This window comes from Dreissena polymorpha, chromosome 3 (genome assembly GCF_020536995.1).
Source record: "Dreissena polymorpha isolate Duluth1 chromosome 3, UMN_Dpol_1.0, whole genome shotgun sequence".
NCBI lineage: Eukaryota > Metazoa > Mollusca > Bivalvia > Myida > Dreissenidae > Dreissena > Dreissena polymorpha.
Window position 1 is genome coordinate 93,658,343 of NC_068357.1, and position 72,089 is coordinate 93,730,431.

The 72,089-nt window shown below is 38.2% G+C and overlaps 3 protein-coding genes and 1 non-coding gene across 4 annotated transcripts in view; 3 read left to right on the forward strand and 1 right to left on the reverse strand.

The window, feature by feature from the left end:
- The first annotated feature begins 6,426 nt into the window (after positions 1-6,426).
- Positions 6,427-32,151, forward strand: LOC127872406 (neurobeachin-like protein 1). The gene is made up of 15 exons (XM_052415737.1): positions 6,427-6,439; positions 6,702-6,820; positions 7,312-7,419; positions 9,290-9,373; positions 10,064-10,161; positions 12,589-12,791; positions 13,794-14,005; positions 14,526-14,615; positions 27,871-27,980; positions 28,324-28,496; positions 29,467-29,561; positions 29,821-29,937; positions 30,280-30,441; positions 30,807-30,955; positions 31,242-32,151. Exons 1-15 carry the CDS (start codon positions 6,427-6,429, stop codon positions 31,381-31,383), a joined length of 1,875 nt encoding a protein of 624 aa, XP_052271697.1. The 3' UTR covers positions 31,384-32,151.
- Positions 32,152-39,171: 7,020 nt separating this feature from the next.
- Positions 39,172-39,253, forward strand: Trnal-uaa (transfer RNA leucine (anticodon UAA)). Its single transcript has one exon. It is a non-coding gene; the product is annotated as a tRNA-Leu (tRNA).
- A 12,258-nt stretch (positions 39,254-51,511) lies between these two features.
- On the forward strand, positions 51,512-54,623 carry LOC127875339 (uncharacterized). Its single transcript, XM_052420335.1, has 2 exons — positions 51,512-51,981; positions 53,441-54,623. The coding sequence occupies exons 1-2, from the start codon at positions 51,602-51,604 to the stop codon at positions 54,495-54,497; spliced, it is 1,437 nt and encodes a 478-aa protein (XP_052276295.1). The 5' UTR covers positions 51,512-51,601; the 3' UTR covers positions 54,498-54,623.
- A 15,112-nt stretch (positions 54,624-69,735) lies between these two features.
- LOC127872407 (uncharacterized) overlaps positions 69,736-72,089 on the reverse strand; it is a 3,189-nt gene continuing 835 nt past the window's right edge. Inside the window, exon 1 of the mRNA XM_052415738.1 lies at positions 69,736-72,089. This exon is cut by the window's right edge and continues 835 nt beyond it. Within this exon, the coding sequence (XP_052271698.1) occupies positions 69,736-72,089 (2,354 nt within the window).

The window sequence follows — 72,089 nt, forward strand, 5'->3', positions numbered from 1 at the left end:
AAAATTTGGTTCCAGCTCTGAGAGAGTTAAACAAGGTAGAATATTCTACTCGCCCATTTATTGGCATCTTTTGGGTCATTGTTTATGAAACTCATTCTGGGAAAACTGGGCCGAATGCATGTGCGTAATGTGTCTTCCCATATAAGCCTGTGTAGTTGCACACACACACTTATAAGAGACAACACTTCCAGCTTTTATGCTATTTTTCATATAAAAGAACTCTCTTAACAAAAATCTAACTGATTGGCCTTGTGATGTGCACAGGCTGATCTTGGACATTATTTTACGCACATGAATAAAGCCCAGTTTTCCCTGAACAAGGTTCAAATGATTCTGCAGGTGTTGAAAGCATCAACATTCTTGAGGAGTTGAGGCACCTGTCGGTAACCAAGGAAGCTCTCGTATCCAAGGAGAACATGGGGGATGATGGGATAGGTGACGAGGATTGGACGGCCATCAGTGCACAAAGGTTAGAGAAAAATTGGATTCTTTGATAAGATAGCGATAATGTGTATTTATTGAATGTTAACTGGTCTAAAGTTATCTGTATCTAGTGCATTTTGTCAATTTAAAAATGTCCCTGCATGAATACAAATTTACATATTAAAAATTTACACCAGTCACCAGTGCATGTGGAATTTAAATTGTTTCCTTTTTATGTCCCCCACTATAGTAGTGGGGGACATATTGCTTTTGCCCTATCTGTTGGTCTGTCTGTTGGTCTGTCTGTTGGTCTGTCTGTTTGCACCAACTTTAACATTTTGCAATAACTTTTGCTATATCTAAGATAGCAACTTCATATTTGGCATGCATGTGTATCTCATGGAGCTGCACATTTTGAGTGGTGAAAGGTCAAGGTCAATGTCATCCTTCAAGGTCAGAGGTCAAATATATGTGGCCCAAATCGCTTATTTCATAAATACTTTTGCAATATTGAAGATAGCAACTTGATATTTGGCATGCATGTGCATCTCGTGGAGCTGCACATTTTGAGTGGTGAAAGGTCAAGGTCATTCTTCAAGGTCAGAGGTCAAATATATAAGGCCTAAAGCACTTATTTTATGAATACTTTTGCAATATTGAAGATAGCAACTTGATATTTGGCATGCATGTGTATCTCATGGAGCTGCACATTTTGAGTGGTGAAAGATCAAGGTCAAGGTCATCCTTCACAAGGTCAAGGTTATCCTACAAGGTCTAACATCATATAGGGGGACATTGTGTTTCACAAACACATCTTGTTTCAGTAATGTTATACCATTTAAGTTTAACTTAAAGAAATATCCCATATGTATAGAATGTAGCTGGCAGAGTAAAATCATGTTGCGAATACTGAGTTAGCAGGGCTATAGATAACTGTTGGGGTATATTGGGTAATTCACCCCCTGTTTTTGACAACAATAGGGTTTTTGTAAATTCAATAAAGTTTTAGCAAAAATTGTCACCTCCTACTTTTGAGCTTAATTGGGTTTTTCACTCCAGGTTTAGGCAGAGGGATATTGTTTTGGCGTTGTCCATCCGTCCTTCCATCTTTCCGTCCTTCCGTCCGTCCGGCACTTTTGTGTCCGGAGCCATATCTTGGAAGTGCTTTGGCAGATTTTATTGAAACTTGGTATGAGTATATATATGGATAAGAGGATGATGCACCCCAATGGCATTTTACACCATCTGTAAATAACAGAGTTATGGGTCTTTGTATCTTGAAAAAATGCTTCTTGTGTTAGGAGCCATATCTTGGAAGTGCTTTGGCGGATTTTATTGAAACTAGTATGAGTATATATATGGATAAGAGGATGATGCATGCCAAATGGCATTGTACACCATTGGATAAGAACAGAGTTATGGCCTTTTGTATCTTAAAAAAATGCTTTTTGTGTGTGTCCGGAGCCATATCTTGCAAGTGCTTTGACGGATTTCATTGAAACTTGTTATGAGTATATATATATGGATAAGAGGATGATGCACGTTGGCGTTGTCCATCAGTCCAGAAAACTTTTGTGTCCAGAAGTATATTGGCGGGGGATATCCATTCAACGAATTTGCTTGTTTTTAACTCAATTTGGTAATTTAGGGAATGACATTTTTAGCTCGACTATTATATATGAAATATATATAGTGGAGCTATCCTACTCACCCCGGCGTTAGCGTCTGCGTTAGCGTGCAAATGTTAAAGTTTTCGTACTACCCCAAATATTTTCTTTGTCCCTTGACATATTGCTTTTATATTTTGTATACTTGTTTACCAACATGACCCCAACCTATAAACAAGAGCAGACAACTCTATCAAGCATTTTGTCATAATTATGGCCCCTTTTCCACTTAGAATGTGCAGCAAATGTTAAAGTTTTCGTACTTCCCCAACTATTTTCAATGTCCCTTGACATATTGCTTTCATATTTTGCATACTTGTTAACCATCATGACCCCAACCTATAAACAAGAGCAGACAACTGTATCAAGCATTTTGGTAGAATTATTGCCCCTTTTATACTTAGAATATGCATATTATTGATAAATCTATGTTAAAGTTTGACAAAACAACACTTACCTTACATACCACAATGCACTCCACCCAAACCATCCCCCACGCCCCCCCCCCCCCCCCCCGACACCCTCCACCCCCACCCCGAACCCCCCACCCCCCCAAAAAAATTTTTTTGTTCTTATTTTTGAAAGATCATCTATTAAATCAGCGTTTTTTTCCTTCTTTGAACGGGTCCGGTAAACGGCCCTGTTCCCAATCGGGACCGGACCTGGTCCCAAAATCGCCGACGGACCCTTCCCAATTTAGAAAACGGTCTTATCCCAAATAGTTTATATAAAAACGGCCTCGTATCGATTCGAAAATCCCAAATAGACTATCTTTTTTGTCTCAAAACGACTTCAAAAGTTAATTAACAAGTATGAAAAGAAAACAGTTGTTGTTGTAGTTGTTGTTGTTCTTTAAGAATGAGGCCGACGCAACTTCCGATAGGTGGAGCCACCTAGTTACCAAGTTGACTGTTCCCCGGCCGGCATACATAATGCGGCATTATTGAATGCTGGCGGGGAAACAGTCAACCAAATAAGGCAATAGTAGTAAAATTGACCTTGTTTTGTACGCTTTGATAACAATGTTTCACATGTTCGTGACAGTTGTTTATTGAACGTTCTCGTTAAATACAGATTCAATATACAAAATAAAACCCTTATCCGAAAAGAATGATAGATATTTCGAAATGCCGACTTTGACAAAATATTTTCCCGGGTTTTGGTTTTATTCGTAGCGACGTCTTTACGTAGTAAACAAACCCAAATATGGAAATCCGAAATCTCGTTTTACTCTTCAAATACTCACGGCGAAGTTAAAAAGTCAACTACTTCCGACGATTTTGCACACTCGCATCGTGGATTTTATATAAATAGCCAGAAAATGAGTCACAATTCAAAATACTACTTGAAGAAAGTGAACAAAACGAAATCAGCCAAGCATAAATTTAGCCACCTAAATTTCTGTTTTCCATTACATGTATAACAATGGTCATCTGCTGGTCCTTTTAATTTAGACAAGTTATCTCAAATTGCCACACAAAGTAATTGTTCAAATGGGCTTTATGCCATTTTAAACAATTTTCAGTTATATTGCGGCAATACCAATTAATTCTATCTGGAAAACCAGTTCTTAATTTTTTTTAAATAAACTGGTATTTGTTATACAGACTTATGATCTACCCTATCCCAGAATGCCATTGATAGTGTATAACTGCATTGTTTACTACATAAAATAGATTCCAGTTGATGTATTTGTATGATTTTTGATATTTCCCAATTTGATGGATTTCACGACGTGAAAATTCCCAATTTGAAGGATTTCGCGACTCAAAAATTCCCAATTTCTAGGGGACAGGACCTGTTCCCAAACAGGTGAAAAAAAACGCTGATTAAATGATCATACACCCACATTATACCCCCCCCCCCCCTCTCCATGATGGCTTACGTTATACTGTCAAGCACTCGAATAGTGGAGCGCGCTGTCCTCTGACAGCTCTTGTTAATGTAATACAAATCTACTAAGGTTACTAAATTATAAATACAAATCGAATTCAAAAAGGTACCTGTACATAACAACAAACAATTATTGAATTGCTGATCAAAGTTTATTCATTTTGCGTTGAATAAGACCTTGTTCGTGAAAATTGCTGTACAATTGATGAAGTCATGGCTGTTCAAAGCGATGCACCCCGTTTTCGGGTCATTGAGTTGAATACCTTGAAAATGAAAGAAATCGGACGGGTCTTCAAATAATTACAATAATACCCCAAAGATTGATAACGGCTAGAAAGACTGCCTTCTTTTCTTCATAGGACGGCATAAAAACTATCCAGTACATTTTTGTACAGAAAATAGCCAGTCTAAATAATACGCCCGGTGTTCGTAAGAATTGTTTCGTGACGCAATTTTTTTACGGGAATTACGTAATTAAATTTGTATTTGCGTTTTTGTACGCTTTATTTTGTATTTAATTACGTTTTTGGTTATTTTAATTGCAAAATAACGCAAATACGCTTGTATATAGCCCTGGAGTTAGTGTTGAGTATAGATACGCCTTGACAAGTGATTCCCATGTATAATGTGCAACCATGTATAACGCACACATGCTTTTTCAGTGCCAAAAATGGAGACAAAAATGTTGTTATAAAGAAAACTGTGAAATCACCCACCATTTTACCATTGAACAATCAGATTTTTTATCAATGTTACTCCTAACAATTTTTACAATTTAATTACTCTAGAATGCTCTACAACTTTTAACATTGCAATTTGGGTGTATAAAACTGCACACAATATATGTAATAGTACGTTTATGGTTTGGTTTCAAGCACTAACCTGAGCATATTGCCACTTTCCTGTTATTTGCTTTATCCCTTCATTTACTCATTTTTGTTGTTTTTTTCTTCCAAAATAAACACACACAAAAGTTGGCAATACTGGATATGAAATGTTGACCTGACTTCATGATAATAAACACATTCAATTATTGATCCTGCTTGTGACATGTTTTACTAAACGATGCTGAAATAAGCTGAGTTCATATTTGATCATTGTTCTGGGAAAATGTGGCTAAATGCATGTGTTTAACCCTTTCAGTGCGGGAACCGAATTTTGAAGGCCTTTGCAAACAGTTTGGATCCAGATGAGACGCCACGTCTCATCAGGATCCAAACTGTTTGCTATTCTGATAGTATTCTTTGAAAAAAAATCGAAGAAAATGCTAATTTTAGAAATTCAGCAGACAACATTTTAGCAGACAACAAATTTCCCAGCATGCAAAGGGTTAACGTGTTGTCCCAGATTAGCCCACACTCAAGGATGACACTTTTCGCTTTTAATGATTTTTTTGTTTAAAGGAAGTATCTTCTTATAAAAATCCAGTTAAGGCTGCAAGTGTTGTCCCAGATTAGCCCGTGCAAACTGCACAAGCTCATCTGGTACAACAATTACTACACATGCATTATGCCCCATTTTTCCAGACAGAGACTGAAATCATTATTCTGCTTGTGACATCTTTGACAAAGCAATGCCTTAAAAAAGCTAAGTTTGCATTTAAATGTTGATGTTTGTCGACAATACACATTTAATGATGAGATAAAATGGTTTATTTGTAGATAAAGTTTATCTGTGCGAACTGCACAGGCTAATCTGCGACAGCACATTAGGCTTATGCATTAAACCCCCTTTTCACAGAGCACGACCCATATGTATTCTCTGCAATACTTTGATGTTTTGTAATACAACCAGTTCAAAAAGTGTTAAGTTGTTAAATTCGTAGACATCAAACTTATTGGTTTAAAAAACAACAACATTTTGTTGGCAAGTACATTTGTGGATTTGTTCATTTAAAAAAAAGGAATTTGAGTCAGTCAACCAAAGTAATTTACAAAAATTAATTTCTTACGAATAATAATGATTTTGCTTTTCTTTTCATTTATATTTCATCTTAAACGTGTACTTGATAAAAAATAATAGAGTTGCTAATGTCTGCAAAGTGGCCTTCCGGATCTTACCTGACAGGTGGTGTTATCTCCGGCTAATTTGCCCCGCCCTCCCCCCAACAATATAAGATCACGCAATAATGCTTTTAAAAATAAAAAGCTGGAAATTGCAGCCGTATTGTAAATTCTTCTCAAATTGTGTGAATCTAGTAAGCAAATTAGCTAGGAGTGCTGGGACACAATCTTGTCCTCATAGAATGCAGACTGAAGTGGAAAAGGAGATCATAAACTTAGAAACACACAAAGTCACTTACTGACTTCATGCTTTGCCATTTTTTGTTACACAACGTGCTTTAGAGAAGAAATATAAGATAAGTTTTAAGGAAAAATACTGTGAAAACCTTGATATTGGTTGGCATAAAATTAGCGTTTTTTCAGAAATATATTTTGTCCACATGGGCTTATCTGGTATGACACTTGGGCCTAAACTGGATTTTTGTTTATGAGAGACTCCAATAAACAAAAAACAGTCTGCACAGGCAAACTATTTGCTGCAAAGGCTAATCTGGTTCGACACTTTCTGCCAGCCCACATTGGATTTTTGTTGATGAGAGACTTCCTTTAAACAAAAAGCGGTCTTCACAGGCTAATCTGGGAAGACACTTTACACATACACCGTCAGCCCATTTGTCACAGAGCAATGCTCAAACTAAAGTGTCCCTATCCCCAGGGGGCGAGGATTTTAAGTGGAGTCTTCCCCAGCTGCGGGAGATCCACTTCCGGCACTACAACCTGCGCAGATCTGTCCTAGTGGACCAGACCAACTACTTCCTGAACTTTGAGAAAAAGGTTAGAATTTCTGCATTAGTTTTTTTTCCTGCAAGGTCAGAAGCCTTTTAGGCTGATGCCAGAACTGTATTAATGTTTTAAGAACTTTCTGTGTAAAAAGTGAACAAGGAAGACACCGTGCAATGCCTCCTACTTGAACAAGATAACTCTGTTTGTATATGTGTACTAATATGCTCAGATTTTCCTCCCTTGAATTAATCAATGACTAATACCTAAGTCACAAATATAGACCGAGCACCATCCAATTAGCGGACAACATATTATTTTGCTCATCGGGCTGGCTTCCAGCTGATGATTGCACGAATATCGGGTCATTTTGTAGCGTCTGGATTGATTTTAAGTGTCACTTAAAATTTTACCCGACATCGGGCCTGGGAAGGAATTGAGTTGAGGTCGAAAAAAGATCAGACAATCAACATGTATCCATGTATGTATATATGCTAAGATTTCTTTGAACATGTTTTTGATTAAATTTGTGTGATTATTTAAAGGTGCGGAACAAGGTGTACAGCAGAATTCTGAGCCTGCGTCCCCCAAACCTGATTTACTATGGATCCCGGTCACCGGCTGAGTTGTTAAAGGCCTCTGGTCTGACTCAGGTGTGTTGTGGTACTTAGTTGTTAAACCTCTCAACTGTTATAGATAATACTAAATGCGTTGTGGTACTTTGATGTTTAACCTCTCAATGGTACATTGATAATACTTGGTGTGTTGTGGTGCTTAGTTGCAACCCTCAATGGTACATTGATAATACTAGGTGTGTTGTGGTGCTTAGTTGAACCTCTGAATGGTATGTTGATAAAACTTGGTGTGTTGTTGTGCTTAGTTGAACCTCTCAATGGTACATTTACAATACTAGGGGTGTTGTGATGCTTTGTTGAACCTCTCAAAGGTACTTTTATAATACTTGGGTAGTTTTGAGCTTAGATAAATTTATTGAGTTTTACAAAACCTGAACCATGTCCCAAGCAGTTAACTTGCAATTTTTTCTGAAGTTATCAGCATTTACCTTGTCATCATGTAACAAAGACATTATTATTGAAACATAGGGATTGATATCACCCATTATCAGCTAGCCTGTGCCCAATCTTTATGAAACTTTGTCAGAATGTTTGTCCTTATGATATCTCCATGACATCTGTCCTTGTGATATCTCAATAATATCTTGACCAAGTTTGAAACATGTTTTAAACATATCTCAAGCTGATTTTGAGATCTGGTAGTCAGGGGTCAAAAAGTAGGTCACTTTGTCAAATTGAAGAAAACACTCCTTAATACTTTTAGAGGGTTTCTTTAATAACCAAGTCTTCATGATACTTGGTCAGAACATTAGTCCTTATGATATCTCAGCCAGTCCCTATGATATCTCAGCCAAGTTTTAAACTTACTAAAGCACTTTTATTGTGCCATCACTACATAACCATGTCTGGACTCCTTTTAATTGTTTACAAAGTCATCAATATTTATAATTCCAAATACTGATAAATCAGTATTATTCGTGGAAGATTGATTTTGGTTGATGTAGTGGGTTGATTGATACACCAATTTAACAAACACATGAAAAAATGACCGACACAAATTCCTCTATTTGTTTCAAAAATCAGAATGCAAAAATTAAATTGTTCATGAACAAGTCTTTTTTTTAAATACTGCAAAATTTCACAAATATAATAGATTTTTCAGTAACATAAATTCATGTGAGTAACCTTTAGCCCTTGGAACCTTCTTCTTTTATGTATTTTACTTTGCATTTAATGAATATGAGACATGCTGTAGGAAAACAGTGCTAAATGCAGTCTGCACAGGCTAATTAGGGACAACAATTTCCACTTGTTGTCCCCTACCAATTTCACCGGAGGGGACTTATGGTTTGCGCTCTGTCTGTCAGTTTGTCAGTCTGTCCGTCACACTTTTCTGGATCCTGCGATAACTTTAAAATTTCTTAATTTTTTTTCATGAAACTTCAAAAATGGATAGATGGATATATGGACATTATGCATGTTATTTCATTTTGTTCTTAGGTCAAAAATTATGGTTGCTATGGAAACAAATAGACAAGAAATACTGCTGAAAATGGTGGTTTTCAGGATCCTGCGATAACTTTAAAAGTTCTTAATATTTTTTCATGAAACTTGAAACATGGATAGATGGCAATATGAACATAATGCACGTCATTTCATTTTTATTCCTATGTAAAAAATTATGGTTGCTATGGCAACAAATATTATTTTTTTTAATCTGGCAATGGTGGGATTTCTGACAATGGTGGAGCCGGTAGGGGACATACATTGCTTGGCAATAGTCTTTTTTGTTGCAGTTTTTTTGCATTGAAAAGAGGTCTCTTTTAAGAGAAAAACAAAATTTAACGGAATGTGTCGTCCTATCAAGGCCTGTGTAAATGTATTAAGCCCCGTTTTCTCAGGAAAAGGATCAAACATGAGTTTAATCTCATTTTTGAAATGGGTCCAGCGAGAGATCAGCAACTTTGAGTACCTGATGCAGCTGAACACGATTGCAGGCCGCACGTACAACGACCTGAGTCAATACCCAGTGGTATGTTGTTGTTAATATGATAAGAATCTGTCTCTGGGAAAACTGGGCTTAATGCGTGTGCAAAAATTTTCATCTTAGATAAGAATCTCCAGTTATGGTAATATGAAGAAATATCAGCTACTGCCAGGTTTGATTATTCAAGTCCTGAAGCGTATACAATTTCAAGATTTACCCTGTCACTTATTTTTTGTAACCTGCCTGCTTAGTTGGTTAAGCTCTGATTTACAAATCCAAGGAAAGTGGTTGATATTCCCAGCCTAGCTGTAGTCTTGCATGAGCTTTTGGTCATGAAAGTGTTCCTACAGCCATGAACCGCGTACCACTGATGAAGTTGTCAGTTACTGTCATAAGTATGTGGTGTGAGCAATTGTCAAACCAGCCTTCCCAGGAAATGTGGATTAGCTTAACTGACAGTCCTGACATTACTGATATACTGTTGAAAACAAAGATTTAAAATTACACTGATATACTGTTCAAGTCGACGATAAATTCATAAAAATTGTTGAAAACAACGACAATTAAAAAAAAAAATCGGTCAGGGATACGAAGTAGCATATTTACATATTGTTTCAGTTTCCAAAACAAACTGTTACTAACTGTTGAATATGATTATACATTAATACATAATATTTGCAAGCGATACATATTAACATATCAGTTAAGTTTCCGTGGATACTGTGTGACTACAAGTCTGCTACACTTGACCTTGACAACCCTGGGGTGTTCCGAGACCTGTCCAAGCCTGTAGGTGTCTTGAACCCACGCAATGAGGAAGACATCAGGGAGAAGTACGCACTTGCAGTTTTAGTTTTTAGTTTTAGCGCTTTCACGCCCAGAAGCAAAGTGAAAATGGTTATATGCAACCAGTATAAAATTATAACAGCCTGTTAGTTACTCGCAAGTTACTTGCTGTCTGTTCAGGTTTTGTATTGTTTGCCGGTCATCAGTACCTTAGGTTTGAGAATGAAGCCTTATAACTTGAATCTTGTATTAAATTTTAACAATTTCCTGCTTAGATACCCATTTTGATCCCTTAGCAGTCCCTTATAAAATCAAACTAAATTAATGACCTGTCTTTATATATTCAAGTTTTAAAGTCTTTATTTCAAACCCGGAGGTATTGATGAGCAGCTAACAGCAGTAAACCTTTCAGGATGTTTTGGTTTTATGCTGCTCGCATTTAGCCATTTTCACTTTGCTTCTGAGTGGGAAAAGGATAAGTATTTCTTTTTGCAAAATTGCCAAGTTTCAAACCCGTATTGACCTTTTTCAGGCTGTGATCCAAGATTTGGTCATTTTATGATTGTTTTTGATGTTCTGGTCTGTTGCAAAAGTACTGCATTAGAACAAGACCTGCACAATGTATAGTCTGTGTAGGTAATCTTAAGAATCATTTGAATCCCTTCATTTATACACCCAGTCACATCTTCATGACCCTCACACTCACACACAACTTCATGACCTTCACACCCACACACAAATTCATGACCTTTACACCCACATACAACTTCATGACCTTCACACACACATACAACTTCATGACCTTCACACACACATACAACTTCATGACCTTCACACCCACACACTACTTCATGACGTTCACACCCATACACAACTTCATGACCTTCACACACACACACAACTTCATTACCTTCACACCAACACACAACTTCATGACCTTCACACCCACACACAACTTCATGACCTTCATACACACACACACAACTTCATAACCTTCATACCTACATACAACTTCATGACCTTCACAGCCATACACAACTTCATGACCTTCACAGACACTTACAACTTCATGACTTTCACACCCACACACATCTTCATGACCTTCACACACACATACAACTTCATGACCTTCACACCTACATACAACTTCATGACCTTCACACCCACCAAAACTTCATAACCTTCACAAACACACACAACTTCATGACCTTCACACCTACATACAACTTCAAGACCTTCACACCCACACACAACTTCATAACCTTCACAAACACACACAACTTCATGACCTTCACACCGACATACAACTTCATGACCTTCACACCTACATACAACTTCATGACCTTCACACCCACACACAACTTCATGACCGTCACACCCACACAACTTCATAACCTTCACACCCACACACAACTTCATGACCTTCACACCCACACACAATTTCATGACCTTCATACACACACACAACTTCATGACCTTCATACCTACATATAACTTCATGACCTTCACACCAACACACAACTTCATGACCTTCACACCACACACAACTTCATGACCTTCACACCCACACACAACTTCATGACCTTCACACCCACACAACTTTATGACCTTCTCACCTACATACAACTTCATTACCAACACACAACTTCATGACCTTCACACCCACATCACAAAATCAGTGCCAACAGATTGTTCAATAGATTTATGCGGAGTCACTGATTTTGTGATGTGATTGGTTTTTTTTGGTATGTTTTCCTAATCCGGTTAACCACTTAGATCAACTGATCTCATGAAAAGCGCTAGAACCATAGAGTAGTGGACCACCTATATATGAATAAAGTACTTTAAAAATTGGCCATAATCCCATTAAAATTCATTTAATTAAGAAATACAACATTTTTTCTGCAAGAGTTGACCTTTGACCTTGCAGGATTTGACCTTGGTCAGCTGCAGATTAGCCACGACAGAGTGAATGACTTGCTACTGCCGGCATGGGCGGAGACTCCAGAAGACTTTATTCATCAACACAGAAAGGCTCTTGTAAGAGTTCTGCAAATCCTGGACAGTATAAATTGCTCAGATATGATGTTTTTGTAGTCCCTTAGAAAAATAAAATTCAAAAACTTTCTTAATAGATTCAAGTTTCAAAGGTTTAAGTTCCAACACTGAGGTACTTATGAGCATTATAAATTCTTAGCATACTGCGAGTTACTTGAGTTACTTGAAGGCTGCTCTGGTTTTATGCTGGTTGCATATAGCCATATTCACTTTGCTTCTGAGTTGAAAAGGTTTAACAAAAGAAAACTAAGTAAAATTCATTAAGTCTCTGGCTATTTTATATTCATTTTCCTTCCAATTTAAGATTGTTTGAGTGGAAGGTTCAGACGGGGTCATCAAAAGTCGGTGAAATTTTGCCTGAATTTCTGGAAACTGGAACTGTTTTTCCCAATAATCCAATCATGTTTTGTATTTAGGGTTAATACCAATATTTATTTCAAGTGCGTCTTTAGTCTTCAGTCTCTTCAATATAAATATATAACAAATTGTTTTCTAATACTGGAATGCGAGCATGTTTCTCGGAACCTTCACAACTGGATCGACCTGATTTTCGGATTCAAACAGAAAGGTCCCGCAGCTGTGGAGGCTCTGAACGTCTTCTACTACTGCACTTACGAAGGTTTGTACTTTCTGTGAAACATTTGGGGCTCAACTTGAACACCAGTGCCCAGTCGATTTCACTCGTTTAAATTAGCCTACCACTGCAAAGGTTGGTAATACATAAAATTTGAAAATGTCGGAACTTAAAATTGCTATAAAATAATTTTGGCAAGTCATTAGATTAGGCTAAGTAAGTAAGTACAACAATTAATATGTCACAGTGTCATGTGGCCCCTAAAAGTGGCGGGCCCATAGACAGTTGCCTAGTCTGCTAATGGGTTATCCGGTACTGCTTCTACATATTGAAACCTTTTTTGTCGACATTTTCTTATGTGACAATTTCATCGTGAATTTTGGTTTTTGCTAAATTTCCTTTTCTAAGCAGTTAAGAAAATATTCATCTTTAGAAGGAAGACATTTTTATGCCCCCGGATCGAAAGATCGGAGGTATATTGTTTTTGGTCTGTCTGTCTGTCTGTCAGTCAGTCAGTCATTGTATGTGTGTGTCCAAAAACTTAAACCTTGGTTTAAGTTTTGCAATAACTTTTGCAATATTGAAGATAGCAACTTGATATTTGGCATGCATGTGTATCTCATTGAGCTGCACATTTTGAGTGGTGAAAGGTCAAGGTCATCCTTCAAGGTCAAAAGTCAAAAAATACAATCAAAGGGAAGTAATAAGCTCTAAAAGGGAGATAATGTCTAAACCTGCCATATGATATATTGAAATTGTATTTCAAAGTGGCGCAATAGGGGGCATTGTGTTTCTGAAAAACACATCTCTTGTTAAATATGACAGCTGTGCCAACATCTATTGTTTTTCGTTCTTAAAAAGTTATATGTTCATGTGACCAACAAAACAATGCTAAGCCACTTGATAACATTTAATTTCTTTTTTCTTGCAAGTTGGTCAAACCACAATATCTTCGCAATACTGAATGTCCCGAGAATAATCATGATTTTACAGTATTTGTAACTTTCATTGCAAACACTATTTAGCGCTCTGTATTTATACTCACAGGTGCTGTAGACCTGGACGCTGTCAAGAACGACGTAGAGAGGAAAGCCCTCGAAGGGATGATCAACAATTTTGGTCAGACGCCCTGTCAGCTACTGCGGGACCCTCACCCTCGACGTCTCACATTCGATGACCTCGTTGCCAAGGCAATGAAAACTGACCGCCATCTTAGTCTCTTCTATTTCCTGGAAAACCTGAAAGTGTACTTTGTTGAGGTAAGCTAGATTTTGGTGCTGTTTTGGTAGATAGATCTGGAAAATGTAATGGTTTCTTTGTTTTTATGTTTTGAAAGTCTTTTTTGAAATGTTTTATCACAGGTATGTGGATTTCTCTGCTATTGAGATGATTTCACCTTTCTGAATTCCAAAACTGCTGTATAAGTTGTTCTGAATTGTTCTGTATATATTTAAAAGTGAAAAGTTTTGGTTGACCATGAAATAATTATTTTATTTTACTTTGACAAAGTGTTTCTAAAAGTGCACCACTGTGTTTTATGGAAAGTGTACAGGGTCTATGTTATTATAGCTTATTGGCTATAAGTATGCATTGTGCTATTTTATGCCAGAATAAAGATATGTTATGTTATATCATGTTATTACGTCTTCATGGAAAAACTGTACGACATCAACAAAAAGTAATGTCCCACGAATTACAGTAAATCTGCTGAAGGGATGAACAAACTGTGAGCAGCTGTCTAACAGTGTTTATGTCCACCTTAATCCTTGTTTTCACTAGGTTTCTGGTGAGTCTGACCCGCTGGTGTTTGTGTGCGTGCCTCGTAGCCAGCCCAAGTCCATCATTCAACATGGCATGTTGGACACCATGGTAACACAACTGTCTCTACTGGAAAATAGTTGATATGAGATACACTCTGGGAAAACTGGGCTTAATGCATGTGCATAAAGTCCTGTGTCAGATTAGCCTGTGCAGCCCACATAGGCTTATCAGTTACGACACTCTCTACCTAAACTGAATTTTTGTTTAAAAGAAACATTCATTTAACAAAAAAATCAATAAAAGCGAAGTGTTGTTACTGATTAGTCTGTGCTGACTGCGCATTCTTATATGGGGTGACACTCTAAGCAAATGCATTAAACCCTGGTTTCCCCAAAGTGGCTCATTTGTTTTTACCAAGGTCCAATATTTAGCAGGAGATGTTGGATAACGACTGTAGTAGTGTCCTTAAAACAGAATAGTTTGTTTATATATGTTAGATAACTTGCTTTTTAGTCTTCAATATGGTTGTAATTTGTTTATGATTTTTGCAAATGTTGTAAGTTTCCAGTGTTACCAATGTTTGCTAACCATAATATAAAAATAATACATTTTGTATAATCCATTTTGTCTAAGGAGTGATTGTTATTTTTATTTATATCTTTTGTCTTCTTTCCAGTGCTTAGATCTTACTTGTGCGTGATTTTTTACTTTTGGCCTTAGACTGTGCACTAAAGTTTGACATCAGAAGTGTGTTCAATCCCAACTTTGGGAGGGTTATTTAGATCTCGCCCAAAGAAAACAAGTACTAGTACTACCTTGAAAAAGGACTCTAGAGCGTTTTAATGTCAAAAATACTGACCTGTTATCTGATGCTTCTCCTTTACAAGGGGAATTAACTCATCTGGAATTTTATCTGGGAATCCGCCACCTCAATACCGTAATACAGGCCAGGTTAAACATAGTGCAATGCAACCTAGCCAAAAATCGGTAACCAACCCTCAATATTCTTTCCGGATCGACCTGGTGTATACGTGTCTTTTACGGCTCTGAATTAAAATATTGTTTTTCGATTTATTTCACTTGGTTGATTGGGGTTTTGAATAGATAAATTGTGTTATTTATCTTTTTAGTTATCATTCGGATTAATTTGTGTGGATTTAATGGATTTTGTTTCATTTGTAAAAGGTAAGCCATGCTTGTTTTTATCGAACAATGGTTTATTTCTACCATGCTGGGTGTTTTCAGGCGCGAACGACCACGTGCAAAACGTGCTCTTCTAATACATTGCAAGAACGTGCAAAGCATGTTCTTCTAATGTGTTACGAGATCGTGCAAAGCGTGTTCTTCTATTGACAGATTGTTTATCATTTGCCATTGTGTGCAATAATGATTTTAACGTTCCATATGACAATCTAATTGATCGTCATTTTATTTTTCATCTGTTTTGAATTAAACTTTTGTTTAATTTATGATCTACGGCAGTATTATTATAATTTTCATTATGGTCAAATAATGATTTTATGTGCCGTATGATAATCTGGTCTGTGAACAGTTTATGGTTGGATATGTTTTGCTCTTGTTTTTTGTATATTCGACTACATGAATGTCGCAGAAACAAGAGTGGATAAATACCCGGTGACTTCGCAGACCATGGATGATAGTTGCAGCATCAGTCACCGGGTATCGGGCACGATGGCGACCGTACTATGCTAAGTCTCTTAGACAGTCGGTCAACATCAGACCATATGGCGACACCCGTCAGCCGGTCTTTGCCCGATGGCATTGGTCAAGGACATCGACCAATGCCGGACCATTTGGCATCCGCCATACGGTCGTTATCCGGTGACAACACTGGACATGATATGACCGGTACGTCACCGGGGACGTTGATCACGGACCTTTGATCGACGTCTGACCGGCCGGTCCGGTCCGGTCACCGGTCATGTCACCGGTCCGGCCATGTCACCTGTCCGGTCCGGTAACCGGGCCGGTCATGTCACCGGTCCGGTCATTGATCACCGGTCCGGTCACCGGTCATGTCACCGGTCCGGTCATGTCACTGGTCACCGGTCCGGTCCGGTCACCGGTCATGTCACCGGTCCGGTCATGTCACCGGTCCGGTCATTGATCACTGGTCCGGTCACCGGTCAACAGTCATCAGTTAGGCCTGCCACCGATAACACCAGTCACAGGTCAAGAAGAAGAACTCGGTCTTCATCATTGGATTATTCTCCTATTCATGGTCGAATACATCGTCTTCATCAAGGAGTAGACATCGGACTCGCTCTTCTTCGTCGAGCAGTTCTCATCGCCGCGGCTCTCGTAAGCGATCACGTCGTCACTCACGGAGACGGTATTTTAGAAGATCTCGGTCTCATCGCAGCCGATCCACATCTCGACAGCGCAAAAAGTGAGCGTGGATGGTCGAGTGGCAAAGTCTGGAGACATTTAAAGCCGATCCAGATCTCGACATAGCAGGAAACGAGGACGTCGTCAACCTTCACGTAGACATCAGCGGACTTTATTGAGCATAACAGGATAGTTATCGAACATACCTCTCCTTCATTGAGCAGTTCTCGGCGTTGATACGCTCGTAAGCGATCACGTCAATGCTCACGGAGACAATATTGTAGAAGACAATATTTCGAACGTAGCCGAACAATATTTCGGCATCGCAGTTATATGGATGTCGCCACTTCTCACGTAGGCGTTAATGAACCTACTGGTCATATCGACGTTCTCCATTTTATTCCTTTAGGAATATCATGTCTCCATTCCACGTGTGATGGTTTTTCTTAAGGCATCCACACATGTTGCAGTCACCGAGCCGTATTTGTATACGAACACTAGTTCGTTTAACTTTCAGGTTTCGGGATAAGCTTTCTTTTCTCAACTACGACTACTATGACACTTATGCCTATTAATACTGATAATCTACCGTTGTTTTCCGGTTAACATTATCAGATGACTTCGAGGATGGTCATTCTTCTGCACCAGATATTTCCATTCTGACGCAGTTATATTATACCGGTCCCGATCACCGAACATCGGTCACCATTCATCGGTCATATCACCAATCACTGGTCATCGGCAGAATAAGTAGTCGTTCATCATCAGCGGAGATGATTTGGTAACGATGGTTACCAAATCATCTCCGCTGACTTGGTCTATGGTTGATTTTCCTGACCATCCATTCTGGTGCTGGTTATGACCTACTAATACTAGAAGATTATGAAATACCTATATCTGTTATTTCTTCTTCTATCTCAACCGGCTACATGCAGACTACTGGTCTTGCAGATAGATCGGCTGAAGTGGGCTCGGAGACTAGCATTGGGGTCGAACATTACTATTTGACCTCTATTAATTTATGTTCGAGACCCGAAGGATGAATTGTTTTAACCGCCTTTACCTGTCGGCTACAGACTTTGAAGTCAGTGTCACGGAACAGTTGGGACACATTAATGACGCTAGCAGGATTAGCAAGACGACATTTCGTATCGACTTCTGCTTTTCTATTGCTCCTACGACAGTGCATATTTTCAAGCTACTGGAATCAACAAGAGTTCTGATACATAGGATTGCCTATCAGATTGACCGCATAGCGGCTACAGTCTTGTAGATGGCTTGGGAGCTATTGAACTCAGATCTTAGATGCTAGGATCTGGAGGGACCTCGTCTTAAAGTTATTCTTCTATTACACTTCTGGCCATAACAGGCTGTCTTCCTATAACTGGTCGTATTCCTTTCGGAATTCGTCCCGGTTAGGAGTCTTGAAGTAAATAGATTAATCAAGTCAGAATTTAAGACTTCCATGCATTCTACCGGCAAGCGTGGACCCCCTTAAGGTTACTCCTAGGGTTTTCACCTTTTTCTGCCATCACACCTCCGATTCCGGAGGTACCACTGTCAATCATATTTCCGTACTTCGCAAATCGATGACTTCACGACCTGTGTTATCCAGGATTTTAAAGGCGACTGTTATTGGTTCAAGAAGAGGCTATATTCTGTAGATAGGTCATAAACTTATACGTGTTAAACACTGTCCTATTCTACCAATTTTCAAATGTGTTTGGAGTGGGAAAGTTCGGCTTGCCGTGATTTCTTTGCCCACCCATCCTTGACAAATGGTTCCGGTCACCGGTCGGTATTTACCCGTCCGGTCACCGGTCTTCTTGCTGAGACGTCTTTTCTTACGTCCGTTTCAGCTTTATTTTTAAGTTAATTGTATTAATCTCGGGATTATTCAATGACACAGATTTCCATCTTTTTGTCATTATTTACCACTATTCAGTGGTGTCAAGACTAGAAGATTATCTTGGCAAGAATATAGTTTATTCTACCACAACCTTCCTTACATCTTATACAGATGTGAGCAGAGAAGGTTATGGACGATCACATAGAACAACGTATCTTGATTTTCTCAATTATGTGGTATCCTAATGAATATCACCTGCACATCTACATCTTGATAAGCGAAAATTCTTTTTAGCTGTTTTTCATTTACTACACATTTTCACGATTCCTTTGTGATGGTTTCAACTATCACACATCGGTCGTGGTTTACTTACAGACACGAGGTGATCATATTATCACTCCTTGTATCTGGAAATCAGGAACTTATTCGTTCTTTGCTAGAAAAACAAATTTTCTCTATCGTCTTACTCATACCAGGTCGTCTCAACGCCCTGTTGGACGTTTTGTCCTGCAGTTCTTTCTGTCAAATTATTTTTCCGTTGGGTTCAAATAATGTAATTGCGCATGCGCGGCAGTGAATTTGCTTGGCGTACAAAAATTGATGCATAGTATATCGAAGAATGTTGTTTATCATCAAACGCTAGTAATTAGCGTTATGCGATCGTAGATCGCAGTATATTCCGGTATGCTGAACAACGTCAATAATGCAGTTCACAGAAATCTATCCAGCAGGGTGTGCGATTGTTATACATTCGTCCATTGACATAAACTGGAATATCTTGCCTTCTTGGTGAGTTTTTGCAATAACTGAGTTTTTGCCATAATTTCATGCAATATACTTAATGAACCATGGGATTATGGTTTTACGACTTTTTAAGTCTCCTGTACACTTATTTTTCAGGAAACTTCTTCACAGGTCAAATATCATATCTCAGAGAGACATATTTTAATAGCTTAATTACGTTACCTGATATCATATGCTATTTACTCCGATAGGATCGTAATTCATCCGGAATTTTCTGTCCGAGGAATCCCACACTTTTCATAAACCCGTCAGGTAGGTCAGAACGGTTACATAGTGTCGTGTAGCCGTACAACCAAAACGGGACATTACCCAGAATTCACTCTTATTCCGGATGCGATATACAAAGGCCGACATTTTTGTTATTGACTTAATTGTTGCTTCTGTTTCGCTGCCAGTTTTTGTATTGCATTAAAACATTCTCCGTATATATATCCGTGTATTTCTGTATTGTTTTGTGTATTTGTTTGTTTGTTCAAGGCAAAATATGCCTCAAACACGTGGCTCATGTGGACACATAAGGGCAGCATGGGACAACCATGGTAGCTGCCTGTCGTGTGCAGGATGTACCGAGGATAACTGCTGCCCTTTCTGTGAGCATTGGTCTGCAGATACCTGGGCCATCAAGCGTCGACCCTTCAAGAGTCGTGGACGCAACAAGAATAGTTCAGATCAAAGTAGGAAAAGTTCCTTGTGTCGGGACTTTTCACCACACGATCTTGACCATATGCCACCAGTAGCTGCCAGGCATCGGTCCCTACCCCGTGACGACACCGGACAAAATTTGCCTGGTCCGTTCATCGGGAATGACCAGTTGACCGGTCCGGAGACTTCACCGGTCACTTGTCAACATTGACCGGTCCGGTCACCGGTCTGCTATGACCGGTCACTGACCGGTCCGGTCACCGGTCATACTATGACCGGTCCGGTCACCGGTCATGCTATGACCGGTCCGGTCACCGGTCATGCTATGACCGGTCCGGTCACCGGTCATTGACCGGTCCGGTCACCGGTCATGTAATGACCGATCCGGTCACCAGGTACCGGTCTGTGCCACAGACCGTTCCGGTCACCGTAGATGTTGACTCTACCTTGTCAGTACTCCACAAAGGTAGACGCAGCCGCGTTTCTACTGTGAGTCACAGACGTAAACGTGTAGTGTCTGATGTTTTCGGCTACTCTTCCACCTCGGACTCTTCGTCGTATGACTCATCGTCTACTTCAAATAGCCCTCATCATTATCGGAGGGGACGTCGTTCACGCTCACCGAGTGTTTCTCGGCGTAGATTGCCTCGTAAAGAGCGATCACGCCAGCGCTCGGGGAGACGTTCGATCAGGAAACATCATTCCCAGCGCGGCCGAACAGTGTCTCGGCATCGCAGGGATAAGGGACATAGACCTTCCTCTATTAGGCGCTCTCGGACTCCTAGGTCCCCTAGTCGATCCTTCTCTGAGGAATCTATTGACACCCTTCCACGTGTGTCGGCCTCTATTTTTGCCTCAACACACACTTCAGCCGTTCCTACAACCACTGAGCATAATTTGTATTTAAACACTAGTTTGCATACATATCAAGCTCAAGGTTCAGGGGTAAATCTAACCACTTCGGCTGCGTTTTCAGCCCCATGGGTCTCTTCCACATTGCATAGAAGTATACCCCGGGGTGCCGCTACACCATCAAATCCCAATACTTTGTGGATCCAACAGTCGCCGGGAATCTTTGTCCTTTTTTCGACTGATCCTTTACCAGCGACCTCTGGTATTCAAAGTGAGTCGGAAAACGATTCTCTCATGAAAGAAGCGAATGAATCTATTATTCCTACTTCTATATCCACCGGTTTCAATCAATCCAATGCTCCCGCAGACGGTTCGATTGAGGCGGGTTCGGAGTCTAAAGAGGCCGAACTTTATTATTTGGCCTCCATCAATCAGGTATACGAACTTATGTTCAATACCTTAGATTAGGACTTCTGCCCCCGCCCTTCCTTGTCTCTCACAGGATCTGCGGTTACCGTTACAGAACAGGTAGCACGCAGACGAGAGCCCGGCAGGATAAGTAAGGCTACTTCCCGAGTGGATCTACGCCTTCCTATTGGCTCTTCCACAATGGCTGTTTTCCAGTCTCTTGAACCAGCCAATAAGCCTTCGCCATCTCCATGGAAAGCCCCTAAGGAGCTGACGGAGCCTAAACAGATAGCGGCGGGAAAAGTTATAAGGCCCCGGTACCCGACCCTGCTACCGGTTTGGACCTTTCTAAACTTCCGGTTCCTGATGCTGAAATTAGTAAGCTGTCACTTACAATGCCTTCATCATCTACCCATACATCAGTCCCTCTTTCCCTGTTGGAAAATTGGGAGCTGAGAGAACGCCGTTCCATAGGTCTGGCTAACCAGCTAGATCTCATGGGATCCACAGCCTTAGACTTGGTTTTGGTGCTCTTGGATTCAATCCCAGAGGAGCTCCGGGCCTTGTTGATACATCTTTCACGTACTACGCAGTGTTTATCTCACAATGCTGCGTCGTCTATGTCTGAGATGTTAAGGCTTCGGAGAGACCTCATCCTCTCTTCCTTGCACAATAATTTCTTTTTGGAAACAGGCGTAAACTCCCTTCGAACTGCTCCACTAACTGCAGAGTCTCTTTTTGGAGGGAGGATACAGTCGGCACTTACTGCTGATCCTGCAGATCAGATACATGCCTCCTTAGCTAGGAGCAACTCTGGCCAGCGCCCTGTGGTTTTTAAGCGTCCTGCTTCTAAGCCCCCAGGAGCCCCACCGGCCAAGAACGCTTTAAGGGACAGTTTCCCCACTAAGCGTCCGTCTGCTCCACGTCAGTCCACAAATAGGCCTCCTTTTCAGAACAGAACAACTTCCTATCGGAAGCCTTCTGTAAACCAAAATTGGAGTAAGGGCAAACCCAATGCGGACAAGAAGTCATTTAATCCTTCTTCCGGCAAGGGTGGACCTCTTAAAGGTCAGCCCTAGGTCATACTCCTTTCTACCGCCACAACCTCTGATGCCGAAGGTACCAGTCGGGGCCAGACTTATGCACTTCGCAAATCGATGGCTCCAAATAACTTCGGACGCGTGGGTTCATTCTCTTGTCACACAAGGCCTCACTTTTCAATTCGAAAAAAAGGCCCCCACTCTCTCGCGTCCCAATAGATCTGGTATCTCCGCATCCACAACTTCCAGACTCCATTCTCGGACTCCTGGAAAAACAGGCGGTAGAAAGGGTTCACGACCCTTGTTCTCCAGGATTTTACAGTCGCCTTTTCCTTGTTCAAAAGAAAAGCGGCTCCTGGAGACCAGTCATAGACTTAAAAGTGTTCAACACGTTTCTAGTCAAACCTACTTTCAAGATGGAGACTCCTGCCTTCATTCGGCGCTCCATCAAACCCATGCAATGGGGGGTTTCCTTGGACCTGGAAGATGCATACTTCCATGTTCCTATCCATCCCAACTACCGGAAGTACCTGCGCTTCTCCTTTCGAGGCCAGGTCTACCAGTTTCGGGCGATGCCCTTTGGATTGGCCACAGCTCCACGAGTTTTCACCAAACTCATGGCCGCAGTGAGCGCACACCTCCGATTACACGGGGTTCAACTGCTTCAGTATTTTGACGATTGGCTCTTACACCAGCTAGATCGTCGACTGCTTCTGCTACATCTAGAGTTCTCTTGGAAGGAGCTCCTCTTTTTAGGACTCCTTCTCAATGTAGCCAAGTCAGACCTCATTCCCTCTCAGGATTTCATATTCGTGGGAATGAATTTCCTGACCCACATCAATCGGGTCAGGGTCTCACCGCAACGTGTATCAGACCTCCTTTTGAAGGTCAGATGGGTGCTGTCCCAATCTCATATCACAGCTCAAGATTTCCTCTCACTCAACGGTATCCTGAGCTCTGTAGCAGACTTCGTGCAGTTGGGACGTCTCTTCCTACGTTCTCTTCAGCACTATCTCTCAGCTCGATGGAAATGGTCTCCAGACAATCTGCTAACACAGATTCTCATCCTTTCGTCCTTAGTCCCCCACCTTCTATGGTGGCTAGACGAGGAGACACTGTTGGCAGGAGTACCGCTTCTTCCCCCGCAACCGTCTTTACATCTCATAACGGATGCGAGCATGGAAGGTTGGGGCGCTCACCTGGAACCCCGCAACCTGACATTATCAGGATTGTGGTCTCCTCAGGAGTCTCTCCTGCACATAAACAATCTCGAAATGCGAGCAGTCTTTCTAGCTGTTTCTCAATTCCAATCACATCTTCGGGACTCCTGTGTGATGGTATCGACATACAACACATCAGTCGTGGCTTACATCCAGAAACAGGGCGGTACACACTCTCACTCCCTGTATCTGGAAACAATGAAATTACTTGTTCTTTGCAAGAGCCTTAACGTCTCTCTCTTGTCCAAACACATACCAGGTCGTCTCAACGCCCTGGCGGACGGTTTATCTCGCAAACACCAGTTACTTCCATCGGAGTGGACACTTCATCAGGAAGTGGCCAATCAGATATTCCTCACATTCGGTTATCCACTGGTCGACCTGTTTGCGACCAGAGACAACCACAGACTTCCTCTGTATGTGAGTCCATTGTACGAACCAGCAGCGTGGGCGGTAGACGTGCTTTCGTTCGATTGGGATCTACTGGACGCTTACGCTTATCCCCCACCCATTCTAATTCCCCAAATCTTGGGGAAAATCAGTGTGAGCTCTTGCCGGATCCTCCTGATAGCCCCTTGGTGGCCCAGGAGATCCTGGTTCAACGACCTTCTCGGTCTCCTGTGCGAATTTCCCAGGAAACTCCCGCACAGGTCAGATCTCCTATCTCAGAGAGGCAGACTTCACTTGGATCCAGACATGTTCCACTTACACGTCTGGCCGTTATCAGGCAATCCCTGCAGAAGAAACGCTTTTCTGTCAGGGCTTTATCGCTCGTTGCCTCTGCAAGGAGAAAGTCCACCAGAGCAGTCTATGATGCTCGCTGGAAACTCTTCTCTAATTGGTGTGTTCGAGGAAAAATTGATCCCCTCAATCCCTCTGCTAGACGCATAGCGGATTTTCTAATCTATCTCTTTGATGATAAGAAACTTTCTCTTAGCTCCATCAAAGGATACAGATCTGTGCTTTCGCATACCTTGGCTTTTCGTAAGTCATCACAAGTCTGTGCTGACCCAGCCATTTCGGAACTGATCCGAGCCATGGAACTTAAACGTCCTGTGTCTCGTTCTCTTACCCCCAAATGGGATTTGGCTTGTGTTCTTGGATCGCTTATTAAAGCTCCCTATGAACCCCTTATTCAGGCTTCTTTACAGTTCCTAACCTGGAAGACCGTTTTCCTTCTTACCATGGCTTCATCCAAACGTAGAAGTGAAATTCATGCTCTTTCTATCGAAGAAAGCCATCTTCGTTTTGATTTCTCCGATGGCTCTGTCACCTTGTTGTGTCAGCCAGGATTCCTTGCTAAAAATCAACTCCCCTCAATGGCTTCTAAACCCTTCAAGGTCCCAAGTCTTTCTAGAACTTGTGGTAATGAAGATGAAGATAGACTCCTCTGCCCTGTCAGGTCTTTGAAGTTCTATCTTAGTAGAGTTAAGTCTATTCGAGGTTCTCGCAAGAAACTCTTATTCCCTTAAAAGGGGGGGGGGCGATGTGTCTGCGGCTTCTATTTTCCGTTGGGTAGCCTCGACTATAAAAAGGGCTTACTCTTCTCTTTCTTCAAGGGATTTATCCCTTTTTAAGATTAGACCGCATGAATTACGAGCAATGTCGGCTTTGTGGGCATATATTAATCATACCCCACTCTCTGACGTGCTTCAAGCTGCTTTCTGGAGGAATCAGACCACTTTTTCATCTTTTTATCTTCGGTCTCTGGAGTGCCAACAGGACAACTTGTATTTGTTGGGTCCCCTTGTGGTTGCACAAACCGTAGTATCTTCTACGGCATAGGTATATTACGCTTATCCGTGAATTAAGTTAATACCGTAATAACGAAGATTAGCTGAGAACCCGAGATATGGGTTCCGCTGTGATGGGGAGATTTTCGCGAACCTTCCCGCCTCAGCTGCAATGTCAGCATATGATATCAGGTAACGTAATTAAGCTATTAAAACAATTTTTTCTAGTAAAATTCATTTTAATTAGTAATTACTTACCTGATATCGGTAAGTCCCACCTCCCACCCCGCTCTTTGTCTAATATTTCATATTTTTTATTGGAATAAGAGTGGATTCTGGGTAATGTCCCGTTTTGGTTGTACGGCTACACGGCACTATGTGACCGTTCTGACCTACCTGACGGGTTTATGAAAAGTGTGGGATTCCTCGGACAGAAAATTCCGGATGAATTACGGTCCTATCGGAGTAAATAGCATATGATATCAGGTAAGTAATTACTAATTAAAATGAATTTTACTAGAAAAATTTGTTTTTACTGATCCAAACATGTGCCACTACATGTCTGGCCATTATTTACTTTTAGTTATCTTTACAGAAGAACGTTTTTCTGTTAGAGTTTCAATCCTTGTTACTTGTGCAAGGATAATTCCATTAGAACTGTATAAAGGTTCTATGGAAATTCTTTTTTGACTGGGTATTCGAGAGCATAGTTATTACCTTATCACTCTGCTAGATACATAGAGGTTTTTTTCATCTTTTTCTTGATGATAAGAAATTTGTTCTTTTCTTCATCCTAGGATAGAGATTATGTTTTTGTATACCTTGTTTTGTGTAAGTCATCGCAACTCTGTGCTGTTTTACCTATTTTGGAACTGATCCAAACTACGGAACGTCAGCACTATGTTTTTCGTTCCTTTATCTTCTTAAGCGGTTTTGACTTGTGTTACATGTTGGGATGCTTAATGGGCTTCCTATGAACCTTTTTGATCAGGCTTATTAACAGTTCCAATATAATTTTAAGACGGTTTTCCTTCTTATTATGGCTTTTACCATACGGAGAAGTGAAATTCATGCTTTTTCTGTTGAATACGACCAATTCCAGTTGGATCTAATGTCGTCTTCACTTTGTTGTGTCACCCAGGATTCCTTGCTTAATATCAAGTCCTCTATATGGCTTCTACCTTCAAGTTTCCAAGTTGTTCTTAAACTGGTAGTCATGAAGATGAGGATAAACTTCTATGGGCAATCAGGGCTTTGAAGTTCTATCTCAGCAGTGTTAGTCGGAAGTCCATTCGAGGTTCTCAAAAGACACTCTTCATTTCCCTAAAGAGGGGGGGGGGGGGAGATGTGTCTGCGGCTTCTATTTCTCGGGGTTAGACCTCGACTAAGGAAAGTTACTCTTATCTCTATCTAAGGATTCATTCATTTTTAGGATCTGACCGCATGAATTAAGAGCTCTGTCTTTTTTGTGGGCATATATTAATCACACCCCACTTTTTGACGTGCTCTAAGTTTTTTTGTGGAGGAATCCGACCACCTTTGTCATCTTTTTATCTTCGTTTTCTGAAGTGCCAACAATACAATTTGTATATGTTTGGGCTTGTTGTGGTTTCACTAACGGTAGTGTCTTCTTTACGACATAGACATATTACTTTGTCCGAGAAGTCATAATTAATACCGTTTTAACGAAGATTACTTGATAACCCTTGTTTAGGGTTTTGCTATCAATAGCTGATTACCCTGTATATGGGTTCTACTGTGTTGGGAAAATATATACGAACCTTCCCACCGCAACTGCAAAATCAGCATGAGATAACAGGTCAGTATTTATGACATTAAAACAATTTTTTTAATAAAATTCATTTTAATTATTAAATACTTACCTGCTATCGGTAAGTCCCACCTCCCACCCAGCTATTCGATTAATATTTTTGTATATATATTGAAAGAATATTGAGGGTTGGTTACCGATTTTTGGCTAGGTTGCATTGCACTATGTTTAACCTGGCCTGTATTACGGTATTGAGGTGGCGGATTCCCAGATAAAATTCCGGATGACTTAATTCCCCTTGGAAAGGAGAAGCATGAGATAACAGGTAAGTGTTTAATAATTTAAAATGAATTTCATTTAAAAAATTTGTTTTAATAAGCTTTAAGCTTTCTATGCAATCAAGCTTCAATAAAAAGGTATACATTGAATTAAAATAAGTGTGCTGTATTTTGCCTTAGACAGTGCATCAATGTATGACTTCAACAGTGACCTTTGACCTTAGGCTGTGGACTAAGGTGGGAATTCAGTAGATTTTAATATTTTGCCTCCAGTGTGCCTAAGGTCTGACTTCAGAAGTGTGTGACCTTTAAACTTAGGCACTTAAGTCTTACATCCGTATTGTATAACCTTAAGGTTTAGACTGTGCAAAAGGTCTGACTTAAGAAATGTTTGACCTTTGACCTATTATTTTCAAGGTCACAGTGAGTTCAGAGGGCATCTTAGGCTTTCACGGGTGGCTGCCGTATGAGAAGGCCATCTCTAACTACTTTTCGTTTGATAAAGATCCATCTGTAACAAACCATAAGTAAGCTCGTTTTAGTTTGTGTGGATTTAATAAAATAGCAAATATCCATGTACATTTTTTTACTGTTGATATGACATGCAGAAATGCTGTATAATAATTTTTATATCGGCATGAAATTGTGTTGATTTTCAAAAAATGACTTTAAATTAATAGATTTCCGATTTGTGAAATAAAAGTGAGGAATTTAAGTTTGTCATTTTCCTATGTGTTTTTGTTAATTTTTTGCATAGGACAACCTATAAAATCATTAAACATGAATGTTCAAAGAATAATAATGAGTTTACAGATATGCAAATACATTTGGTCACTTCAGTTCTTATTTTTGGATGTCACACCATTACAGAACCAGGAAGCGGTTCAGCACACAGTTTGCTCCGGGTTTGAAGGTTACACCCAACATGTTTGTGGTTACACACGACTGTAAACTGATGATCAGCGGCGGACACTCGGACAACAGTCTGCAGGTGTACCATGTCGGGAAGAACAAACGCCTGGCGCATATCTGTAGACACATAGGTGAGTACCCACAGACACAGTGGTAAATATCTGTAGGCACATAGGTTAGTACCCACAGACACATTGATAAATATCTGTAGACACATTGATGAGTACCAACAGACACATTGGTAAATATCTGTAGACACATTGGTGAGTACCCACAGACACATTGGTAAATATCTGTAGACACATAGGTGAGTACCCACAGACACAGCGGTAAATATCTGTAGACACATGGGTGAGTACCCACAGACACATTGGTAAATATCTGTAGACACATAGATGAGTTCCCACAAATACATTGGTAAATATCTGTAGACACATAGGTGATTACCCACAGACACATTGTTAAATATCTGTACACACATAGGTGAGTACCCACAGACACATTTGTAAATATCTGCAGACACATAGATGAGTATACACAGACACATTGGTAAATATCTGTAGACACATAGGTTAGTACCCACAGACACATTGGTACATATCTGTAGACAAATAGGTTAGTACCTTCAGACACATTGGTAAATATCTTTAGACACATAGGTGAGTACCCACAGACACATTGGTAAATATATGTAGACACATAGATAAGTACCCACAGACACATTGGTAAATATCTGTAGACACATGGGTTAGTACCCACAGACACATTGGTAAATATCTGTAGACACATGGGTTAGTACCCACAGACACATTGGTAAATATCTGTGACTCATAGGTGAGTACCCACAGACACATTGGTAAATATCTTTAGACACATATGTGAGTACCCACAGACACATTGGTAAATATCTGTAGACACATACTAGTTGGTGAATATACACAGACACATCGGTAAATATCTGTAGACACAAATCCACTTTTCTTAGAAGGTGTCGTCCCTGATTATCTTGTGTGGACTGCACAGGCTTATCTGGGACAAAACTTTGTGCGCATGCATTAAGCCCAGTTTTTACAGATTGAGGCTCATGTTGTTGTATTTCAGACATTGTGACCTGCCTCGCCCTTGATTACTGTGGCAGCCATCTTATCTCTGGTTCAAGGGACACAACTTGCATAATCTGGCATATAGAGCAGCAGGTGAGAGTGACTTCCCCTGCACTAGTTATGACTCCCCATGTGATTTAGAAGCACAAACATAGTCTATTTAAATTGTGTTGCAAACTGATATGATACACCATTTACTGTAAATAGGTGGAGATTGCATGTGTGCACAATTTGTTTTCTGATTGTATCAATTGTCAGAATTACCTGTACTAATGCAACCCTGAAAGAAGGGCCTTTAATTTGATTACAAACACTTCAAAGGGTTAAATTAAAATATGAGTATATTTCACAGGGTGGAGTGTGCGTAAACATATCACCAAAGCCATTACAAACGCTTTACGGCCATGACAACGAAGTCTCAGCTGTCCACATCTCCTCTGAACTCGATCTCGCAGTCTCCGCTAGCAAGGTGGGTCCACAGTAGACTGGTTTATTAATAAGTTGCATTTTTTTAGCGGTAAAATATGCCGCAACATTGGTTACACACTTTCAACATATCTGCAGTATGTGAATATGGAATAGGACATCTAAGAGTCCCAAAATGGCCCAGTGTTTTCCCATTACTAATATGGGACGAAACTTTCTGCTTTTGACGTATTTTATGTTTAATCAAAGTCTGATCTTAGTATAAATCAATTTGAGGCTTAAAGGGGCAAACCTGATTAATCTTGGACAAAACTTTTTATTTAGCCCATTTTTCTGACAATGAGGTTCACTTTATTGGCTTGATTGACAAATTCTTGACCTACAGGATGGTACAGTGATGATGCACACAGTCCGTAAGGGGAACTTCATCAGAACGCTGCGACCAGAGTGCCGTGTGGGATGTAGCCTTGACATTCCTGTGATTGCTGTCAACGACATGGGGCAAGTCATCGTCTACTCGCGAGAATCTCAACCTGTCAATACTAAAGTAAGTGATCAGGCTTATGTCTACTGAAGTGAACCCTTTATCAAGTCCGGGGTAGCTCAGTCAGTATAAACTTATTTATTTAAGTGTGATTGCATCGAACGCGTGCAGCTTTTTGACACACTCGATTCTGTTTATTATCCAAGTCATGTCAGAGTGCTGAAGTTTTTTCAGATGTTGAAGAATAATTGTTATTCATGGACAATTAATTTTTGGTGATTTCATGGGTTGAATGATCCAAGAATTTACTCCCAACAAATCACAAAATCACATGACCAACCAGGCCTATGACAAGCATGGTATGTTGTGTCTTGCATGACAAAATATCTTTCTGATTCAGGAGGACTTAACTCTTCACTTATTTTCAGGACGAGTTAACTCTTCACTTGTTTTCCCTCAACGGCAAGCTCCTCTGCACACGGACTGTCAATTCAAACATTGGTCACATGATCTGCAAGGGAGAGCACCTGATTACCGGGGACGACCAAGGAAACATAACTGTGTATGAACTGTTCAGGTAGGAAACACTTTTTGTTATGGCATGCCTTTATAAAAGACATCACACTGTTTAAGGCTTAAGACTTGTTCATGCAGTATATAAGAGGAAAAAACAACAATTTAATAGAAAATAAATGATATTAACAATCATAAATCCAGTTTTACACCAGTTGCAACAAGGCGTGTCACTGGCTTAAATGAGAACGTGATGTTTTGTTATCCATAGTGAATTGAGTTGGACACGTCAATTCCTTTTTTTTTTCAGTCAATGACACTGTCCCTTAAGTGTACAATTCTTTTTTTAGATTACGTCAGCTGACCTCTCTACCTCTGTATGTGCCGGTTCACTGCCTGGCTATTACCAATGGCAACAGTCATATCATGGCGGGCCTGCGTGATGGAAAACTGATCATCATCGGCATCAAGTCGCCAAACGAAATTCGCTAAGACCTCCTCCAACAGATATATATTTCAAAAAATAGTCCCATTAAAGTTTGCTTTTGGCAAGTTACCAAAAAGTGTGTGACAAGTATTGTATTGAATGTGAAACAGGTGTGTTTAAAAATGTCTATATAAGGTAAACTAAATTCCCACTCAATCCTAGATGGTTGAATTGGTTAAAAAATAGTCTGTTCACTTTTGATTGTGGCAAGATTCTTAAAACTGTGATTTGTCCACTTTAAGCGTTAAGATGCTAAAAAAGATAGTCCCTTCACGTCTGCTTTTTAGGTATTACATAAACTGGGTTTTGTGTAAAAATATGTTCAGGTGGACATAATAGTACCTTCTTTTTTGCTTGGTTTTATAATAGTGCATAATTTTGCCAATGTCCGGTAATGAAAACCTTCTTTATTTTTTCTCAAGGAGTTGATATACATGTAGTTACTTCAGGTAGAAACAAATCATTGGGCAGAATTATGCCATTTTGTGCTTGGAGAATCTCGCTACTTCAGGATAGAAAATGAAAGTTTGACAATGGTTTCAGACAAATCTCAACAGTACCTGAGAGCAGTTCAGTTCACTGAAGTCTCAGATGAAAAACTGTTGACGGTTGGCCTTGTTGTTTAAGTATTGGGGTTTGGGAAGAAAAGTGCTTTTTACAAAATCAGCATCGAAAAAAGGTATTTTAATGTCTGAATGATTTAGTTTAAACTAATTGCACAATGTATGAGGGGTTTTGTGTAATATGATTTTGGCGTTTTTACTATTATTTTTGAACATTCAAAAAATAGCCCCTTTATGTCTGCATGTGATATATTAGAGAAATTGGGTTTTGAGTCAAAATGTGTTCAGAGGGAAATAAAAGAAACTTCTGTTTTATGTTTTATAAAAGTGCATAATTTTGACAATGTCGGCTTATGAAAATCTCGTTTATTTCCTAAGGTGGTCAAATAGTTTCTTCAGTTCAGGTAGCAACAAATAATTGGGCAGAATAATGCCCCTTTTTGTGAATGGAGAATTCTGGCAAATTCTGTCTAATTTTATTTTAATGTCTGAATGATTTAGTTAAAACTAGTTGCACAATGCCTCTGAATTGTTAAGGGTTTTGTGTAGTATATTTTTGGCGTATTTACTATTTTGGCATTAACCAGCATTAGATTGGTTTTGAAAAACCCTAATTTGACTATCATTTCAATTTGTCTGGTTAATCACCAACAATTTGCTCAATGACATTGCTGCAGAAAACTTTGTTTCTGTCTGACAGCCAAAAACTATATATACTATGACAATATTGCCAAAGCACATGTTTATAGTTCTGTTGGTGCGTTTGTATATGTTGATATTTTGATTACATATCCATAGCCATTGTAAATGGCAATCAAAAGTGTTAATTATACAATTATGTACTAATATTTGTAAATAGTTTATATGCCCGTGTTCCTCGTTGAATTCGGCTGTGCTATTCTTCTCTATATTCATATCACAAATATTATATATTATTTAAATGTATACAAAGTATTTGTGATAAAGTATGAGGTCTTATTCAAAGTAAGTGTGATCAAGTGTGGGGCCTTATACAAAGTATGTGTGATTTAGTGTCAGGCCTTATACAAAATAAGTGTGATTAAGAGTAATAATTGCTTTGAAACATTGATAAAAAGATTTGTTGTTTAGATCGATGTGTTTCAGATTTGTTAACTTAAAACTGTTTTATACTAACGTGGCATTACATACTAAATCTTTTCAGATACCACAATCTTCAAGAACATTGTGTGTTTAGAGAATGCAACGATAGCAATGCAAATGATTGTTTTTTTTTTTGTTATTATGCACCTTTTGAAGAAGTGGGATTGAATCCCTATTTACTTTTCATTTTGATGTTAAAGGTACAGGTGTAAGTAACATGAAATTCAATTAACAACAAAATAACTATAGGGTTAGTTTAATATCTAAGCATAAGATTACTTACTGAATAATTATATACACGAGATTAAAAATTGTATTATACTCTGTTATTATTTACAAAGAGGTCATAATTGTTTTTTTTGTTCATTTGTTGACTAAATCTGACTGCTAATTTGTTGTGTGTTTGTTTGTCAAAATGAAGCCATAATTTCACGATATTTTGGTATTCTGTTAGACTTTGTCCAGAGAAATCTCCACAGATACCTGAATACTGTGTGTGCATTATCGTTATAAAATGTTTATATTGACACAAGACTGTTTTAGCATAAATATTTTCTTTCATTTTCTTTTACTCTACTAAAACAATTGCTTGAATTACATGAATGTTTACATGGTCAGTAAAATTATGTTCCTATTGTTATAATAAGTAGTTCTTATTGAGCTTTTATAAGTACATACGTACAGCTCCGGACCGGAGGGTCAATAGCTGGGAGTTGGATTATTGCAACTATTATAATTAGTAGATATAATAGACTGTTTCTTGACAAATATGAACCTTATTCTTGGAAAACTGGGCTTAATGCATGAACGTACAACGTCATCCCAGATTTGCCAGTTTTGTTGGCACAGGCGAATCAGGGAAGACGTTTTCCTTCTCAAATTGATTTTTGCTAACAAGAGAATAACTTCAAACGAAAATACCATACAAGCAGAAAGTGCCTTACATGATTAGCCGGTCTGGACTGGGAAGACACTTTATGCATATGCCTTAAGACCAGTTTTGTCCAGAACGCAGCACATTTAGAAATTGATTGACACTATCTGACACTATTTAACTGACACTATTTGGTGTAGTTTAGATTATATTTAAGATTATATTTAAGTTACCTCTTTATTACTTTGATACTTATTTTCACGCATTTGTAGTCCCTCAGATGAGCAGCAAACAACATAAAACCAAAAAAGACTGCAAGTTACTCGCAGACTGATCTGGTTTTATGCTGTTTGCACATAACAATTTTCGGGTTGCTTCTAAATTGGAAAGTGCTAAAGTAATTACCTTGTTTTCTCAGTAAACAAAATCTGTGATATGTTATTAACAAAAATAAAGTACCAAACAAAGTACCAATTAAATTCTAGGCAAATTAAATTGTTGTATCACATCAATGTAAAAGTAATATTTAGTAGCTTTATTGTTAACGTCTACTTGTATAACGTGATTGATTCAACAGTATGTGTATAAATGATAAATGATGGTCTATGTATATCCTGGTATATCATCTTGTGCAATATGTAACCAAGTTTTGTCACAGAATAAAATATATTTATCTTTTCAAAAACTGTCCATTTTATGACACATTTTTGTACTGCAGACATGTGAGGCAATGTGTGCGCACATGTTGAAAATACTACACATAAATATATTAACCTTGTTCTGGGAAAACCTGGCTCACTGAATGAGTGTAAAGTGCCGTCCTAGATAAGCCTGTGCATTCCGCATAGGCTAATCAGTGACTACACCTTTTGCTTTAATGCAAATTTCGTTTAGAGAATGTATCTTCTAAATACAAATTCACAATAGAAGGAAAGTGTTGACTCTGTTAAGCCTGTGAGACTGCATAAGCTAATCTGGGATCATGCATTCAGCCGATTTTTCTAAAACAAGACTCACATCAGCACACATCTTTTGATTTTTACATGTCTTAAAAAGTGAGTTGTGAAGTAAAAAACCACAAGACAGCAACTTGATCAATAATTAAAAAAAATCAACAAAATCAGTTGTTTTTATAAAAGACATCAATATCAAATATAGATGAATACATAAGAAATGACTACAAAGATACTTCTGTTGAAATTAGTTATGCTCTGTGAAAACGTGGCATAATTCATATGTGTTAAGTGTTTTCCCAGATTAGCCTGTGCAGTCCACATAGGCTAAACAGGATTGACACCTTCCGACTAAACTTGATCTTCAGTTAGAGGAGACTTTCTTTAAACAAAAAACCATTAAAGCTAAAAATGTCATCCTGATGATCCCGTATGGACTGCACAGGCTTATCTGGGAAAACACACATGTATTTAACCCAGTTTTTAGAGACCAAGGCTCAAAATTTGCTTATATAAGGCCTATTTTGTTAAATTTTTCAAAATCTTCTCATCCATAACCATGGGGCCTAGGGCTATCAAATTTGGTATGAAGAGACATTTTATAGTCCTCTACCAAATTTCTTCAAATTAAGTCCCTGGGGTCAATTTTTACTCTGCCCCGGGGGTGCAAAATTGAACATTTGCTTGTATAAGGCCTATTTTGTTAAAACTTTCAAAATTTTCTCATCCATAACCATTGGGCCTAGGGCCATCGAATTTGGTATGTAGAGACATCTAATAGTCCTCTACCATTTTTTTCAAATTATGCCCCTTGGGTCAAATTTGACTCTGCCCCGGGGGTCACAAAATTGAACAGATGCTTATATATAGCATATTTTGTTAAAACTTTAAAATCTTCTCAATCATAACCATTGGGCCTAGGGCTATCAAATTTTGTATGTAGAGACATCTAATAGTCCTCTACCAAATTTCTTCAAATTATGCCACTGGGGCAAAATTTGACTCTGCCACGGGGGTCACAAAATTGAACATATGATTATATAAGGCCTATTTTGTTAAAACTTTCAAAATCTTCTCAATCATAACCATTGGGCCTAGGGCTATCAAATTTGGTATGTAGAGACATCTAATAACTCTCTACTAAATTTCTTAAAATTATGTCCCTGGGGTTAAATTTGACTCTGCCCTGGGGTCACAAAATTGAACATATGCTTACATAAGGCCTATTTTGTTAAAACTTTCAAAATCTTCTCAATCATAACCATTGGGCCTAGGGCTATCAAATTTGGTATGTAGAGTAATCTAATAGTCCTCTACCAAATTTCTTCAAATATTCCTCTGGGGTCAAATTTGACTCTGCCCCGGGGGTCACAAAATAGAAAATATGCTTATATAAGGCCTATTTTGTTAAAACTTTCAAAATCATCTCATCCATTACCATTGGGCCTAGGGCTATCAAATTTGGAATGTAGAGACATCTAATTGTCCTCTACCAAATTTCTTCAAATTATGCCCCTGAGGTCAAATTTGACTTTGCCCCGGGGGTCACAAAATTGAACATATGATTATATAAGGCCTATTTTGTTAACACTTTCAAAATCTTCCTATCCATAACCATTGGGCCTAGGGCTATCAAATTTGGTATGTAGAGACATCTAATAGTCCTCTACCAAAGTTCTTCAAATTATGACCCTGGTGTCAAATTTGACTCTGCCCTGGGGGTCACAATATTGAACATTTGCTTATATAAGGCCTATTTTGGTAACATTTTTAAAATCTTCCTATCCATAACCATTGGGCATAGGGCTATCAAATTTGGTATGTAGAGACATCTAATAGTCCTCTACCAAATTTCTTCAAATTATGCCCCTGGGGTAAAATTTGACTCTGCCCCGGGGGTCACAAAATTGAACATACGCTTTTATAATGCCTCTTTTGTTAAAATTTTCAAAATCTTTTCATCCATAACCATTGGGCCTAGGGCTATCAAATTTGGTATGTAGAGACATCTAATAGTCCTCTACCAAATTTCTTCAAATTATGCCCCTGGGGTCAAATTTGAATCTGCCCCGGGGGTCACAAAATTGAACATTTGCTTATATAAGGCCTATTTTTTTGAAAAATTTAAAAAAATAGGCGTCCATAACCATTGGGCCTAGGGCTATCAAATTTGATATGTAGAGACATCTAATAGTCCTCTACCAAATTTCTTCAAATTATGCCCCTGAGGTCAAATTTGACTCTGCCCCGGGGGTCACAAAATTGAACATTTGCTTATATAAGGCCTATTTTGTTAAAACTTTCAAAATCTTCTTAACCATAACCATTGGGCCAAGGGCTACAAAATTTGGTATGTAGAGACATCTAATAGTCCTCTACCAAATTTCTTCAAATTTTGCTCCTGGGGTAATATTTAACACTTCCCCGGGGGTCACAAAATTGAACATTTGCTTATATAAGGCCTATTTTGTGAAAACTTTCAAAATCTTCTCATCCATAACCATTGGGCCTAGGGCTATCAAATTTGGTATGTAGAGACATCTAATAGTCCTCTACCAAATTTCTTCAAATGATGCCCCTGGGGTTAAATTTGACTCTGCCCCGGGGGTCACAAAATAAAACATTTGCTTATATAAGGCCTATTTTGTTAAAACTTTCAAAATCTTCTCATCAATAACCATTGGGCCTAGGGCTATCAAATTTGCAATGTAGAGACATCGAATAGTTCTCTACCATATCTCTTCAAATGATGCCCCTTAGGTCAAATTTCACTCTGCCCCGGGGTCACAAAATTGAACATATGCTTATATAAGGCCTATTTTTTTAAACTTTCAAAATATTCTCATCCAAAACCATTGGGTCTAGGGCTATCAAATTTGGTATGTAGAGACATCTAATAGTCTTCTACCAAATTTCTTCAAATTATGCCCCTGAGGTCAAATTTGACTTTGCCCCGGGGGTCACAAAATTGAACATATGATTATATAAGGCCTATTTTGTTAACACTTTCAAAATCTTCTCATCCATAACCATTGGGCCTAGGGCTATCAAATTTGGTATGTAGAGACATCTAATAGTCCTCTACCAAATTTCTTCAAATTAACTTTGGTAATCTGTAGGCAGATATTGCTGATCTCTACATGATATTGCTGATGTCTACGGTAATCATGATAGTTTCCCGAAATCACATACATATATCTAGATATGAATTCTGGGATGTGTTAAGATCCTTTTTTGTAAAACGGTTTCAGCTTAATTACGCAGTTGAATGAAACAAAAAGAGCTAATTTATTAAAAAGTGATCATTGAAAATGTGAAACTTTATATCATGGTTAATATATTATAATGACTTGATAATGGTTTGATGGCTGGATTCAAGGTCTATAATACGTGTAATGAATAATACACAACTGGTTTTAGCCCAATAAATTGAGATATATTCATGCTATTATAATGGCACTTTGCATTGCACATGGTGTTTGTTTTGCAATTAAAAATTACTGCAGTAAAAATATTGTTTCCGCTCAATAGCTTAAGACATGAAATTATATTGTCTATCTTAATTGTCAATGCATTATTGGTTCAAAATATTAACTATTGTTTAACAGGGTATAGCTTTACATATTTATTGAAGGTAACAGCGTGTGACTTTAAATGACTTTGCAGTTTGAAATTCAAATTAAAAAGAAATGTCAGCATACAAAAGGCAGCCATAAGCGTATAAGCACATTGTTCTTTAATAGGTTTATCATAAAAAACAATCAGTGTTTCTTTGTTCCTGTCATTGATAAAACAAACAAATGAACTTGGTGAGGGTTGATACGCCTCAAATAGACTAAACATGATATCCCTCCCGAGTGAATTCCGTTCAGCTTAATCGTCATGCAAGCTCTATAGAAGATATGTTATACCTATTGAAATGTTACTAAAATAGAAATAACTTTAATGTTTCATATCATTTTGTTTAGTTTAAAATTACAAATTTATTCTGTGTACGTATGCTTACCATGATATCTATTTTCTGCACTACTGTTAACTGGTATTGCAATAGGTTTTGAAAACAATGAATACATTTTGATAAAAAACAAACATGAAAAACTAGAACACTTAAAGTTCTTGAGCATATATCAGTTGTTTTCCACCTGCAACTTTTTAGTAATGCATTATTTGCAGTATTAAAATTGAATTATTACATGTATGCTTGTAAAATTGCAAATTTTAAGGTAGCGCACCCATAATGATTTCCCGCGATTTCTTCGAAGATTGAAGAGCCAGTGTAAAATTGCCGTGGCCGAGTGGTTAAGGCTATAGACTTAAAATCATTTGGGATTTTCCCGCGCAGGTTCGAATCCTGCCGACAACGCATACTTTTTGCGATGCGTTTTATTTCTTTTCTAACGTAATTTGATTTAATATAGCATATAAGCTATGATTATTATCCCCATGTTTTTCGGAGAAAAAGTGGGGATATTGTGATGTGTGTCTGTCCGTCCGTCCTGGCCACCTGCTCCTCCTACACTATTAGCACTATTACCTTGAAACTAACATACATGGTAGCTATCAGCATATATGCGACGGTGACAGTGACGGAATTTTGATCTTACCCATGGGCAAAAAGTTATGGGGGTTGGGGCGGGGCCGGGGCCGGGTCAGAGATTTTCACTCATTTTTCATTTTATTTTACATGAACTTCTTCATTTGTGCACCGATTTACTGCAAATTGATACTGAGCCTCTCTTATGACAATACGGTCAATCTCAACTATGCATGGCCCCATTACCAACCCTGGGACTCCCCGGCCACATAGGCCACGCCCACCCAAAATTGCCTTTTACTATAATTCTTCATTTCTACACCGATTCACTTCAAATTGATACTGAACCTCTCTTACGACAATACGGTCAATCTCAGCTATGCATGGCCCCATAACCAACCCTAGGCCACCCCGCCCACAAACGCCACGACCACATAGGCCAAGCCCACATAGGCCACGCCCACATAGGCCACACCCACCCAAAATTGCCTTTTACTATAATTTCTTCATTTCTACACCGATTCACTTCAAATTGATACTGAACCTCTCTTATGACAATACGGTCAATCTTAGCTATGCATGGCCCTATTACCAACCCTGAGGCGCCCCGCCCAAATAGGCCATGCCCACATTGGCCACGCCCACCTAAAATTGCCTTTTACTATAACTTCTTCATTATGCCCCTGGGGTCAAATTTGACTCTACCCCAGGGGTCACAAAATTGAACATTTGCTTATATAAGACCTATCTTGTTAAAACTTTCAAAATCTTCTCATCCATAACCAATGGGCCTAGGGCTATCAAATTTAGTTTGTAGAGACATCTAATAGTCCTCTACCGAATTTCTTCAAAGTATGCCCCTGGGGTCAAATTTGACTCTGCCCCGGGGGTCACAAAATTAAACATTTGCTTTGTAAGGCCTATTTTGTTAAAAATTTCAAAATCTTCTCATCCATAACCATTAGGCCTAGGGCTTTCAAATTTGGTATGTAGAGACCTCTAATAGCGCTCTACAATTTTTTCTCAAATTATGCCCCTGGGGTCAAATTTGACTCTGCCCCGGGGGTCACAAAATTGAACATTTGTTTATATAAGGCCTATTTTGTTAAAACTTTCTAAATCTTCTCATCCATTACCATTAGGCCAAGGGCTATCAAATTTGGTATGTAGAGACATCTTATTGTCCTTTACCAAATTTCTTCAAATTATGCTCCTGGGATCAAATTTGACTCTGCCCCGGGGGTCACAAAATTGATCATTTGCATATATAAAGCCTTTTTAGTTTAAACTTTCAAAATCTTTTCATCCATAACCATTGGGCCTAGGGCTATCAAAATTGGTATGTAGAGACATCTAATAGTCCTCTACAAAATTTCTTCAAATTATGTCCCTGTGGTCAAATTTGACTCTGCCCCGGGGGTCACAAAATTGAACATTTGCTTATATAAGGCCTATTTTGTTAAAACTTTCAAAATCTTCCCATCCATAACCATTGGGCCTATGGCTATTAAATTTGGTATGTGGAGACATCTAATAGTCCTCTACCAAATTTCTTCAAATTATGCCCCTGGGGTCAAATTTGACTCTGTCCCGGGGGTCAGAAAATTGAATATATGCTTATATAAGGCCTATTTTGTGAAAACTTTCAAAATTGTCTCGTCCATAACCATTGGGCCTAGGGCTATCAAATTTGGTATGTAGAGACACCTAATAGTCCTCTACCAAATTTCTTCAAATTATGCCCCTGAGGTCAAATTTGACCCTGCCCCGGGGGTCACAAAATTGAACATATGCTTATTTAAGGCCTATTTTGTGAAAATTTTCAAAAATCTCTCGTCCTTAACCATTGGGCCTAGGGCTATCAAATTTGGTATGTAGAGACATCTAATAGTCCTCTACCAAATTTCTTCAAATTATGCCCCTAGGGTCAAATTTGACCCTGCCCTGGGGGCACAAAATTTAAGGCCTACTTTGTTAAAATTTTCAATATTTTCTCATCCATAACCATTGGGCCTAGGGCTATCAAATTTGGTATGTAGGGACATCTAATAGTCCTTTTCCAAATTGCTTCAACTCATGCCCCTGGGGTCAAATTTGACCCTGCCCCGGGGGTTACAAAATTGAACATATGCTTATATAAGGCCTATTTTGTGAAAACTTTAAAAATCTAAGCGTCCATAACCATTGGGCATAGGGCTATCAAATTTCGTATGTCGAGACATCTAATAGTCCTCTGCCAAATTTCATCAAATTATGCCGCTGGGGTCATATTTGACTCTGCCCCGGGGTTCACAAAATTGAACATTTGCTTATATAAGGCCTATTTTGTGAAAACTTTCAAAATTTTCTCGTCCATAACCATTGGGCATAGGGCTTATAAATTTAATATGTAGAGGCATCTAATAGTCCTCTACCAAACTTCTTCAAATTCTGCCCCGGGGTCAAATTTGGCTCTGTCCCGGGGGTCACAAAATTGAACATATGCTTATATAGGGTCTATTTTTGTGAAAACTTTCAAAATTTTCTTGTCCATAACCATTGGGCCTAGGGCTATCAAATTTGGTATGTAGAGAAATCAAATTGTCCTCTACCAAGTTTTTTTTCAAATTATGCCCCTGAGGTCAAGCTTGACCCTGCCCCGATGGTCACAAAAATGAACATAATTATGCTTATATAAGGCCTATTTTTTGAAACCTTTCAAAATGTACATTCCATAACTGTATGGCTGAGGGCTACCAAATTTGGTATGTAGTGACATGTAATAGTTCTCTTCTTAGTTTGTTCAAATTATGCCCTTGGGGTCAAATTTGAAACTGTCCCGAGGGTCACAATACTGAATATATGCTTATAAAAGTCTTATTTTTTGAAAACTGTCAAAATTGTCCTGTCCTTAAACATTGGGTCCAGGGCTACCGAAATTGGTATGTAGAGACATCTAATAGTCCTCTACCAAATTTCTTCAAATTATGCCCCTGGGGACAAATTTGACCCTGCCCGGGGATCACAAAACTGAACATATGCTTATATGTGGCCTATTTTCTGAAGACTTTAAAAATCTCTCTGTCCATAACAGTTTGGCCTAGGGCTACCAAATTTGGTATGTAGTGACATCTAATAAACCTCTACCAAATTTGTTCAAATAATGCCTCTTGGGTCAACTTTGACCCTGCCCTGGGGGGTCACAAAATTGAATAGACGCTTATTAAGCGCCTATTTTGTGAAATCTTTAAAAATCTTCTTGTCGAAAACAATTCAGACTATGGCTACCAAATTTGGTATGCAGTAACATCTTATAGTCTTCTACCAAGTTTGTTCAAATTATGCCCGTTGGGTCAAATTTGACCCTGACCCGCGGGTCACAAAATTGAACATTATATACGCTTATATCTTACTTATTTTGTGAAAACTTTAAAAATATTATTTTCCTTAACTCTAGGACCTAGGGCTACCATATTTTGTATGTACATGTAGCGAGATATATTAGTCCTCTACACAGTTTGCTCAAATTATGCCCCTGGGATTAAAATTTGACCAAGCCCAGGGGGTCACACAAGTGTACATGTGCTTAAATCGGGCCTATATTTAAGTTTTTGCACATGCAGAGAGCGATACATAGCCATCATGGCCCTCTTGTTCTTTTAAAATGTTATCTTGTGCCAATCTTGAAAACTGTGGTATAACACCAAACTATCAATTCCCACTGACAAAGATTAAAGCTAGAATGGAGTCCTCATTTGTCATCAAAGTAGTCTAGAGTTAGTTTAAACCTATTTATTTTAGCTCGATTGCATAGAAAGTAATTCCTACTTATTTGAAATGCTCTCGAGTCCGTTTCCTGGGCCTAGAACCAGTACTTGGTGTCTATATGGGAGATCGAAAGAACGCTCCCACAGTGGGGATCGAACCCGTGACCTCCCGGTCGCTAGGAGGACACCATATCCATTACACCACGGCGACCTAGTCTAGAGTTAATGCTTCCTGTTTAAAACCATGTTATCAAGTTCAGTTAAAGCAATAATTCTCGTTGCTTTATTGATTAAACACAGTCAAATAAACCAACTATAAACTCAGGTGTATTCTGAAGGTGTATTCAGATGAGTTTATCTTACCCAGTTCACGTGACCGATGACATACAGGTAGCTACTTTTTTTACTAAAGATTTAACCTTCAAACAAACTAGTTTTATCTTTTGTAGTGTTGCTCATAACTTGTTGACGGACTATGGACAATAGCTAAATTTGTGTGATTTGTTCATCTGTTTAATCTAGCCTACCAGCATTTAATGATACCATAATCTTCAAGTTAAGTTAAAGGTAAAGAGATCTTAAGTTTCTGTATTTGTAAAAAATTATTCAGTAAAATGGCAACCTTTTCACAATCCACCACTGACATGGGATCTGATATAGTCCAAGACTTCTTTTGCTCGACCTGCAAAGACAAGAAATTGGATAAAACGGCTGATTTCTACTGTGAATCTTGTATGGAATTTTACACGAATATACCAAGTTACCGGATTTGATATTTCACTGCGCAGATCGAGCGCGCAAATCGAGCGCGAAAAGTTCTACGTGACACAGCGTACACAATTTGTACACCGTTCTTTATCAGGGTAAAGGCCCAGTCTCACTTTGATGCCGGCGGCACCCCTGGTGCGTGATCCGGGATCTACCGGGATGAACCGGGGCTCTACCGGGATGAACCGGGAGTCACCGAAAAGGACCGGCAACGACGGCGCGGCACCGCGAACAACCGGGACGGCACCGGGAACAACCGGAGCGGCACCGTAGCTCCACCGGGGCCCATACAGACCTCGGCAGAGCTACGGCAACGCCCCGGTGGAGCACCGGGAATGCCGTTAGAGTAACGCTATAGCTACGGTACATAAGTAAACCGGCGCTCTGCCGGGACACCATCGGCATTCACCGGGGCTCAACCGGGGCATTACCGGCGACGACCGGGGTGAAACCGGGGCGTTGCCGTAGCTCTGCCGGGGTCTGATGACGGTATAGCCCCGGTGAGTGCCGGCGGTGTTACGGTATACCGGGGCTCTGCCGGGACGCTGCCTGCTTTCCACGGGGCTCAACCCTCGCACTACCGGCGACAACCGGGGCTATGCCGGGACGCTGCCGGCTTTCACCGGGACTCAACTGGGACTTCACCGGGATCAACGAATCATCCCGGTCTTCACCGGTCGACCGGCGTTAGCAAACCGGGATGGACCAGGGCTCTACCGGCAATAGTGAGACTAGGGCTTAAGTGGATTTTCTTTGTTTTCACATTGCAAAGGAAGTATGAGTGTTTCCCTGATCGTTTCCACAACCAGTATCGTGTTATCCTCCACCGTCTATGTACACTGTAGTATATACACAAATATTGTCTTTTCTTACAGTCTCTGAGCGTCTGCACTCAACAGCTAGGGTCAATCCGACAAAGGGAAAAACTCGGACAAAACATTCTAAATGCATTTAACGTCACACTAAATATAGCGCATGGCCTTCAGCGCCTACAGCGCTTTGATTTTATATGGTGTGTTGAAATTACTATAAACTTAAATATAATTTTAGCTGTGCTACTTATATCTCCTGTACTATAAAGGTTGACTCGTCAAAAGTCCTTACCAATGGTCATTTGACTCCTGGTTGTTTAAGTCTAATGAAATCCCTGAATGACGACCTTCAGAGTTGGACCACCTTCAGACTTGGACGACCTTCAGAGTTAGAACCATCTTCTGAGTTAGACCACCTTCAGAGTTGGACGACCTTCAGAGTTGGACGACCTTCACAGTTAGACGACCTTCAGACTTGGACCACCTTCAGAGTTGGAAAACATGCAGATGAGGTGGCTAGAGCAAACGCTTTAAACATTTGTCGTCTGCTAAATTTTACAGCAGTTATCCACACAGGCAGTCATGGGTGACGGGCCCTACCGTAGCTAAGCCATACTGATTTGCAAAATTGCGTATGCATTATTTGTGAGCTTTGCTCACAAATAAAAACCAATATAAATGACAGATGGCTTTTCACAAAGTCAAAACAATCTTATAAAACTTAAAGTTCATTAACCAAATGTTCATTTACATTTGGTTAATTTCATGAATGATACTGGTCATAAAATACACAGTACATGAACTTTGTAGTTAATTAAGTATAGTTCATGGTGTTTTTAGAAATGTTCTGTAGATCTTGCCAAATACTTGGCATTAAATAATTTCAATACAACAAAGTTCTTACAGTTTACCATGTAGGGTCCAATTTTGTGTTGCCTTTTTAAACAATGTGACCAAAGAAAAGATTGACTCATAATAAACAATAACTTATCTCTTTTCGCAATATTTTGAATTGTTATTAAATAACAAAACAGCTTAAGCATGATGATAAATAACATCTTATAATTTAGAGTCATATTGAATGCATTATCCTCTCAGTTTAATGGCTTAAGTGAGCATATTTATATAACTCTTATGGATGTGAATTTTCATTGTTTAAGTTTTTTAAAGGTCATTAACTTAATGTTTATGATTTTGTTGAATCTTGATCATGACATATAAAGGTTTAGCTCATGACTTGTTCATGAACAGACTATGATGTTAATGAATAGTTCATGAACAGTCATTGAATATTTTTCAGGGGTCGAAAAAGTTATCGGCAAAATTTACTAGTACAGAAATAAATTTAAAAAATAAGTATTATGGATAACAACTTGAAGATTATTTAATTAGAAGAACAAGACATTTCAAAATTGTTCACTGAATAGGATTTCTGTACTTGTAATTTGATTCCATTCAAAATATGGGGCTATTTTTCATGGATGTTATGAGTGTAAAACTTGTAATGAAAGTATTCAACGGGTTTCAAAAGAAATTGCCTTACATGACAATTTTGCAAAGAGTTATACAACGATGTTATTTAGAAAATATTTAACGCAGATCATTAAGTGTGCACGAATATAACCGTATTCAACCATTCTGAAATATCCTATTGATAGTTTTGACAACTTAAGTGTAAATAATCAATATTGTGTGATTATAACGAAGCATGTGGCTATTTGATGAGACCAACATTTAACATAAATGTATTCACTTGGGAGGGTGAATTCAGTTTTGAGCCATTGAAAGTTTTTTTCACAGATTTAAAATATCATAAGACCATAGAATAATTTGAATTTTTTTATTTGCACTCAACCTTGTTAAATAATTTATTCAACTCAAAGGATCGAATGCTTTGCAAATCACATACTAAAGAGAAATATATAAATACAGCTCATGTTGTTCTGTTCCCACATGAATATTTATTTAAGTGACATGAATGGAATTGAGATAAGTGACGTCCCATGGGGTCACTTTTATTCATAGAGGGTGTTTTCAATACACAGGGGTGGTGTCAATTAGTTAAATAGCTGGGTCATTACACTGGCATGTATAATGTGTATTATTGATGTTGAATGATCACTAGTAACAATATTGAAGGGTTGGTTCAAGAAAAAAATCCCTTCTGTCAAAAACAAAGACAATTCAATTTAATAACGTCGAAATGCTATAATCTGCGGCTATTGAAATCTCTAGTCATATTTAGAAATGCTTAACAATGAACACCATAGGCAGTGTGTTTTTTTCCAACGTTTTGGGAATAGGGCCGGGTCCCTGTGGATTGGAACATTTCGCTACGTTTTGAGTAAACTTGGAAAAATTAGTGTTGTTATTGTTTTGCTATTCTATGCTTCAATAATGAGGATACAAGTGTGTACAGTAAATTATTTACTAAGGTTGAACTTATATGGATGCGAGATTAACAAAATATTGATATCTAAAAAAAAGTTTTTTTGAAACCTTCCATTTACTCTACGGAAATTTTTCTTAAATTGCATGAATGTTTTTATTTTCAGTAAAATTATGTTCTTATTCTTATCAATAAGTAGATATTACAGACTGTTTCTTAAAAAAATTGAGCCTAATTCTGGGAAAACTGAGCTTAATGCATGTGCATAGTGTCATCTAAGGTTAGCCTCTGTGGTCGCACAGTCGAATCAGGTACAACGCTTTCCAAGTTAATGTTAGACTGACAGAGACCTAAGAAACCTGTTCAAAGATTTCCGTTTTTTCAAACCTTAACATAACCCAGTACATATATTAACTGCAAAATGAAGCTCCTTGGGTCATTGTCGATCTGAATCGGCTTGAAGACATCCTAGGGTGACTAGAAGCTGATTCATTTCACTCTGGGGTGACTTCAAGCCGACGCTAGTCACCCCGGGTGACTAGAATCGGCGTCATGTCACCATAGGGTTACATTAATCGGCTTCTAGTCACCCCCGGTTGACAAGAATTGGCTTCTAATTACCCCTGGTTGACAAAAATCGGCTTCTAAGGTGACATGAATCGGCTTCTTAGTCACCCGCAGATGACATTAATCGGCTCGAAGTCACCCCAGGGTGACATGAATCGGCTTCTAGTCATCCCCGGGGGACAAGAATCTTCTTGAAGTCACCCCAGGGTGACATGAATCGGCTTCTATAGTCATCCCCGGATGACTTGTGGGTCTTTTCAGGTCGACAATGACTCATTGAGCCAAAATAAACAGTATAAGTAATTTTCAGAGGGCACAAAGTATACTATAACATCATTTATAGTCGCCGGTGTGAAATATTGTGTTATCGTTTAAATGACTTTTCAGTGGACACGAACATTCGATGACTACTGATTTAAAGAAAAAGTGAGGATTTGCCTCGGTCATTTTCCGATGTCTTTGTATAAAATTCTTGGATAAGTCAACCAACGCGATCAACAAAAAATTACGTCCAATGAATAACAATGATTTTATAGTATCACGTGAACATTGAACAAAATGCTCCAGATACGGGTAAGTGATGACTTTGAAATTTCACTTCAAGTGATGACTTTGAAAAATTTCACTTCAAGTTATTACTTTGAAAATTTCACTTCAATTGATGACTTTGAAAATTTCACTTCAAGTGATTACTTTGAAATTTCACTTCAAGTGATGACTTTGAACATTTCACTTTAAGTGATGACTTTGAAATTTCACGTTCAGTGATGCTTTAAAAAATATCCCTTCAAGTGATCACTTTAAATGTCACTTCAAGTCATGTCTTTGAAAATTTCACTTCAAGTAATGACTTTGAAAATTTCACTTCAAGTGATGACTTTGACAGTTTCACGAAGGATTTTTTCCGCAAAACAAACTCAGGTACTTCTTAACACACAAGAGAAATCCTTTCAGAAATCACAGACCGTTTCGATGCGGGAGACTTAACATATGATCCTTGCTTTGGGAAAATGGGTCTTAATGCATGTACGTGAAGTGTCGTCCGCAGTCCGCACTGGCTAATTAGTAACGACACATTCCACATTTAGCCTCGTTCCGGAAAAAAGGGGCTTAGTGTTTGAGCGTAAATTGTTGTCACAGATTAGCCTGTGTAGCCCGCATAAGCTATTAAGGGAAGACACTTTCCTCATGAATCGGATGTTTTTTGTTAGGAGGGACTTCATAATAAAATACCATAAAAACTTGTTTTTGTGACTGAGTTTAAACAAAGTTCTCAGCAAATATTCAGAAACTTCCTAATAAGCCTGGGCGGACTTCACAAGCTAATCTGGGATGACAATTGTATGAAACTTTACGCAAACGCATTTAACACCATTTTCCAAGAGCACAGTTGATATATGTTTCTTATTGCAGGACGGCAGTGAGCTTGTCCAGGAAATTGAGAGAGACACATCGTCGCTTTATTGCTACAGTAGTGCTCTATCTCATTTTTTTCAAAAATGAGTTTTTTTATATCGATGTGTTCGTGAGAACGAGATCTTTAATATGACGTAATCGGATTCTATATTCAGTCGTCACAGAACACATTTTTCGATTCTACTTTGCTTTATCTCCCACATTTTAATAAGTGAGAAAATAAAGGTTAAACATTTAAATGCGTTTTTTTTCTGAATGAAAATGGTAGAAAGAGCACTAAATCAATCTAGTCTTTTTATTAACCAATTAAGCGGTTGCGCGAACCAAATTGTTAGCTGGGTTTATCACTTTAACATATTTTTAAGACCATGAAGCATTTTGATTAAACACTGTATTTTATACAGTTCTTGATTGTGGCGATTTTAAAAACCATGTTCAAACGCGAAACTAATCACGTATCAGCTGTGAAATGCATGTATAAAAGTGTGTACTTCTTTGATTTTATTTATACTAACATTTTGGAGGAATGACGGCCATTGTTGCAAACCGACGAAAACTCTGCTTATTATTGATGCGTTAAGGTTGATGCTTAAAGTGTTGTCACAGATTAACCTGTGCAGTTCGCACAGGCTAATCATGGATAATACTTTCCGCTTTTATGGTAGTTTGTGTTTAACAGAAGTCTCTTCCTAGTGGTTAATCCACTTTACACCGAAATTGTTGACTCTGATAAGCCTGTGCAGACTCCACATGCTAATCCGGGACACTTCACAAACATGCATTAAGTAAATTGTGTTTCCAAAAATGGGTCCAAAAGTTTATTGTCTACACTTTTTATCTTGCCTCAATTTAAACTGTAAATAATTGTTTCGTGTGTATTGATGTATTGTATAAGTGTGTTTGTCTTTCTTTTAATAGTTTTATATTTCCATGTTATTTTGTCCCCAGATTGATACACATAAACGATCTTTAATAAATTTGAGCCTTCTTTATTATTGTCTATAATATTTAGTAAAGATCGAATATGTATACAGTGTTAATAAAATCCGGGCTTTAATATTGCATATATTTTTTTTAATAGTATTCTTTTTTAAATAAGCATATTTTCACCTGCATGTCACTGTAGCCAGACATAAAATCACATCCTTTAATTTATCATACAAAATTTTATTCAAAGAATAATGTTCACGCAGTCTGTCTAAGAAATTATTATCTCGTTCATTAAAATGTTACAGGGCAGAAGAAATAGCTTGTCTTTGTGACTGAGTTTAAACAAAGTTCTCAGTAAATATTCAAAAACTTCTTGAATGTAAACAATGTCAGCCCCTACAATGACACCATAGGGGTCAGAATAGTTGCCCGGGTCCTTTGTCCAATCCAAAACACGAATCTTTGTTCTGATTGAATTTTCAGGAAAGTTTTGAGAAATCTGTTTATCTCAGATAGTCTAAAACCTCACGGTGGGTTATCTTCACATGGCTGCCTGAAAACGCAAACCACTGCAGTATTTTTTAAAATGCTGTAATCACTAAAGTTACTGTATTCCAAAAAAATGTATATAGACGTATACAATAAATAACTTTAAAAAAAATCTCTGACACTGCAAGACATGGTGTGTGTGGGTTTCCTTTACTGGAATGTTCAAATCAGGCCCCTGGGATCAAAACTAACTAGGCATGAGGGGACACGTGTTATATGGACTTATATAGTAAACCACTTAATAATGTTCTAAATATTTTAATTTATTCAAACATTGTTTTAAACCATACGAAATCTGTGTCACAGAGTAAAAATCTTGGTAAAAAACAACATAGTCAGCACATAACAGTTTATACCTGCGTGTCTCAGGTGAGCTGAATTATTGTTTTCTATATAGTTCGTCCTATTAAACCTAACTACCGATGTTTTCAGACAAATGGGTATGAGGTGGAATATTTCAGGCGTGACAAAGACAGTTTTATTGATTTTCAATTTATCATTTACTTAATAAAATTGTCTCTAAACGAAATGCTTATTTGTGAAAATTACATTCATTACAGTTAGATTGAAGGCCTATATAGGCTTTCAAGTGGTATACTGTTTAACATGCTTCATATTTTACCCATGTAATCGATGCTACTTAAAGCAATTTTTCTTCTTGCTTTATTGATTAAACGCAGCCTCGAGTTGAAATATTTCCTTTTGTATACCCAAGTAAACCAATGGCAAACTCAGGTTTAACCATGTGGTTTTATCTAACCATACGATTCACAGATTACATAGTTACTTTGTTTACTTAAGTTTAAACCTTCAAACAAACAGGAGTTTTATATTGTAATGTTATGCATAGCTTGTTTACGGGCTTTGGACAATTGGATGGGCGAGATTTGTTGAGCTGTTTAATTTAGCTGACAATCATTTAGAGGTACTAACATATTTAAGTTGAATCAAAGGTAAAGGGATCCTAAGCTGCCGTGTTTGTGAAATTTAATTTAGTAAAATGGCAACCTTTTCACAATCCTCCATAGACAAGGGATCTGACATTACAAAAAGCTTTTCACAATCCACCATTGACAAGGGATCTGACATTCTCCAAGACTTCTTGTGCTCGACCTGCGAAGAAAAACAACTGGATAAAATGGCTGATATCTACTGTGAATCTTGTGTGAAGTTTTACTGTGGAGAATGTGTTAACATGCACAACAAGTTGTTTACAAAACATACCCCCTATGGAAGAGGAGCTATGAAGAAATGGCCAGTGGCCAAGAAGGTTGAAGATTTTCTTCTGAAATGTGATGTCCATAAAGAAGAAAGCCTGAAAATGTATTGTGATGAACACAGTGAGCTGTGCTGCACAAATTGTGCATTCCTTAATCACAGGTATATTAATATATTGTTTCTTCATTTTAATTATTGAAAAAACACTAACATTACAAAAATGCAGGGTTTTTAATCTTTGTTGCAAGAAGGTAACATCATAAGCAAAATCATTTTATGCCCCCGAAGGAGGGCATATAGTGATTAGACTGTCCGTCTTTCCGTCACACTTTGCGTTTATGTTTCGACAAATGCTCATAACTTCTATGTCACTTGAGATATAACCTTCATATTTGGTGTGCATGTGTATATGGACAAGGCCTTTCCATACGCACAAAAAAATTTACCCCTGTGACCTTGATCTTGAACTTAGGGTCCGGGTGTAAGTTTCGAAATCTGCGTAAAAAATTTACATCTGTGACCTTGATCTTGAACTTTGTGTCCGCGTTAAGGTTTCGAAATCTGCGTTAAGTTTTCGAAAATTGCTCATTACTTCTATGTCCCTTGAGATATAACCTTCATGTTTTGTATGCATGTGTATATGGACAAGGCCTTTCCAAACCCATACACATTTTGACCCCTGTGACCTTGACCTTGATCTTAGCGTCCGCGTTTAGGTTTCGAAATCTGCGTTTCGGTTTCGAAAAATAAGCATAACTTCTATCAAAGCGTTTATAGGGGGCATATGTCATCCTATGGTGACAGCTCTTGTTTATAATATCAATGAAATATTTTTTATTTATTTCAAGAAACTATTAACTTTTGCATGTACAGTAATTATAAATAGAAGACTGCAGTTTAAAGCCATCTTAGTAAATCACTAAATGGGGCTTTGAATACCTCCAGTAATATAACTGATGAAATAAATACTTAGGTTTTAGATTTCAATATATAAATGTTTGTATATATATATATATATATATATATATATATATATATATATATATATATATATATATATATATATATATATATATATATATATATATATATATATATATAGTGCCAGTTACGCGGTCTCGGTAGTTTTCAGACTATACTTACGAGGTCAGTATTAAAAACGGGGTCAGTATACAACCCGTTCTAGGCACATTTAATTAATATGAGGGGGTGTAGGGGAGGTAATTCAATCAAATGTCAAATCGAAAACAACAATCACGTCTGAAATTGAAATTGTACATACCTCGCAATTAATGTCGCTATATATTTTCTTGTATAAGACGTTAAATAAATGATGTATTTATATATAATAATATATTAGGTACACTTATATATCTTAATTTGTGTTAATATCGGATTAAAAAATGGGTATGGAGATACAACCCCATGACCTATTTCTAAATCAGAGACCCTGTAACTGGCCATATGTGTGAATATATTGCTGGACTCTTAATGCTGCACTCTATAATCAATCTCATTCTGATGTTGCCAAAGTACTTAAAGATTCCCATGCCAAAGCTTTAAAGAAAGTATTTAAGTATTTAATATAGTTTACAGTGTTTTTAATTCTCTTTTCTTTCAGACTCTGCCAAAAGGTAACTCTTATATCCGACAAAGTGAAAGGTCAGTCCACAGACCTTCAAAAACTGTCAGTTTCTATCAAAACTATTCTGGAAGAAATAAAAAAAAATCAAGACAACCAAGAGGCTAGCATTCAATATGTTCAAAGTTCATATGATGAGCAGTTATACACGATACAGGAAACTCGCCAAAAAATAAATTCAGCCTTAGACACAATTGAACAGAAAACACTGAAGGAAATGAAAGATACTCTGACCAAACTACAAGCCTCTTCCAAAATTGCTGTTGACAAATGTATCAGGCTTCGGGATGAATTGCAACAACTTCGAGACGCAGTACAGGGTATAAGTGATAAAAGCAAAGCGGAACTATCCTTCATAGCCACCAGGAAATGCAAGGATAAAATACAGCAGTCTAAAACCGTTCTGAAGGAGAATTCTCTTCAGACTAACGTTTTAATAACATTCCAGCCTAACGATGAAATTGTACAGTACTTGTCCACACTGTCAGGTTTTGGCAGGATAGAGCACAGTACCCAGACATTGAATGTACAAGAGGATCCAAACAAGGTGTTCACTGTACAGGGGAAGTCTGAACACAATGTGAGAACATCAAGTGATTCAGATGTATGCAGCATCTGTGCCATTTGTGTTCTCCCAGACAAACAGGTCCTTGTTGCAGACGTGGATAATAAGAAAGTCAAGCTGCTTGACGAGCAGTACAAGATAGTAAGCCATTGTAGTTTGACTTTGTTTACGCAGGACATGTGTCAAATATTGCCCAATGAGGTGGCTGTGACCTTGAATGATGAAAAGAATAACAAACATGAGGTCCAGTTTATCGCAGTCAACAACAGGCAGCTTGTGAAAGAAAACAATCTTAAGTTTCGACATACATGTAGAGGTATTGCCTTCCACCAGGGAGACCTTTATATTACGTCAAGGACTGCACTTTACAAGTACACATTGAGTGGAACACTTGTCAGTAAGATGTATGAGGATACATCAGACCAGAGAACAGGTAAGAATCATATCGTTAGGAATATGTTGAATAAATAGATTTAGAATGAATCATCAGTTTAGTATTCCAGCCGCAGTGAAGAATACAATATCAATTCATGTTCAGTTCATTAACTGTTTGACATGTTTATAAATAAACACTGCGTGTTTTCATTGACTGTTCGCAACCTGGCCCATAGTCACGAAATCCTTCTTAATTTTGAAGAATAGAAAATAGTCATCAATAACAATACCTCATAGTGTGCATATATACAGTATTAAAATGATGCATGTATCATTTAAATATTGTTCTAAAGAAAAAATATAAATAAAAATGTTAGTGTTAAATGACGTGCTAGACTTGACTTTCAAGACGTTTTAGTAAATTAAAGCTCTAAGAATTTTCTGTATGTTTAGACTTAAGTCTAATATATTGGTGGTGAAAACAGACCCGATAGAATATGGTTTTAGGTGTATTTAAAATTTTCAAAAATAAGGTTTGCAATTGTAATTTAAATGGTTGTCTTTTGTAACTGATGAAGAAACTAGATATAATATTTAAATTTCAGCAATACAAATATTTCTAATAAATTTTGTATGATTGTCACTTAAAATATCTCGGTATATAGTGTCATTAATATTGTAGTCATGTGTAAATGTATCGATAACTACTACTGCATTAAGTTACACCACCTGACACATCCCTGTGCATATTGCAGTACAATTATTTTATTCTATGTTGTTGTGGAAGAATTTAATTCTTTAAGCATGAGTCACATACCTACATGTCAAACATTGAGAGAACATAAAAGAACATAAAACACTGGAACTTCCTGCCAAACCGAAATATTGATTTTGATTTGGCTGTATACAGATCTTAATAATATGTTGCATCTGGTATTTAACAGCACATTGTTAATATGGTTTTATTGATAATTGTTTTTACTACTATACATATTGAACATCTTGGTGTTTCTCTGTTTTTCAGTAAACAGTTGTGCTGTGAGTCCCACAGGAGACAAGTTGTACATCACTAACAACTCCCACCACAAGCTCCTCACCCTGGCCATGGATGGTTCAGTCCTGACCACCTTCACCGACCCTGCACTACAAGCCCCATATGGTGTACACGTGACACCTACAGGCCAAGTGCTGGTCAGTGGATGGAGGTCGGTCACTATCCTACAGGTGGACGATGAGGGCAGAAGGAAGCTGGCCACTCTTATTACAAAGGAGGATGGAATGGAGGGCCCAGCGTCAGTCTGCTACAACAGACACACTGCCTCCATCATTGTTGGACTTGTTATAAACAACAGCATCCTGGTTTTCAAAGTACAATAGTATGTTTTAGGTTTTAACATGCATAATTAGTGTTGTATTATTCAGATAATTTAAATTTGCCATGTGTATGTGTTGTTGTACAGTTGGAACTTTGTGATATGATACTATTACAATGTTAGTAATATTGTCATTTATACTTCGAATAAAAGAGTTTATGATTGTGAACATTATAACTGATCTATAATTCATTATATTATTACATATATAACAAGTTTATGTATTACTTTTTCACTTAACAAGTTGGCATGATTTTAGTTCATAAAATAATTTATGTTATTTACAAAACATCAAAATCACTCTCTTTTTATGTATATAGGCTGTCATTTCTTGAACATAGATACCAAACACATTTATTGAAGATTACTTGATATACTTGCTTTGAAGTATGATGAAAAGCTGTGTTTCCTTGTCTGAAAACACTTTCCTTTATTAACTGATAATTACATTTTTTCAGTGTCGCTGTTTAACTCAGGTTCGATCTTAATTAATATCCAAGTAAAGATTTAAATATTTTCTGTCAGTAGACCTAAATAAATAAATGTTAATTTAGCATCGGATATTATTAAATTATAGACATGCAGCATTGCATTTTGCAATAATGGGCTAGATTGAACTTTACCGGTACGCAGTTGTTTACCACCACCGACAAAGCGGGGGTTTGGTGGCGGTAGCCCCCGATACTAAAGAAATATATAGGATAAAAGGATTATAAGGTGTTGCGTTAGTTGTTATGTGTTAGGTGTTAAGGGTTAGGGTAAGGGTACGCTGTTTGATGTTAAGTGTTGCGTACCGGTAAAGTTCCATCGTCCACAATAATGTAAACCCAAGTGTACAAAGTGAAGCATATCTGCTATTTGATCAAGACATGTTAAGCAGCTACACCAGTTTGACACTTAACTGTCAATATCACTACATTTTGTGTGTTCCCCTTTATATTTGTCAGAGCATTTCTTCTTCCAAACACATATAAAACAATGAGTATTACACATGTATTTAATTCGGTGCACTAGGATATATTATAGCAAGTTTTTCTTCGTCACTATTACCTACCCTGATAAACATGTACTTAAGAAAATTCATGTACTTTTTATGTCCCCCACCACTATAGTGGGGGACATATTGTTTTTGCCCTGTCTGTTGGTTTGTTTGTTTGTTTATTTGTTTGTTTGTTTGTGCAAACTTTAACATTTTCACTAAATTTTGCAATATTCAATATAGCAATTTCATATTTGGCATGCATGTGTATCTCATGGAGCTGCACATTTTCAGTTGTGAAAGGTCAAGGTCATCTTTCAAGGTCAAAGGTCAAATATAAGGGTAAAAATCGCTCATTTAATGCGGACTTTTGCAATATTGAAGATAGCAAATTGATATTTGGCATGCATGTGTGTCTCATGGAGCTGCACATTTTGTGTGGTGAAAGGTCAAGGTCATCCTTCAAGGTCAAAGGTCAAATATATGGGGACATCTTGTTTCACAAACACATCGCTTGTTTGTAATTGACATTCAACAAATTTAAAGTAATGAGTTTTACATAAGCCAGCATTACAACAGTACAATCGTAACATCTCCGTAAAAGCAATAAATTCCGTGTCCTGTAATTCACGACATGCTTTGTTGTTAAAATCACACAGTAAAATGGTTTGTGTGGTCTAAGGGGTTAGTTTATTATTTCTCAATTTAGAGGACACACATTTTCTAATCATTTATCTTTTCCTAAAAATATTGTATTTATTGTTGTTATTCCTTTATTTGACATCCATCCCATATTTCATACGAATATTTGAAAAAAATAAACACATATTGTATAACAGGCGTTACAGTATGAACACATGTGTTTGTAACAAAAACCTTAAAGATAAAGTTTGTGCAACTTATTTAGTTTATACTTATGTTGCAATTGGTAATTGTTTTAAATTGCTCTTCTTTGTATAAAATTAAATAGTTGCAAGACATTTTAGAGCTACCAATAATTACAACCAGTTTAATATATTGAAAAATTAGATGTTTATCTCTCATGATTACTTGTATAGAGATTTCATAATGTGCAGAAATTGTGTTGTTGTTTTTTTATTTTTATTCATTATATGAACACCTTATTTTAACACTGTACTTTTATTTGGATTTGCTTTATGCTTGATCCTGTTCATCCATAGCACTTTAGATTGTTCATGATAAATTACTCACGATAGCATAGCCAGAACATTGATTGATAAGTATAATGATATACATTTCTGGGGACCGTTTCAATAAACATCGCAGAACACATTTACGATACGATACATTTTTCAAAGATACATAATTGCTGAAGTCCATATCATATGATTATAAATTTTCAGTACTTAATTAATTACATTGGCATCCCAAGCGCCGTATCTATTTGATGAGCATGGCGAGCTAGTTTGTCTACTTATTAAGATTACAAAATTCTATCGTAATTTAAAATTGTCGTACGATCGTTTATAAAACGGCCCCCTGGAATCTAGATTTTCAATATTCATTATATTTTTTTTAGCTCACCTGATTGCTCAGGTGAGCTTTTGTGACCGGTCTTTGTCCGTCGTATGTCCGTCCGCCCGTAAACATTTGCTCGTAAACACTCTAGAGGCCACATTTCTTGTCCCATCTTCATGAAACTTGGTCAGAAGCTTTGTCCCAATGAAATCTCGGCCAAGTTCGAAACTAGGTAGTGCCTGGTCAAAAACTAGGTAAAAAGGTCCCAAAAAAAGAAAAACCTTGTAAACACTGTAGGACTCACATTTCATGCCCAATCTTCATGTTACTTTTTCAAAATGTTTGTCTTAATGATATCTTGGTTGAATTCAAAAGTGGTTCCGATCCGTTGAAAAACATGGCCGCCAGTGGGCGGGGCAGTTTTCCTTATTTGGCTATAGAGAAACCTTGTAAACACTTGAAAAGTCACATTTTTTGCCCAATCATCATGAAAGTTGGTGAAAACATTGGTTTAATTGATGTCTCGGACGAGTTCGTAAATGGTCGAGATCGGTTAAAAAACATGGCCGCCAGTGGACGGGGACATTTTTCTCTATATGTATAAAGTGGCAGTTTTCCCTATTTGGCTATAGAGAAACCTTGTAAACACTCTAGAAGTCACAATTTTTGCCCAATCATCATGAAAGTTGGTCAAAACATTGGTTTTATTGATATCTCGAACTAGTTTGAAAATGGTCGGGATCGGTGAAAAAACATGGCCGCCTGTGGGCGGGGCATTTTTCTCAATATGTATATATTGAAAACATGTGAACACAGTAGAAGTCACATTTTTGGCCCAATTTTCATGATATTTGCTCAGAACATTTGTTTCCTTGATACGAGAGTTGAGTTTGAAAATGGTTCCGGTCAGTTGAATAACATGGCTGCTGGGAGGGGGGCAGTTTTCTCATTATGCCCCCCCTTTCGAAGAAGAGGGGGTATATTGTTTTGCTCATGTCGGTCCGTCCGTCCACCAGATGGTTTCCGGATGATAACTCAAGAGCGCTTATGCCAAGGATCAGAAAACTTCAAAGGTACATTGATCATGACTCGCAGATAACCCCTTTTGAATTTCAGGTCACTAGGTCAAAGGTCAAGGTCACGATGACCCGAAATAGTAAAATGGTTTCCGAATGATAACTCAAGAATGCTTATGCTTAGGATCATGAAACTTCATAGATACATTGATCATGACTCGCAAATGACCCCTATTGATTTTCAGGTCACAAGGTCAAAGGTAAAGGTCACAGTGACTCAATGCAGTAAAATGGTTTCCGGATGATAACTCAAGAACGCGTATGCCTAGGATCATGAAACTTCATAGATACATTGATCATGACTCGCAGATAACCCGTATTAATTTTCAGGTCACTAGATCAAAGGTCAAGGTCACGATGACCCGAAATAGTAAAATGGTTTCCGGATAATAACTCAAGAACGCTTAGGCCTAGGATAATGAAACTTCATAGGTACATTGATCATGAGTCGCAGATGACCCCTATTAATTTTTAGGTCACTAGGTCAAGGTCACGGTGACCCGAAATAGTAAAATGGTTTTCAGATGATAACTCAAGAACGCTTATTCCTAGGATCATGAAACTTCATAGGTACCTTGATCATGACTCGTAGATGACCCCTATAGATTTTCAGGTCACTAGGTCAAAGGTCAAGGTCACGATGACCCGAAATAGTAAAATGGTTTTCGGATAACTCAAGAGCGCTTATGCCTAGGATCATGAAACTTCATAGGTACATTGATCATGACTCGTAGATGGCACCTAATGATTTTCACATCACTAAGTCAAAGGTCAAGGTCTCAGTGACCCAAAGCAGTAAAATGGTTTCCGGATGATAACTCAAGAACGCTTATGCCTATGATCATGAAACTCCAAAGATACATTGATCATGACTCGCAGATAATCCCTATTTATTTTCAGGTCACTAGGTCAAAGGTCAACGTCACGATGACCCGAAATAGTAAAATGGTTTCCGGATGAAAACTCAAGAACGCTTAGGCCTAGGAACATGAAACTTCATAGGTACATTGATCATGACTCGCAGATGACCCCTTTTCATTTTCAGGTCACTAGGTCAAAGGTCAAGGTCGTGGTGACCCGAAATAGTAAAATGGTTTCCGGATGATAACTCAAGAACGCTTATGCCTAGGATAATGAAACTTCATAGGTACATTGATCATGACTCGCAGATAACCCCTATTGATTTTGAGGTCACTAGGTCAAAGGTCAAGGTCACGGTGACCCGAAATAGTAAAATGGTTTCCAGATGATTACTCAAGAACGCTTATGCCTAGGATCATGAAACTTCATAGTTACCTTGATCATGACTCTTAGATGACCGCTAATGTTTTTCATGTTACTAGGTCAAAGGTCAAGGTCACGATGACCTGAAATAGTAAAATGGTTTTTGGATGATAACTCAAAAGCGCTTATGCCTAGGATCATGAAACTTCATAGGTACATTGATCATGACTTGCAGATGACCCCTATTGATTTTCAGGTCACTAGGTCAAAGGTCAAGGTCACGGTGACCTGAAATAGTAAAATGGTTTCTGGATGATAACACAAGAACGCTTATGCCTAGGATCATGAAACTTCAAAGATACATTGATCATGACTCGCAGATAACCCCTTTTGATTTTCAGGTCACTTGGTCAAAGGTCAAGGTCACGGTGACCTGAAATAGTAAAATGGTTTCTGGATGATAACTCAAGAACGCTTATGCCTAGGATCATGAAACTTCATATGTACAATGATCATGACTCGCAGATGACCCCAATTTAATTTTCAGGTCACTAGGTCAAAGGTCATGGTGACCCGAAATAGTAAAATGGTTTTCAGATGATAACTCAAGAACGCTTATTCCTAGGATCATGAAACTTCATAGGTACCTTGATCATGACTCGTAGATGACCCCTATAGATTTTCAGTTCACTAGGTCAAAGGTCAAGGTCACGATGACCCGAAATAGTAAAATGGTTTTCGGATAACTCAAGAGCGCTTATGCCTAGGATCATGAAACTTCATAGGTACATTGATCATGACTTGCAGATGACCCCTATTGATTGTCAGGTCACTAGGTCAAAGGTCAAGGTCACGGTGACCTGAAATAGTAAAATGGTTTCTGGATGATAACACAAGAACGCTTATGCCTAGGATCATGAAACTTCATAGATACATGTACATTGATCATGACTCGCAGATAACCCCTTTTGATTTTCAGGTCACTCGGTCAAAGGTCAAGGTCACGGTGACCTGAAATAGTAAAATGGTTTCTGGATGATAACTCAAGAACGCTTATGCCTAGGATCATGTAACTTCATATGTACAATGATCATGACTCGCAGATGACCCCAATTTAATTTTCAGGTCACTAGGTCAAAGGTCACGGTGACCCGAAATAGTAAAATGGTTTTCAGATGATAACTCAAGAACGCTTATTCCTAGGATTATGAAACTTCATAGGTACCTTGATCATGACTCGTAGATGACCCCTATAGATTTTCAGTTCACTAGGTCAAAGGTCAAGGTCACGATGACCCGAAATAGTAAAATGGTTTTCGGATAACTCAAGAGCGCTTATGCCTAGGATCATGAAACTTCATAGGTACATTGATCATGACTTGCAGATGACCCCAATTGATTGTCAGGTCACTAGGTCAAAGGTCAAGGTCACGGAGACCTGAAATAGTAAAATGGTTTCTGGATGATAACACAAGAACGCTTATGCCTAGGATCATGAAACTTCATAGATGCATGTACATTGATCATGACTCGCAGATAACCCCTTTTGATTTTCAGGTCACTCGGTCAAAGGTCAAGGTCACGGTGACCTGAAATAGTAAAATGGTTTCTGGATGATAACTCAAGAACGCTTATGCCTAGGATCATGTAACTTCATATGTACAATGATCATGACTCGCAGATGACTCCAATTTATTTTCAGGTCACTCGGTCAAAGGTCAAGGTCACGGTGACCCGAAATAGTAAAATGGTTTCCAGATGATAACTCAAGAACGCTTATGCCTATGATCATGAAACTTCATAGGTACCTTGATCATGACTCGTAGATGACCCCTATAGATTTTCAGGTCACTAGGTCGAGGGTCAAGGTCACGGTGACCTGAAATAGTAAAATGGTTTCTGGATGATAACTCAAGAACGCTTATGCCTAGGTTCATGAAACTTCATATGTACAATGATCATGACTCGCTGATGACCCCTATTGATTTTCAGGTCACTAGGTCGAGGGTCAAGGTCAAGATGACCTGAAATAGTAAAATGGTTTCTGGATGATAACTCAAGAAAGCTTATGCCTAGGTTCATGAAACTTCATAGGTATATTGATCATGACTCGCAGATGACCCCTATTGATTATCAGGTCACTTGGTCAAGGTCACAGTGCCAAAAAACGTATTCACACAATGGCTGTCAAGGTCACGGTGACTCAACTTTGAAAAATGGTTTCCGGATGATAAATCAAGAATGCTTACGCCTAGGATCATGAAACTTCATAGGTACATTGATCATGACTCGCAGATGAATTAATGATGAAACTTGACCAGGATGTTTGTCTGAACAATATCTAGGTCAAGTTTAACATTTGGTAAAGATTCAATGAACCGACTCCTCTTAGGTGAGCGAACTATGGCCATCTTGGCCCTCTTGTTTAATTTATTTTAGTCCTTGTACAGAAAAAGTAAGACAATTAAATAGTGTTTCTATTTACTGTCAAGCTTGAATAAATTGTTGATTTTTTTCATATGAGCATTTAAAATAGTTTTCTAAATTGTTTAGTTAAGTCACATGTTAAAACATGCTTTTACCTAAAATCATATATATGAAAATGTTTGCTGTTAAAAGAATATAATTATTAAGCTAAACTATCAGCATTATTTATTATTTAAAGTCAAATATATAGTATTTAAATACAATTAACATGCGTTGAAACACCGTATTATGAATATTAGGATTACAACTTTGATTGTTTACATTTTGTTCATGTCTTCATCTAAAACTGTTCATTTCATGTTCTTGATGTATTCATGTAAGAGTCTGTCTGTACTTTAAGTATAATAGACACCTTGTCCCGACTTTTTTCATTAACATGGATGGTGTCATTTACATTAACAGTACATTCCAACCTGACTTAGCGGTCACCCTAGAACAGCGGTCACCCAAATACAGTGGACAATATAATTCCCGGCGATGAAAATCATTCTATATTACACTTTAGTATTGGCTTAAGCGGTCAATGGTCAAAATCGAGAACCATTTTTCAAAGCGGTCATGTGGCAGTCATTTCGAGATTAGAAGAGTAAATCAATCTGCGATGTAGTCTCTTACCTTTGAAGTTAAAGCGTCTTTTTATGCATCTACTTTGCGATTAAAGAATCTGATTGCGATAACTGCCTGTGAAATGATAAAATGCGGCCAACTAAGAGAAAACAAAAACTAGGATATTTTTTGGCATGGCATGGTTTCTGGGATTATTATCAGCGTGTGAACTTGCCCACTTTCATATTTTTGTTCACATGTATTTTTACACAACTTAAGTTATGGCCCCTTGTGTTGCGCATAACTTTATAAGTATCGCTCTAGTTCTAAAACTTTACAATCCTTTTAATCAGAACATTGACTTGTGCACCACCATCGCTTGCATTGGATCGGTTAATAACATCAAAGTTGTGGCTCATTTTTATTTAAAAAATTACATTTTTAACATATGTCGCCCATAACTGAACAAGTATTGCTACCACAGAGCTTAATTTTCAAAAGTATATTAACCAGCATGTAATGGTGAAAAATGCCATAATCTGGTTGATATATTTTCTACACAACCAGATTTATGGCCCTATTTTAACAAAAAAAAAAATATTTTTTTTAACATGTGCCGGATGTTACTCAAAAAGTCTAGTGGGCTATTATTTTATTAACATATTATCCAGCGTATGAACTTCGGCAACTCCATTATCATTCATTTTGTAACAATATATGTGGAGTTTTCCGACAAAAACAGGATGTTGTGGGCATCTATTTCCTACTATGACATTTTTAGTTGCTCAAGCTTCATGAAAATTGCCAAGATCAATTCAGTTCCCTCACGTATCAGGTGAGAAATTTAGGGCTATGGCCCAATTGTTTCCAAATTTGTAAAAAATCAAGCAGAGCTAGTTTTGCATGACTGCTCTGATTGAGTCAGAGTCGGAGTCAAAAGTCAATTATATCATTTTTACTTTAAATCCCCCCTGTCTCTTATTAGAGTAGATCAGCGTCAGTTACTTGACTTAGTATGTGGACTTTGGATCCACCTTATCAAGGAAATTGGTAGCCCTACTTACCTTGTATTTGAAATGAAATACTGTTGAAAATCGTAACAAATCTAAATAAAATAATACTATGACGCCTTGTAATTTAATTTAATTTAATTGACTCCTGTATGATCATTTACACAACATATGTATCATAGTATAATAATTAAAGTGTGTTTCATTTTGCCATTTGGGATCGAATGGGGCCGGGCCCTTTGGATTGAGAAAAAAAGTGTATAAAATTTGTGTCAAAAAGGCCGCCATAACATTATTGCAAAATTGGTTGTTTCAATGTATAATCCGCACCAACTTTTAAATTTAGGTCTATAAAACTTAGCGTAATTGTAAGTAAAGTAACTATATGGAATTACACAGTATGTGTATAAATGATAAATTATAATCTATGTATATCCTGGTAATACGTGAAGTTAGAAACCACAAGACATCAAATTGATAAATTGTTTATTCAAATTTTAACAAAATCAGTAATGATTATAAAAAAACATCAACATCAAATAAAGATTAATACATAACAAATCATTACTAAGATTCATCTATTGAGCTCTGGGAAAACAAGACTTAATGCATGTTTGTAAAGTGTCGTCCAAGATAAGCCTATGCAGTCCACACAGGCTTATCTGGGACTACACTTTCCGTTTAAACTTTATTTTCAGTTAGAAGAGACTTCCTTTAAACAAAACTATACCAGCAAAATGTGGTCCCAGATTATCCTGTGCAGACTGCACAGGCTAACCTGGGATGACACTTTTAGCACATATACTTCCATTAAGCAAATCCATAAAAACGAAAATGTGGTCCCTGATTATCCTGTGTTGACTGCACAGGCTAACCTGGGATGACACTTTTAGCACATAGATTTCTTTTAAATCAAATCCATAAAAACGAAAATGTGGTCTCTGATTTTCCTGTGTTGACTGCACAGGCTAATCTGGGATGACACTTTAAGCACATGTATTCAGCTTATTTTTCCCAGAACGAGGCTCAATTTCTCCTTATATGCCCGAAATCACCATCACTGGTTAGAATGAGCATAAAAGGTAATCAATGGTTAGAATTAGGATAACAGGTAATCAATGGTTATAATTAGCATAAAATGTAATCAATGGTTAGAATTAGCATAAAATGTAATCAATAGTTAGAATTAGCATAAAAGGTAATCAATGGTTAGAAGTAGCATAAAAGTTAAACAATGGTTAGAATTAGCATAAAAGGTAATCAATGATTATAATTAGCATAAAAGGTAATCAATGGTTAGAATGAGCATAAAAGGTAATCCATGGTTAGAATTAGCATAAAATGTTACCAATGGTATGAATAAGCATAAAATGTAATCAATGGTTAGAATTAACATAAAATGTAATCAATGGTTATAATTAGCATAAAAGGTAAAAAATGGTTAGAATAAGCATAAAATGTAATCAATTGTTAAAATTAGCATTAAAGGTTATCAATGGTTTAAATTAGCATAAAATGTAATCAATGATTAGAATAAGTATAACTAGTAATCATTAGTTAGAATTAGCATAAAAAGGTTCTTATTCACAGATTTCGTATTTTTTAAACACACCGTTACCCAGTAAATATATATAGTGCAAAACATACAGAACTAGATATTTTCAATGTGCATACAGAGCATACTGTAAAATCATTTACCTTTGTTGGCGTGAATTTTCGTGTTGTTTTTCTAACAAATGACTTTCCAGGACACATAATTTCTTGTATTTCTCATATTTGACAAAAATTAGGTATTTGTTCTGTAATTTTTGGATATGTTTGTGTTAAATTCATGGATAGGTTGAACGCATACTAACAGTATCATGTGAATATTGAACACAATGCGTCATAGAAGAGATACTTTTGAAAATTTCTCTTTAAGTGATGACTTTAAAACTTCAACTTTCAGTGACGACTTTGACAATTTAACATAAGAATTTCCTACAAAGCACACTCAGGAACTCTTAACACACAAGAGATTGCCTTATAGAAATCACAGAACTTTTCGCTGAGCGAGATTTAACAAATTACACTTTCTCTGGGAAAACAGGGCTTAACGCATGTGCCGAAAGTGTCGTCCCTGATTAGCCTTTGCCGACACTTTAACTTCACACTGGATTTGCATAAAGAAGAGACTTGTTTTTAAACAAAAAAGTCCATTAAATTTGAACGTGTCGTTTCTGATAAGCCCGTGTGGACTGCACAGGCAAATCTGGGAAAACACTTTGAGCACATGCATTAAGCACCGTTTTCCCAGAGCGAGGCTCATATGAGAGACGGATGTTGTCCAACCTTCCTTTTCCAAAAGTAAAATCTTCCCACTTGCTTCTGACAACTTCATATTGAGATTTAACACAGCAGAGAGGGAGAGGGGGGTTGGAATAATTGTTGACGTCTCCATTTGTATCGCTTGCCCTTCATGAGCTGGATGTTGGAGCTAGCGTTATATGTGAGCAGGGCCTGGCTTTGAAGAAGTAGGGCCACACCAGTATCTGCAAACAGAGAATACATAATGTTGACTTGCTCTGGTAGTTCTCCATGAATGCTCTGAGCATTTATAAGTACATACGTACAGCTTAGAGTTCTTCTTGTTAACCCATGTTTTCATGTCAAAAAAATATGTGTCACGTTTGTCTATAAAATCGAGTTAAATCAACCAACACAATACCTGTTATTACCGATATCAATTTGCGAGTGAATTGTGGAGAAATTCTCAAAACAAAAACTTAATATAAAACCGTTATCAAACCGAAAGCCGAAGTTTTGAATTGCCGATTCAATCTACCATACGGATGTTCCGGAGATAGTCGGTATATTACGATTGGTAGATTAGACATGAGATCTATCTCGCCAAAGATTCCGGATATAGTCTATAGGGTATCTTCGAATTCGGAATTACTCGGAATATTCGGCTTTGTCCATTGCAAAAATATATACATTTAAAAGAACCGTTGACGAGTTTGAATCTTTGGATTAATATTAATATTATGCGAGCATAACATATCATGCAAGTTGTTTTTATTTGCGCAATATGGATATATTTACGATCTATTTGTGTTTATTTATGCGAGAAAATAGTTAGTACGGCTAATATTTCCGATTAAACTGCCGCCCGGATTCTAGGCGGCGAGTTTTATGGAAAATCGGGTTGTCAGTTGCAACTCCCAGCGACACGGAGGGTCAATAGCTGGGAGTTGTATTATTGCTCTGGGAAAATGGGGCTTAATGTATGTGCTTAAAGTATCGTCCAAGATTAAACTGTGAAATCTGCAGGGCTTAATGATTGTGCATAATTTTTACTCCCGTATTAGCCTGTGCAATGCGCACATAAAAAAGCAGGAAGTCCTGATAAGCACATGTATTTAGTCCCATTTTCACACAGCGCGACTCATATATGCTATAATTTACTACCTGGCATAAAATCGAACTCCTTAACGTTCAGTTTCTGTGAAATGGAAGTCCATGTGAGCAGAAACTGCATTATGTCATGCATTGTGAGACCATACGGATTAAGGCCTCGTTTTTTAAAAATCCTGAAACATTTTGAATACATGTTTATTATTTGTGAAGCATTCTTTGATTACCAGATTGGCAAATTCATTATCAATCATTTGCAATCAATTGTATAACAATCTGGAGTATAAGAATAACTTAAAAAGATTTTTCTATTTGACCACAAAGTCATGAGACTAGGTTCTCCTTTTTTAATAAACTAATTCAATAAACATAATTGTGTAAATCTCTAGTTAGGTATGCAGGAAAGATACCTGCACACAAAACAGTGTTTTTTTCTCACCATTTTGAGAATGAGATTCATAAATATTGCGTACTTTTAACTATAATTTAAAAATTCATGTTGTTAACTTGATGCTAACAAAAACTTAATTAAAACTAAAAGTGATATCAATATTATATTTTCTACAATTCAACGCATAGAGCTGGATTTGGAGATAAATAATATGTTTAGACTAATTATAAAAAATGTTCTTAGAAATTTGTATGACCCATTTGGGAAAATATATATACTTTTTTTTCCACCGGACCCAACTTTGAACAACAAAAAAACACTACAAAATATCAGTACAACACCTACTTCCAAACTTATGTGCTCAGCACAAAGAGTTCTTCAATTTTAAGTAGCATTGACCTTGATTTGACTGGCCAAAAAATGCCATTCCACACTAGGTCTGCTTGTTGTAAACAATCAAAAAGCACCACTTTTTGCCCAATCAGCATGTAGCTTGATGTGAACATTTTTTTATTGAAATATCAGCAGAATTGCAAAAATGTTTCTGGGTAAAAAGCATGGTAAGAAGCTACATTTGAGTCAAAAACGTCATTAAGATGCTCAAAATTGTGTAGTTCCTTCGGATCGCATTTTAGAGTCTTTTGCCCCCCGGTTTATAATTCAAGGGAAATGCAACATGGTTATCAAACGTGGCAGAGATATTCTGCCCACATAGATTGTCATCAAGTTTCATGATTATGCGATTTAAACCATGTAAAATATTCCGCTTACATCGTTTTCCTAGATACCGCCATTTTCCTGGACGCGACCCGCGGCATCTGTTTCTGAAATAGGCCCCGTTTTTATCACGGCAATTAAAAAAAAGAAATGATAATTTTCAATTTGACTAAAATTCCACTTGAACTAATATAAAATTTAGTGAAAGGAATACGTATTCAGATTTCTATATCAAAATTATATAGGAAAGTCCATGGATCCGGAATATGTAACTTATTCAAAGGTCACAGCTTTACATGATGTAACATGAGCCTTGTTTTAGTAAAACTTGGCTTAATGCCTCTTCATCAATTATTTTCCCATATTTAACTTTGCAGTCTACACAGGCTAATTTGGGACAACACGCTCAGCCTTAACTTGAAGAAACTTCCTTTAAAAGAAAAATACCCAAAAAGCTCAACCTGTTGTCCCTGAGTAGCCTATGTAAACTACACAGGCTTATCTGAGATGACAGTTTTCGATGTGTAGAATACAGATACTACTGCACAAACCACTGACTCATCAGCTGGGAACTGCCTATCATCAAGTGTTTCTATCCTTTAATCCCAGGACACTCTCCGGGCAGTGGATCCGTAGTGTTGGCCAAACACTACGGGTCAGTGGTTTAGCGTCCAGCTCTTCTCCTCTCGCATCATCCACAGCCAGTTGGATGCTTTTTCTGCAGCTTGTCCAAGTCTGCCTACAGCCCTCTTCCTGTCACCTCCCTTGATCCCAATGTTGCTGAGCATTCTCCATACTGATTGGGCTGGAAATCCTCTGCAACCTATTTCAACGGGGAACAGCCAGGCACTCCAACCGCGACTTTTACACTGTTCTTCTAGCTCAGTGTACTTTCCCATTTTCCGCTCGTAGGCCTCATCACACCTAGTCTCCCAGGGTACAGTGAGTTCTATCATCACCAGTTTCTTGTCCTTGGGAGACCATATAACTATGTCTGGTCTCTGTGTGGTATGGACTATGTCTGGGAATACCAGCTGTTTTCCTAGGTCGACCTTCATCTCCCAACGCTCTGATTCATCAAGGATAGATGTTGCTGCGGTTCTTGCCTTCTTGGCAGTTTGTCCTTCCTTGACGAATTTGATTGTTGGTATTGCCTTCTTGTTGGTAGGTCTTGTCTTCCTTCTCTCCCGCTCTAGTATGTCTGCTAGCTCCTTGAGGACTGTGTCGTGCCTCCATCTGTAGCGGCCTTGTGTTAGCGCTGTCTGGCAAGATGAGAGGGTGTGCTGCATGGTTCCTGGTTTGTTGCACAGCTGACACTTTGGGTCTTCCACTAACCCCCATCTGTGTAGATTGACTGGAGATGGCAGCAGATCATATACGGATCTCAGTAGGAATTTGAGTTGTAGTGGTTCGTAGTGCCAAATGTCTACCCATGTCAGGTGTCTTTCTGTGGTCTGCCATTGTGTCCATGCGCACTGCCCGCCCATCCCGACTGCTCTGGCGCGCCTGTCTTCCTCTTCTGAAAGCCTGATCTCATACTGGACCATTTGGCTTCTTTCTTTCTTACCGGCAGTGCTCCAGCGTTGTGGTTTTGAACTGCCCAGGCCTTGTCTTCCTATAGCTGTGGTGCCTTCGATGTCTTTGTGTCGTAGCCTGCTTTCTGCCTGGGCGACTGCCTGGCTTGCTGACCACTTTCGCCCTGTGCGTGTCTCGATGCCTGCCTTCCATATCATGTCATCTGATGACTCTTTGAGGGTTACCACCAGTCTTCCTTTGGCAACCTTGAACTCCTCAACTAGTGAGGTCATTGGGAGTTGAAGTTGGTTGGTTCTGCCATACAGTCCAATGCTGGTGAAACTAGGAGGGACACCAAGCCATCTCCGGAGATGCCGGTTGATCACTCTCTCGAATCCTTCTACAGTGGTTGTAGCTATCTCGTACAGCATAAGGGGCCACATAAGCCTAGGTAGTAACCCATGTTGGTAGAGCCATGCCTTAAACTTGCCCGGGAGTCCTGTCTGGTCTATAAGCTTCAGGCCATCTTGGAGCTGGTTTTTGACTCTAGTGATGTTATTAGTGTCCTTCAGGCTGGCGTCGTACCACTTGCCGAGGCACTTGACTGGACTGTCAATAATGGATGGAATGTCTTCCCCTTGCACCTGTAGAGTGAATCTTTTGGTGACCTTTCCCTTCTTGATAATCAGGCTCCTTGACTTCTTGGGTTTGAACTTCATTCGTGCCCATGTGACCGTGTCCTGTAGGGCTGTTAGTACCCAGCGGGCCTGTACATGTGTGGTGGTAGTGATGGTCAGGTCATCCATGAACCCCCTGCTGGATGGGAGGTGTATACCTGACGCTGTTTTTGGTCCTCTGGTTTCCCTCTTCGCGGCATTGATGATCAAGTTCATGCCCATCACGAATAGTACCACTGAGATGGTGCAGCCAGTTACTATCCCCTTCTCTAACCTCTGCCATGGCGTTGTCTGGTCACCGATTGAGAATCGAAGCTGTATGCCATCAAAGTAGCCATTTATGATACCCTGTATATGCTCTGGGATATGATAGTGCTTCATTGCTTCTTCAATAAGCTTGTGTGGTATGGAGCCATAGGCGTTGGCCAGGTCTAACCAGACGACTGTGAGGTCATTGGCGTTCACCTTTGCTTCACGGATGATCTGACTGATGGCACTGGAGTGTTCAATGCAGCCAGAGAAGCCCGGACCCCCCCCCCCTTTCTGTACTGATGTGTCAATGTACTGATTGGTTGTCAGGAACGTGGTCATTCGTCTTGCCAGGACAGCGAAGAATATTTTCCCCTCCACATTCAACAGTGAAATGGTTCGGAATTCGGTCACATGTTTGGAGCCCTTTTCCTTTGGAGTAAATATTCCCTCTGCCTGTTGCCAACAATCTGGGACTTTTCCTTTCCTCCATATCACCTTAAGTAGGGTCCATAGTCTTCGTAGTAGCATCGGGCACATCTTGTATACTTTATAGGGTATACCGTTTG

Coding starts and splice junctions, on each gene's coding strand:
- LOC127872406 (XM_052415737.1), top strand. Junction 12,792..13,793: donor CTACTACTGCACTTACGAAG/GTTTGTACTTTC, acceptor TTATACTCACAG/GTGCTGTAGACCTGGACGCT. Junction 28,497..29,466: donor GCATATCTGTAGACACATAG/GTGAGTACCCAC, acceptor GTTGTATTTCAG/ACATTGTGACCTGCCTCGCC.
- LOC127875339 (XM_052420335.1), top strand. CDS start 51,602: ATGGCAACCTTTTCACAATCCTCCATAGACAAGGGATCTGACATTACA. Junction 51,982..53,440: donor TGTGCATTCCTTAATCACAG/GTATATTAATAT, acceptor CTTTTCTTTCAG/ACTCTGCCAAAAGGTAACTC.